The sequence below is a fragment of the Bombina bombina genome, chromosome 8 (genome assembly GCF_027579735.1).
Source record: "Bombina bombina isolate aBomBom1 chromosome 8, aBomBom1.pri, whole genome shotgun sequence".
NCBI classification, from domain to species: Eukaryota; Metazoa; Chordata; class Amphibia; order Anura; family Bombinatoridae; genus Bombina; species Bombina bombina.
The window spans coordinates 169,668,384-169,740,472 of NC_069506.1; the positions used below are offsets into that span (position 1 = coordinate 169,668,384).

At 38.4% G+C, this 72,089-nt stretch overlaps 1 protein-coding gene across 1 annotated transcript; it reads left to right on the plus strand.

Annotated features, from left to right (window-relative positions):
• Window positions 1–10,122: 10,122 nt before the first annotated feature.
• Window positions 10,123–49,053, plus strand: LOC128638909 (modulator of macroautophagy TMEM150B-like). The gene is made up of 7 exons (XM_053691038.1): window positions 10,123–10,156; window positions 10,317–10,389; window positions 21,150–21,209; window positions 33,974–34,041; window positions 39,475–39,602; window positions 46,332–46,509; window positions 48,860–49,053. Exons 2-7 carry the CDS (start codon window positions 10,325–10,327, stop codon window positions 49,051–49,053), a joined length of 693 nt encoding a protein of 230 aa, XP_053547013.1. The 5' UTR covers window positions 10,123–10,156; window positions 10,317–10,324.
• The last annotated feature ends 23,036 nt before the right edge of the window (window positions 49,054–72,089 follow it).

Here is a 72,089-nt window from a genome sequence, read left to right on the forward strand (position 1 = left end):
AAGGGAGAAGGGGTGTAAGAGATTTAAAGAAGGGAGAGGAAAATATACTAAATAAAAAGGAAAGATTATCTATCTGCCATGATGTGGCCAACAAAATGGCTGGCTGCTACCTTGTGTATTCATCTGGAACCGATAAGCACTAAGAGAAGAAATGGTTCCACAAAACACACACTAAAAAAGTCTCTGAATATATAGTGTAGAGTGTGAGTCTTCCAGAAGAGCAACCCAGGTATAAATAATAAATACTCCAGAAGGAATTGCTTGTTTCATTTTCAGCTAGTTTTCACCAACTAAAAAAAAAAAGGCAGGGTTTGGCAGACATTTTGTTTCTCTTCAGAAAGAAACAGCTACAGGAGCAAAGTATCAGGATTCAGATTTAAAAAATGATGTATTATTAATGAGTATACTGTAAAAATGTAAAAAGAGGAACTGATTTAAATAATTAAATTCTGTGTTTTATAAATACAGCAAAGTTAGTGCAAAAAAACAAATTTTCAAAAATAAGAGCATCATTGACCCATAATTAATATAATGCTAATCTCAAGAGGAGGTCACTGAGATATCATTATCTTTACTGGTAATATGTTGTTTTGCAATATTCTAGTTAGCTGGGAAATTGAAAAAAAAATGTAAATACTATACACTGCCAACACTAACATAGATATCTAAATTATGACAATGCACAACTAATCATGGCAGTTGGCGCAGCATTAATTACGGAACTTCTAATGAGTCACAAAGTTCAGAGTTCCACAAATGAGATAAATGTCTAAAGGCTGCAGCATGACTTAACTATCTAAAATAGCTGACAATCGGCTAGATTTAGAGTTTGGCGTTAGCCGTCAAAACCAGCGTTAGAGGCTCCTAACGCTGGTTTTGGGCTACCGCTGGTATTTAGAGTCAGTCAGGAAAGGGTCTAACGCTCACTTTGCAGCCGCGACTTTTCCATACCGCAGATCCCCCTACGCCATTTGCGTATCCTATCTTTTCAATGGGATCTTTCTAACGCCGGTATTTAGAGTCTTGGCTGAAGTGAGTGTTAGAAATCTAACGACAAAACTCCAGCCGCAGAAAAAAAAAGGAGTTAAGAGCTTTCTGGGCTAACGCCGGTTCATAAAGCTCTTAACTACTGTGCTCTAAAGTACACTAACACCCATAAACTACCTATGTACCCCTAAACCGAGGCCCCCCCACATCGCCGCAACTCTATTAAAATTTTTTAACCCCTAATCTGCCGACCGCACACCGCCGCCACCTACGTTATCCCTATGAACCCCTAATCTGCTGCCCCTAAAACCGCCGACCCCTATATTATATTTATTAACCCCTAATCTGCCCCCCACAACGTCGCCTCCACCTACCTATAATAATTAACCCCTAATCTGCCGACCGGACCTCACCGCTACTATAATAAATGTATTAACCCCTAATCCGCCTCACTCCCGCCTCAATTACCCTATAAGAAATATTATTAACCCCTAATCTGCCCTCCCTAACATCGCCGACACCTAACTACAATTATTAACCCCTAATCTGCTGACCGGACCTCACCGCTACTCTAATAAATGTATTAACCCCTAAAGCTAAGTCTAACCCTAACACTAACACCCCCCTAAGTTAAATATAATTTTATTCTAACAAAATAAATTACATCTTATTAAATAAATTATTCCTATTTAAAGCTAAATACTTACCTGTAAAATAAACCCTAATATAGCTACAATATAACGAATAATTATATTGTAGCTATTTTAGGATTAATATTTATTTTACAGGCAACTTTGTATTTATTTTAACCAGGTACAATAGCTATTAAATAGTTAATAACTATTTAATAGCTACCTAGTTAAAATAATTACAAAATTACCTGTAAAATAAATCCTAACCTAAGTTACAATTAAACCTAACACTACACTATCAATAAATTAATTAAATAAAATACCTACAAATAAATACAATTAAATAAACTAACTAAAGTACAAAAAATAAAAAAGAACTAAGTTACAAAAAATAAAAAAATATTTACAAACATTAGAAAAATATTACAACAATTTTAAACTAATTACACCTACTCTAAGCCCCCTAATAAAATAACAAAGCCCCCCAAAATAAAAAATGCCCTACCCTATTCTAAAATTAAAATAGAAAAGCTCTTTTACCTTACCAGCCCTTAAAAGGGCCATTTGCGGGGCATGCCCCAAAGAATTCAGCTCTTTTGCCTGGAAAAAAAAACATACAAACCCCCCCCCCCAACATTACAACCCACCACCCACATACCCCTAATCTAACCCAAACCCCCCTTAAATAAACCTAACACTAAGCCCCTGAAGATCTTCCTACCTTATCTTCACCACACCGGGTTCACCGATTGGTCCAGAAGAGCCTCCGAAGTCTTGATCAAAGCCCAAGCGGGGGGCTGAAGACATCCATCCTCCGGCTGAAGTCTTGATCCAAGCGGCGGCTAAAGAAGTCCATCTTCGGGCAGAAGTCTTCATCCTATCCGGGCAGAAGAGGACATCTGGACCGGCAAACATCTTCATCCAGGCGGCATCTTCTATGTTCTTCCATCCAATGACGAGCGGCTCATCTTGAAGACCTCCAGCGCGGATCCATCCTCTTCTTCCGACGACTAGACGACGAATGAAGGTTCCTTTAAGGGACGTCATCCAAGATGGCGTCCCTCGAATTCCGATTGGCTGATAGGATTCTATCAGCCAATCGGAATTAAGGTAGAAAAATTCTGATTGGCTGATGGAATCAGCCAATCAGATTCAAGTTCAATCCGATTGGCTGATTGGATCAGCCAATCAGATTGAGCTCGCATTCTATTGGCTGATCGGAACAGCCAATAGAATGCAAGCTCAATCTGATTCGGATGGAAGAACATAGAAGATGCCGCCTGGATGAAGATGTTTGCCGGTCCAGATGTCTCTTCTGCCCGGATAGGATGAAGACTTCTGCCCGAAGATGGACTTCTTTAGCCGCCGCTTGGATCAAGACTTCAGCCAGAGGATGGATGTCTTCAGCCCCCCGCGTGGGCTTGGATCAAGACTTCGGAGGCTCTTCTGGACCGATCTGTGAACCCGGTGTGGTGAAGATAAGGTAGGAAGATCTTCAGGGGCTTAGTGTTAGGTTTATTTAAGGGGGGTTTGGGTTAGATTAGGGGTATGTGGGTGGTGGGTTGTAATGTTGGGGGGGGTATTGTATGTTTTTTTTTTTACAGGCAAAAGAGCTGAATTCTTTGGGGCATGCCCCGCAAAGGGCCCTTTTAAGGGCTGGTAAGGTAAAAGAGCTTTTCTATTTTAATTTTAGAATAGGGTAGGGCATTTTTTTATTTTGGGGGTCTTTGTTATTTTATTAGGGGGCTTAGAGTAGGTGTAATTAGCTTAAAATTGTTGTAATATTTTTCTAATGTTTGTAAATATTTTTTTATTTTTTGTAACTTAGTTCTTTTTTATTTTTTGTACTTTAGTTAGTTTATTTAATTGTATTTATTTGTAGGTATTGTATTTAATTAATTTATTGATAGTGTAGTGTTAGATTTAATTGTAGATAATTGTAGGTATTTTATTTAATTAATTTATTGATAGTGTAGTGTTAGGTTTAATTGTAACTTAGGTTAGGATTTATTTTACAGGTAATTTTGTAATTATTTTAACTAGGTAACTATTAAATAGTTCTTAACTATTTAATAGCTAATGTACCTGGTTAAAATAATTACAAAGTTGCCTGTAAAATAAATATTAATCCTAAAATAGCTACAATATAATTATAATTTATATTGTAGCTATATTAGGGTTTATTTTACAGGTAAGTATTTAGCTTTAAATATGAATAATTTATTTAATAAGAGTTAATTTATTTTGTTAGATTTAATTTATATTTAACTTAGGGGGGGGGTGTTAGGGTTAAGGTTAGACTTAGCTTTAGGGGTTAATAAATTTATTAGAGTAGCGGTGAGGTCCGGTCGGCAGATTAGGGGTTAATACTTGAAGTTAGGTGTTGGCGATGTTAGGGAGGGCAGATTAGGGGTTAATACTATTTATTATAGGGTTATTGAGGCGGGAGTGAGGCGGATTGGGGTTAATAACTTTATTATAGTAGCGGTGAGGTCCGGTCGGCAGCTTAGGGGTTAATTATTGTAGGTAGGTGGCGGCGACGTTGTGGGGGGCAGATTAGGGGTTAATAAATATAATATAGGGGTCGGCGGTGTTAGGGGCAGCAGATTAGAGGTACATAGGGATAACGTAGGTTGTGGCGGTGTACGGAGCGGCAGATTAGGGGTTAAAAAGTATATGCAGGGGTCAGCGATAGCGGGGGCGGCAGATTAGGGGTTAATAAGTGTAAGGTTAGGGGTGTTTAGACTTGGGGTACATGTTAGGGTGATAGGTGCAGACATAGGAAGTGTTTCCCCATAGAAAACAATGGGGCTGCGTTAGGAGCTGAACGCTGCTTTTTTGCTTTTTTTTTCAGCTCAAACAGCCCCATTGTTTCCTATGGGGGAATCGTGCACGAGCACGTTTTTGAAGCTGGCTGCGTCCGTAAGCACCGCTGGTATTGAGAGTTGCAGTGGCGGTAAATATGCTATACGCTCCCTTTTTGGAGCCTAACACAGCCCTTCTGTGAACTCTAAATACCAGCGGTATTTAAAAGGTGCGGGGGAAAAAAAGCCAGCGTTAGCTACGCGGGTCGTTACCGACAAAACTCTAAATCTAGCCGTATGTATTGGTTCAGTAAAGAATCTTCATTGTTCCAACTGACATTTGCAATGGGCATATTATCAAACTCTTGCTATTAACTTAACAATACAATATTCAGTCTCATCAATGTGGAAGGTATCACGTTTTGGCATTTTCCTACAGTTTAGTGCAGTATTGCAGTCTTTGGGCTCCATGTACGAAGCGTTAGCTGCTCCGGAGCCCTTGCTGAGCAGGTTCAAACATGTGCTTCTTAAACTCTGAGTTGGCGAAGAGAAATCACCAAGAGCTCCCTCACGCTCATTGATTGACATTCCCTTCTCTCATGCGATTGGTCGCACGAGTGAAGGGGCGGGCATTACACACAGTAGAGTGTGTAATGCTGCATATGGGTCAGTGGATGAACAGATCCGCTGCCTGTATGCAACGAAGGCGTGCGGACAACTTCTCAAGTTGACACCTTTTTATTATATCCAGATAGACTACTTAACCTTAAAGGGACATTCCGGTCAAATTTTAAATGCACATAGATAAATTACATCATTGAATTGAAACATATTTGCAATATACATTTATTGTCAAAAATGCTTCTAGTAAAAGTTATTAATTTTCCTCTGCTCATGCATGTTCTCAGTGCACCACCATTTTAAATACTGCACCTGCTCAGAGCATCAGTGGGGCTTGTATCATGTCAGCAATTAACAATGAGTCGTTACCAGATGGTACAAACACCTTAGGCTCGCTGAGCAAGTGAGCAAGGCTCGCTGAGCAAGTGCTATGTTTAAAATGTTGGTGCATGGTACATACTTAAATACACTTTTGAAAACGCTATGGGCCAGATTACAAGTAGTGCGTTAATTAACACTCCCGTTCTAGCATTTATTGCATTAGAAATAAGTTCTTTGCGCTCGTTGGGTTGTGCTCGTATTATGAGTTTTCGCTCGCGTGCTAACCCTACGAGCACAAAAAGCCAAACTTACAATATAGGGTGCATGTTCCCGTATTCCCCCATAGAAGTCAATGGAGAAAAGAAAGTGGAAAAAAACCTTACACCCCACTCTTGCACAAACCCGATTGCATAGTCTCATGTGCGCTAACCCGACATGAAAGTATGAATATTTGACATTCCAATGTTCTGCACATAACAGAATATGTTCTATTTATCCATAAATAAATACATATCTGATGGCATTTTTGTACAATATATATCTATACCTATATACATGATTATATATAGGTATAGATATATACAGATACAGTATATTTAGGAATATCTATTTAGAAATACATAGAAAATATTCTGCCATGTATAGAACATTGGAGTGTCAAATATTTACGGTAAATACAAAGGGGCCTATTTATCAAGCCGTCAACCACAAATACGCTGGAATTCTAAATGTATTAACCCCTAAACCTAAGTCTAACCCTAACCCTAACACCCCCTAACCTAAATATTATTTAAATAAATCTAAATAAAACCTACAATTATTATCTAAATTATTCCTATTTAAAACTAAATACTTACCTATAAAATAAACCCTAAGCTAGCTACAATATAACTAATAGTTACATTGTAGCTAGCTTAGGGTTTATTTTTATTTTACAGGCAAGTTTGTATTTATTTTATCTAGGTAGTTATTAAATAGTTATTAACTATTTAATAACTATTCTACCTAGTTAAAATAAATACAAACTTGCCTGTAAAATAAAAATTAACCCTAAGCTAGCTACAATGTAAATATTAGTTATATTGTAGCTAGCTTAGGGTTTATTTTACAGGTAAGTATTTAGTTTTAAATAGGAATAATGTAGTTAATGATAGTAATTTTATTTATATTTATTTAAATTAGATTTAAGTTAGGGGGTGTTAGGGATCGACTTAGGTTTAGGGGTTAATAAATTTAATATAGTGGCGGCGACGTTGGGGATGGCAGATTAGGGGTTAATAAGTGTTATGTAGGTGGCGGCGGTGTAGGGGGGGCAGATTAGGGGTTAATAACATAATGTAGGTGGCGGCAGTGTAGGGGGCGGCAGATTAGGGGTTAATAAGTATAATGTAGGTGGCGGCAGTGTAGGGGGGGCAGATTAGGGGTTAATAACATAATGTAGGTGGCGGCGGTGTTGAGGGGGCAGATTAGGGGTTAATAAGTATAATTAGGTGGCGGCGGTGTAGGGGCAGCAGATTGTTAACTCGAAAAGCACAAACACCTGCAATTAACCTCTTGTTGTTCGTGTGCAAATGTTTGTGCTCCACTCGTAATCTGTCCCTTTAGCTTTTATTAGAAGCATTTTTGCTAAAACGTATGTTACAAAAATGCTTCTATTCAAAACTGAAATGCATCCATGTGGATTCCAATTTTGCTGGAATGTCCCTTTAACAAAATCAAACTTGCAAATATTTCATAACTGTAATTCTTGTTTTTTTGCGTTGCTAGCGGTTCATGTTTGGTGTGCAAGATATATTTGTGCACCTCACAAATCTATAGAAGCTAATGGTAGAACGTCAATTAACAAAACAGGGAAAATATAAGTTAGTAATTCTCAATGAATTTCAAAAATGTTCTCATCTTTACAATGAGGCCAATCTGCAACTTCACAACAATTTATAATACTAGATCATTGTCTTTTCTTATTGTTAGTAATAGTAGTATTGATATTGTGCTTTATTTATATAAGAGCTAGTTTATTTGTTATCACTATACACAGATAGGACAAAAGGGTCTCACGATCACAAGAGAACCATTAAAGGGACAGTCTAGGTCAAAATAAACTTTCATGATTCAGATAGGGCATGTAATTTTAAACAATTTTCCAATTTACTTTTATCACCAATTTTGCTTTGTTCTCTTGGTATTCTTAGTTGAAAGCTTAAACTAGGAGGTTCATATGCTAATTTCTTAGACCTGAAGGCCACCTCTTTTCAGAATGCATTTTAACAGTTTTTCACCACTAGAGGGTGTTAGTTCACATATTTCATATAGATAACACTGTGCTCGTGCAAGTGAAGTTATCTGGGAGCAGGCACTGATTGGCTAAACTGCAAGTCTGTCAAAAGAACTGAAATAAAGGGGCAGGTTGCAGAGGCTTAGATACAAGATAATCACAGAGGTTAAAAGTATATTAATATAACTGCGTTGGTTATGCAAAACTGGGGAATGGGTAATAAAGGGATTATCTATCTTTTAAAACAATAACAATTCTGGTGTAGACTGTCCCTTTAAGGGAGGAGGTTTTGACCCTAGCTAGAAGTAGGGAAAACAAGGGGGTGGTTTACATGAAGAAGAAGGGGACACATTGGTGTCAACTATAAGAAAAGTGAGTATAATAAGGTCTCAACTTCAGATTGTTACACTTGCTGCTTTATCTCCTGGGTTTTAAGTTTCTACATTTTGTTGCTTTGGATTCATTTTTTTATTGACAGTGATGTCTAAATGTTGTCAGCATTTTTATGTGTATTGTTTGTGTGTATATGAGCCTGGAATCCTGTTTAACCAGAATATAATCTATGAACATTTCCCTTGTGCAAAATACAATATCATTAAAGGGACACTGAACCCAAATTTTTTCTTTCATGATTCACATAGAGCATGCAAATTTAAGCCACTTTCTAAATTATTCCTATTATCAATTTTTCTTCCTTCTCTTGCTATCTTTATTTTAATAAGAAGACATCTAAGCTTTTTTTTTTTATTCAGAACTATGGACAGCACTTTTTATTGGTGGATGAGTTTATCTACCAATCAGCAAGAACAACCCAGGTTGATCACCAAAAATGGACCGGCATCTAAACTTACTTTCTTGCATTTCAAATAAAGATACCAAGAGAATGAAGAAAATTTGATAATAGGAGTAAATTAGAAAGTTTCTTAAAATGTCATGCTCTATCTGAATCACGGAAGAAAAAATTTGGGTACAGTGTCCCTTTAACAAAATCAGGGAACACAAAAATGTGGCACATACACCAAAGGTGTACTAAAAAATGCCTGTAATGTTATATATAGTTCAATTAGTAGTTTTTAAAGAAGTCTAGAAATTATGGGCCAGATTACAAGTGAAGCGCTAATTGACGCTCCCACTCGAGCGTCAACTGCACTAGAAGTACGTTTTTTGCAAGCGTCAGGTTGTGCTCGTATTATGAGTTGAAAGTAAACTTGTTTTGCTTGCATGCTAACCCGACGAGCGCAAAAATCTGAATTTAGAATATCGCTAGCGTGTTCACGTATTCCCTCATAGAAGTCAATGGAGAAAAAAAAGTTAAAAAACCCTAACAACCCACTCTCGCGCTAACCGGATCGCGTATTCTCGTGCACTAACCCAAGATGAAAATATGAATATTTCACATTCCAATGTTCTTCACATAGATGAATATCTTCTATTTATTCATAAATACATATTTTTATATATACCTTATATCTGATATTTTTGGTACAATATATATCTATACCTACATATATATACTGTATATATAATTATATATAGGTATAGATGTATACAGATATATATATAGGAATATCTATTTAGAAATACTTATAACATACTCTGCTATGTGCAGAACATTGGAATGTGAAATATTTACAGTAAATACATAGTTAAACACTCTATTAAATATGAATATTGCTTAAATATGCTTTTAAATCTTGACTGTAAAGGGCTCCAATGTACTTCTATATATGTCTATATATGTATGCATATGTACTGTATATATGTTGTTATATGTGTCTGTAAATACATAAATACACAGATAAATACATAATACATATGTACACACACACATACATATATATATATATATATATATATATATGTGTATCAATACTGTTTATATATATATATATATATATACATACACATGCATCTTTAGACATGTATATGTATGTATGTCTATGTTAAAGCCCTTTTTTTTTTCTAAAACCTGAGACCTCACATCTTTGAGCCTTTATAACTTTTTTAATACTTTTTATTAGTGTTATTACGAGTGTAACTGTACTTTGTAATGTATTTTTATGTGTTTTGTGCATCTTAAGCTTTGCGAAACAGTAAACCAGTGCTCTGAAGTTGCGGTAAACATTCTAGCATAAATCACGATTGCACTCAAGCGCAAAACCCCACGATAAACCCTTTATCACTCGGGCCCAAATGTTTGCGCTCCCCTCGTAATCTGAATCATTATCTTTTAATACTTATGTGGCATTATGGTAATTTCTTATAATATAAGTGTTTTTTTTTTTTTTAAATATTGTCACAGACCATTGTAAATAATTTCCAAAATGGGCATTGGCGCCAGGGTGTAGGATATACTGACGTCAGCCCAGATATAGAAGGTGCTAGCATATAAATGCAGAGGTTAATCTTAAATACCAGTATCCATTAAGCAACATTATTTTCTCTTTACAGCTATAAGACCCAGTGTTGTATAATAAAACTGTCTTTACTATTACTATTGCTTGTATTAAAAAGGCATCATTGGAGACCCAACATTTTGTCAGTTTTATACTATATGACACTACTTCAGTAATTTAGGGCATTTTATAATGTATGTCTCTTTATTATTATTGCATAAATATTCATCTACTTGACTTGACTAATGTTATCTTTTTGTTACATTGCAGGTTGATCATTTTATCATAATGTGGGCCTGGGCATTGCTTCCAATTTTTCTGGCCGTATGGGCCATTGTTGGTGTTTGGATAGTGTAAGTTAAATTGCAGGTTTATTGTGCAATTTAGTATTTATTTATTGTCACAGAAGTTAGTGCTGTAATCTAGGATTCTCTGTGCATATTAGAATGTAAAGGCTCTTGCTAAAACTGTCAATCAGTCCCTTTTAATTAAAAAAATATTACAGATTAGCTGGCAAATAGCACATGATATCATGCTCCACCAGGTGTGTGTGATGGGAAGTCAATACATGTATTTGTTCCACTAACAAATTATCTACAGTGTCCTATAAAAGTATATAAAAGAATATCATTTTGAATGTTAAAGGGACAGTCTACTCCAGAATTGTTATTGTTTAAAAAGATAGATAATCCCTTTATTACCCATTCCCCAGATTTGCACCGCCAACATGGTTATATTAATATACTTTTTATCTCTGTGATTGTGTTGTATCTAAGCCTCTGCAGACTGCCCCCTTATTTCAGTTCTTTTGACAGACTCGCATTTTAGCCAATCAGTGCTGACTCATAAAAAAACTCCACGGAGTGAGCACAATGTTATCTATATGGCACACAAGAACTAGCACTGTCTAGCTGTGAAAAACTGTCAAAGTGCAGACGCTGCCTTTAAGGGCTTAGAAATTAGCATATGAGCCTACCTAGGTTTAGCTTTCAACAAAGAACACCAAGTGAACAAAGCAAATTTGATGATAAAAGTAAATTGGAAAGTTATTTAAAATTGAATGCCCTATCTGAATCATGAAAGTTTAATTTTAACTAGAATGTTCCTTAAAGGGAAAGCTGTTTAAAAAAATAAAATAAAGTTTTAAAGGGACACTAAAGTCAACAAGAAACTTTCATGATTCAGACAGAGCATGCAATAAAAAAAAATAAAAAAAAATCCAATTTTCTTTTATTAAAAAATTGTGTTTAGTCTTTTTATAAGCATACTTTTTAAGGCACAAACTAAGAATGTGCAAGAATTCACAGTGTATACATATATATATATATATATATATATATATATATATATATCAATCTGTGATTTGCTGATGACTGTCACATGATATAGGGGCAAGGAAATGGAAAGACATTTTGCATTTTGTCAGAATTTAAATGTACAGCTTATTTTGGAGTAAGTGCTATTGCATGTTTTCTTATTATGCATTTGCTGATTATGCAGTTTTACTCTGATGGACCCTTTGGCTATGTTTAATTGGTTTGAAATCACAGTTTTATTTTAGAATCAGGTAAGTGATTCTGCACAGTTGGTCTTGCTGTCAATAGAGTTAAATACATGGGGGTAGATTTACCAATATCTGTCCGACATGATACTCTGTAGCGTATCATGTCCGACAGACATCGCTGAATGCCAACAGCATACGCTGTCTGCATTTATCACCAGAACTGCTTGTGCAAAACCGCCTCCTGCAGATTTGCAGCCCGGATCTATAGGATTTGGCGGATTGAAGACCGTAGCCTCAGAGGCAGCGATCTTTAGACCGCTGCTTCATAACTGCTGTTTCCGGCAAGCCATTCGGCCCTTGTAAAGTCTACCCCATGGTATAAATTGTATGTTTCCCTCAGTGCACCCATATCAGCTCTTGCTCATCAGCACCCTTAGAACTGCAAAAACAAGTCACTTATTAGCTCCAAAGCGTCAGATTAAAGGGACATGTTACTCATATGGAAACTCTTCTGAAAGTGATGCAAAAACTGACTAGAAAGTATCACATGAACATAAAAAGGGAAGAAATTTTACCTCAATGTTTCCTCAACAGCCACATCCCACTGTAAAGGAATTTTAAGCATCCAATCTAAAAATTGCAAGGATTTGCAAGAGAGCATGCATCTGGGGCGCGATCCGATAAAGATCGTAGTTTGCGGCGCAAGCGAGGGAACCCCCGCCGCCCGTTGTTTCAGCTCGCAACTCGAGCTATCCTATATACGGTGCCGTCAGATGCTAAAGTGCCGTAAGTCGGATAAACCAGCGATGTCCAGAAATCTGCGTAAGTACAAATTTCTGGAGTCGCCAGTGACTTACGGCACTTTAGAAACTGCCGGCGCCTACAAAACCTGACTAAAGTATTAAATCTCCCATACTGTCTAACACGCCTCCCAAACATAGCCGACACGTCTAACCCTCTATCCGCTATCCCCCCTCACTATCCTAACAATAAAAAATGTATTAACCCCTAAACCGCCGCTCCTGGACCCCGCCGCCAACTAATAAAGTTATTAACCCCTAAACCGCCGCTCCCGGACCCCGCCAACACATACATTATCTATATTACCCCCTAATGTGAGCTCCTACCCCGCCGCCACCTACATTAACTACCCCCTAATGTGAGCTCCTACCCCGCCGCCACCTACATTAACTACCCCCTAATGTCAGCCCCTTACACCGTCGCCATCTACATTACTTACCCCCTAATGTGAGCCCCTTACACCGCCGCCATCTACATTACCTACCCCCTAATGTGAGCCCCTTACATCGCCGCCATCTACATTACCTACCCCCTAATGTGAGCCCCTTACACCGCCGCCATCTACATTACCTACCCCCAATTGTGAGCCCCTTACACCGCCGCCATCTACATTACCTACCCCCTAATGTGAGCCCCTTACACCGCCGCCATCTATATTACCTACCCCCTAATGTGAGCTCCTACCCCGCCGTCAGCTATATTAAAATTATTAACCCCTAATTTAATCCCCCTACCCCGTCGCCAGCTATATTAATTACATTAACCCCTAATTTAATCCCCCTATACCGCCGCCAGCTATATTAATTACATTAACCCCTAATTTAATCCCCCTATACCGCCGCCAGCTATATTAATTACATGAACCCCTAATTTAATCCCCCTACCCCGCCGCCAGCTATATTAATTACATTAACCCCTAATTTAATCCCCCATACCGCCGCCAGCTATATTAATTACATTAACCCCTAATCTAATCCCCCTATACCGCCGCCAGCTATTTTAAATACATTAACCCCTAATCTAATCCCCCTATACCGCCGCCAGCTATATTAAATACATTAACCCCTAATCTAATCCCCCTATACCGCCGCCAACTATATTAAATACATTAACCCCTAATATAATCCCCCTACACCGCTGCCAGCTATATTAACTATATTAACCCTAATTATATTAGGGTTAATATAGTTATTATAGTTATTATATTATATAGATTAACTATATTAACCCTAATTATATTAGGGTTAATATAGTTAATATCGTTATTATATTATATATATGTTAAGTATAATAACCCTATCTAACTCTAACATCCCTAACTAAATTCTTATTAAAATAAATCTAATTAATATTATTAATTAAAATATTCCTATTTAAATCTAAATACTTACCTATAAACTAAACCCTAAGATAGCTACAATATAATTAATAATTACATTGTAGCTATTTTAGGGTTTATATTTATTTTACAGGTAACTTGGTATTTATTTTAACTAGGTACAACAGCTATTAAATAGTTAATAACTATTTAATAGCTACCTAGTTAAAATAGTTACCAATTTACCTGTAAAATAAATCCTAACCTAAGTTACAAATAAACCTACACTATCAATAAATTAAATAAACTACAAATATCTAAACTAAAATACAATAAAATAAACTAAACTAAATTACAAAAAAAACAAAAAACACTAAATTACAAAAAATAAAAAAGATTACAAGATTTTTAAGCTAATTACACCTATTCTAAGCCCCCTAATAAAATAATAAAGCCCCCCAAAATAAAAAAATTTCCCTACCCTATTCTAAATTAAAAAAGTTAACAGCTCTATTACCTTACCAGCCCTTAAAAGGGCCTTTTGCGGGGCATGCCCCAAAGAAATCAGCTCTTTTGCCTGTAAAAAAAAACACAATACCACCCCCAACATTACAACCCACCACCCACATACCCCTACTCTAACCCAAACCCCCCTTAAATAAACCTAACACTACCCCCCTGAAGATCTCCCTACCTTGTCTTCACACAGCCGGGCAGAACTCTTCATCCGATCCGGGCGATGTCTTCATCCAAGCGGCAAAGAAGAAGTCTTCCATCCGGCGATGTCTTCAGTCAAGCGGCAGAGAAGAGGTCCTCCATCGGGGCGAAGTTTTCTTCCAATCAGCATCTTCAATCTTCTTACTTCGCTCCTCCGACGCGGAACATCCATCCGGCACGACGACTTCCCGACGAATGAGGTTCCTTTAAATGACGTCATCCAAGATGGCATCCGTCGAATTCCGATTGGCTGATAGTATTCTATCAGCCAATCGGAATTAAGGTAGACAAATCTGATTGGCTGATTGAATCAGCCAATCAGATTCAAGTTCAATCCGATTGGCTGAACCAATTTAGAATAGGGTAGGGAAATTTTTTTATTTTGGGGGACTTTATTATTTTATTAGGGGGCTTAGAATAGGTGTAATTAGCTTAAAAATCTTGTAATCTTTTTTTATTTTTTGTAATTTAGTGTTTGTTTGTTTTTGTAATTTAGTTTAGTTTATTTTATTGTATTTTAGTTTAGATATTTGTAGTTTATTTAATTTATTGATAGTGTAGGTGTATTTGTAACTTAGGTTAGGATTTATTTTACAGGTAAATTGGTAATTATTTTAACTAGGTAGCTATTAAATAGTTATTAACTATTTAATAGCTATTGTACCTAGTTAAAATAAATACCAAGTTACCTGTAAAATAAATATAAACCCTAAAATAGCTACAATGTAATTATTAATTATATTGTAGCTATCTTAGGGTTTATTTTATAGGTAAGTATTTAGATTTAAATAGGAATATTTTAATTAATAATATTAATATTAATTAGATTTATTTTAATAAGAATTTAGTTAGGGATGTTAGAGTTAGATAGGGTTATTATACTTAATATATATATAATATAATAACGATATTAACTATATTGACCCTAATATAATTAGGGTTAATATAGTTAATATAGCTGGCGGCAGTGTAGGGGGATTAGATTAGGGGTTAATGTATTTAATATAGCTGGCGGCGGTATAGGGGGATTAGATTAGGGGTTAATGTATTTAACATAGCTGGTGGCGGTATAGGGGGATTAGATTAGGGGTTAATGTATTTAATATAGCTGGCGGCTGTATAGGGGGATTAGATTAGGGGTTAATGTAATTAATATAGCTGGCGGCGGTATAGGGGGATTAAATTAGGGGTTAATGTAATTAATATAGCTGGCGGCGGGGTAGGGGGATTAAATTAGGGGTTAATGTAATTAATATAGCTGGCGGCGGGGTAGGGGGATTAAATTAGGGGTTAATTTAATTAATATAGCTGGTGGCGGTATAGGGGGATTAAATCAGGGGTTAATATAATTAATATAGCTGGCGGCGGGGTAGGGGATTAAATTAGGGGTTAATGTAATTAATATAGCTGGCGGCGGTATAGGGGGATTAAATTAGGGGTTAATGTAATTAATATAGCTGGCGGCGGGGTAGGGGGATTAAATTAGGGGTTAATGTAATTAATATAGCTGGTGTCGGGGTAGGGGGATTAAATTAGGGGTTAATGTAATTAATATAGCTGGCGGCGGTATAGGGGGATTAAATTAGGGGTTAATGTAATTAATATAGCTGGCGGCGGGGTAGGGGGATTAAATTAGGGGTTAATGTAATTAATATAGCTGGCGGCGGGGTAGGGGGATTAAATTAGGGGTTAATGTAATTAATATAGCTGGCGGCGGTATAGGGGGATTAAATTAGGGGTCAATGTAATTAATATAGCTGGCGGCGGGGTAGGGGGATTAAATTAGGGGTTAATGTAATTAATATAGCTGGTGGCGGTATAGGGGGATTAAATCGGGTTAATGTAATTAATATAGCTGGCGGCGGGGTAGGGGGATTAAATTAGGGGTTAATATAATTAATATAGCTGGCGGCGGTATAGGGGGATTAAATTAGGGGTTAATGTAATTAATATAGCTGGCGGTGGGGTAGGGAGATTAAATTAGGGGTTAATAATTTTAATATAGCTGGCGGCGGGGTCGGAGCTCACATTAGGGGATAGGTAATATAGATGGCGGCGGTGTAAGGGGCTCACATTAGGGGGTAGGTAATGTAGATGGCGGCGGTGTAAGGGGCTCACATTAGGGGGTAGTTAATGTAGATGGCGGCGGTGTAAGGGGCTCACATTAGGGGATAGGTAATGTAGATGGCGGCGGTGTAAGGGGCTCACATTAGGGGGTAGGTAATGTAGATGGCGGCGGTGTAAGGGGCTCACATTAGGGGGTAGGTAATATAGATGGCGGTGGTGTAAGGGGCTCACATTAGGCGGTATGTAATGTAGCTGGCGACAGTGTAGGGGGATCACATTAGGGGGTTATACTTTTAATGTAGGTGGTGGCGGGGTCCGGGTGCGGCGGTTTAGGGGTTAAATACTTTATTAGGGATTGCGGCGGGGGATCGCGGTTGACAGGTAGATAGACATTGCGCATGCGTTAGGTGTTATTTAACAGATCGCGGTTGACAGGTAGATAGACATTGTGCATGCGTTAGGTGTGGCAGGTAGATTAGGGAGTTACGGGGCTCCAATAGACAGCGTAAGGCTTACTATGGCTGCATTTTGTGGCGAGGTGAAAATGGAGTAAGATTTCTCCATTTTCGCCACGTAAGTCCTTACGCTGTATATTGGATACCAAACTGCGCGGGTTTGGTATACCTGTCTATGGGCCAAAAAACTACGGCCGAAGGCAGAAATATACGAGCGTAACTTCTAGGTTACGCCGTATATAGGATACCAAACCCGCGCTAAATTCGGCGTCACCGGCTTTTGCGGGCGACGCTGCATATCGGATCGAGGCCCTGGTATGTGCATGCACAGTCAGTTTATTTCCCTCCTCAGTGTCAGCGAGTTTACTATGGAACCTCACAAGATCATGGTTTAATCTCAGATTATGGTGAAATTCCTCAAGATTACAGTGAAGCAAAGTGTGATCTCTGATAATACTAATTGTCTGTTTTGTGTCACAATGGAGATAAAAGAAAAAGATTAGCTGAATGGTAACTGCTCATAATTGTAAAGAAGATAAACACAGTTAGAAACATAAAAACATACACCTAGATTACAAATTTGGCGTTAGGCTTAAAAAGCAGCGTTGGCCGGTCCTAACGCTGCCTTTTAACGCCCGCTGGTATTACGAGTCTTGCAGGTACAGGTGTACCGCTCACTTTTTTGGTCCTATACTTTCAATGGGACTTGCATAGCGCCGGTATTACGAGTCTGACAAAAAGTGAGCGGTAGACCCTCTCCTGTCAAGACTGGTACCACATTTAAAAGTCAGTAGTTAAGAGTTTTACACTACAATGCCGTAGCATAAAACTCTTAACTAAAGTGCTAAAAAGTATACTAACATCCATAAACTACCTATTAATCCCTAAACCGAATCCCTCCCACATCACAAACACTTAAATAAAAATTTTAGCCCCTAATCTGCCGAACTGGACATCGCCGCCACTATAATAAATATATTAACCCCTAAACCGCCTCACTCCCGCATCGCAAACACTAGTTAAATATTATTAACCCCTAATCTGCCGTCCCTAACATCGCCGACACCTACCTACATTTATTAACCCCTAATCTGCCACCCACAACGTCACTGCCACTATATTAAAGTTGTTAACCCCTAAATCTAAGTCTGACCCTAACACCCCCTAACTTAAATATACTTTAAATAAATCTAAATAAAATTATCACTTAAATAATTCCTATTTAAAACTAAATACTTACCCATAAAATAAACCCTAAGCTAGCTACAATATAACTAATAGTTACATTATATCTAGCTTAGGGTTTATTTTTATTTTACAGGCAAGTTTGTATTTATTTTAACTAGGTAGAATAGTTATTAAATAGTTATTAACTATTTAATAACTACCTAGTTAAAATAAAGACAAATTTACCTGTAAAATAAAACCTAACCTAAGTTACAATTACACCTAACACTACACTATAATTAAATTAATTCCCTAAATTAAATACAATTAAATACAAATAAATAAACCTAAAGTACAAAAACAAACAAACACTAAATTACAGAAAATAATAAACAAATTACAATATTTTTCAACTAATTAAACCTAATCTAATCCCCCTAACAAAATAAAAAAGCCCCCCCAAAATAAAAAATCCCTACCCTACACTAAATGACAAATAGCCCTTAAAAGGGCCTTTTGCGGGGCATTGTAATCAGCTCTTTTACCTGTAAAAAAATTACAAATCCCCCCCCCAACATTAAAACCCACCACCCACACAACTAACCCTACTCTAAAAACCACCCAATACCCAGAAGTTGGGTGAAGACTTCTCCCGGTAAGGTGATCTTCAAGGGGTTATTGTTAGGTTTTTTTAAGGGGGTATTGGGTGGGTTTTAGTGTAGGGTTGGTTGTGTGGGTGGTGGGTTTTAATGTTGGTGGGGGATTTGTACTTTCTTTACAGGTAAAAGAGCTGATTACTTTGGGGCAATGCCCAGCAAAAGGCCCTTTTAAGGGCTATTTGTAATTTAGTGTAGGGTAGGGCTTTTTATTTTGGGGGGGGCTTTTTTATTTTGTTAGGGGGATTAGATTAGGTGTAATTAGTTCAAAAATATTGTAATTTGTTTATTATTTTATGTAATTTAGTGGGGGGTTTTGTACTTTAGATAATTTTATTTATTTGTATTTCATTGTATTTAATTTAGGGAATTAATTTAATTATATTGTAGTGTTAGGTGTAATTGTAACTTAGGTTAGGTTTTATTTTACAGGTAAATTTGTCTTTATTTTAACTAGGTAGTTATTAAATAGTTAATAACTATTTAACAACTATTGTACCTAGTTAAAATAAATACAAACTTGCCTGTAAAATAAAAAATAAACCCTAAGATAGCTACAATGTAACTATTAGTTATATTGTAGCTAGCTTAGGATTTATTTTATAGGTAAGTATTTAGTTTTAAATAGGAATTATTTAGGTAATAACAGTCATTTTATTTAGATTTATTTAAATTATATTTAAGTTAGGGGGTGTTAGGGTTAGGGTTAGACTTATATTTAGTGGTTAATAACTTTAATATAGTGGAGGCGACGTTGGGGGCGGCAGATTAGGGGTTAAGAAGTGTAGGTAGGTTGCAGCGACATTGGGGTCGGCAGATTAGGAGTTAATAAATATAATGTAGGTGGCGGCGATGTTGGGGACAGCAGATTAGGGGTTCATAAGTATAATGTAGGTGGCGGCGTTGTCGGGAGTGACAGATTAGGGGTTAATAAGTGTAAGATTAGGGGTGTTTAGACTCGGGGTTCATGTTAGGGTGTTAGGTGTAGACATAAATGTATTTTCCCCATAGGAATCAATGGGGCTGCGTTAGGAGCTAAACGCTGCTTTTTTGCAGGTGTTAGGTTTTTTTTAAGACGGCTCTCCCCGTTGATCCCTATGGGGAAATCGTGCATGAGCACGTTCAGCCAGCTCACCGCTAATGTAAGCAGCGCTGGTATTGAGGTGAGATGTGGAGCAAAATTTTGCTCTACGATCACTATTTTGCTGTTATCGCCGGGTTTGTAAAAAACCGTAATACCAGCGCTGTCTGTAAGTGAGGGGTGAGCATAAACTGCTCATTAGCACCGCATAGCCTCTAACGCAAAACTCGTAATCTAGGCAATAGAATTTGACGGTAGATAAGAACCAAAAAGGCTCATCAAGTCTGCCCATATAACATGTTACTTTTTCTCTAGGATAGCCTTATGCATCTCCCAGGCATTTTTGAATTCCTTTACAGTCTTCGTGTTTACCACCTCAAATGGAAGCTTATTCCATGAATCCACCACCCTTTCTGTAAAAAAAAAAAGCTTCCTCAAATTTCCCCTTAATCTGCTACCCTCTAACTTTAGATTGTGACCCATTGTTTTGGCATTTTTTGTGTGGAAAATGCTTTCAGCTTCTACTTTATTATGTCCCTTCATATATTTGAAGGCTTCTATCATGTCAACTCTTTCCCGTCTATTCTCTAATCTAAACTATATATATTTAGATCATAGAGTCTTTCTTTGTACATTTTACATTTCAGACAATGTAACATTTTAGTAGCCCTCTTTCTGGTCTCCAGAACTGTACACAGTATTCCAGATTTGGCCTAACTAATGATCTGTAAAGTGGCATAAGAACCTTGCTATTTCTGCAACTAGTACCTCTCCCAATGCAACCAAGTATTCGACTGGCCTTACTGGCTGCACTGCTGCATTGTGTACCAAATGTTAAATCAGCTGAAATAATAATTCCCAAGTTCCTCTATTCTTTAGGTACAGTAAGTAATGTACCTTTGAGACTATGGGGCCGAATTATCAAGGTCCGAATGGAGCTTGATGCCTCTTGTTTCTGGCGAGCCCGAAGGCTCGCCGGAAACAGAAGTTATAAAGCAGCGGTCTAAAGACCACTACTCTATAACTTGTCCACCTGCTCTGAGGCCGCGGACCGAAATCAACCCAATCGAATATGATCGGTTGATTGACACCCCCTGCTAGCGGTCCCTATAATTGGCCTTTGGGTTATATATCATCAAACATTTTCTGTATCACAGATGTATCAAACATAAATGAGATTTTATGTAGAGTAACATGTCCCTTGAAGAAAAACATTTCTTATAGCATTTGGAAATAAATCACTTTACATTTTGCAACATTAAGATCTTTATTAGTATAAATATGTAAGGTATTCTCTGACTTCATTTTGCTTGTCGTTTTTTGACGTACATCTGGTTGTTTTCTCAGGTATGCAATGGCTGTGTCCAATGGATCAGTAAATCTCAATGACGGCTTTCCAGTCATCAGGTGAGGGTTGATGCTAGCAACATTTAAAACTAAGAACAAAAAATCAGTTTAACAGAAAAAGAAATGTGGCTCAGGTTGATTAATAGGAATAGGTGAATGTGCTGAAAGTGTAATTCGTTTGGTAGAATGAATAGTCCTGTGGACATTAGTTTTGGACAATCAAATGTTTATAAGAATGAAAATCCATTAAAATTCCGTAATCCAATGTTATTTCTGTTTTTTGAATGTTACTTTCAGTTTAGAATGTTCATAAATAGATCGAATATCCACATTCAAAATTGTCTATTTTATCACAAAAACACATTATTAAGGTTGAGCATCCATGCTTTTCCTGACCTGTAGTTGGCAGATATTGTTTAGCTACATACATATGCTGCCCCTAATCAGATCTAATTAGGAGCATCAGAAATGGGAATGCATTGCACATAGGTGAATGACTGCAGGGGTAACTGATTTTTTTTAAAATGCTTTAGTGAAAGAGCTACACGCATAGACACACTACACACAGTACAAAAACATACACACACTACACATGTACATCACACACACACTACACACAGTACAAAAACATACACACACTACACATGTACATCACACACACACTACACACAGTACAAAAACATACACACACTACACATGTACATCACACACACACTACACATGTACATCACACACACACTACACATGTACATCACACACACACTACACATGTACATCACACACACACTACACATGTACATCACACACACACACTACACATGTACATCACACACACACTACACATGTACATTACACACACACTACACATGTACATCACACACACACTACACATGTACATCACACACACACTACACATGTACATTACACACACACTACACATGTACATTACACACACACTACACGTACATTACACACACACACTACACATGTACATTACACACACACTACACATGTACATCACACACTACACATGTACATCACACACTACACATGTACATTACACACACACTACACATGTACATCACACACTACACATGTACATCACACACACTACACATGTACATTACACACACACTACACATGTACATTACACACACACTACACATGTACATTACACACACACTACACATGTACATTACACACACACTACACGTACATTACACACACACACACTACACATGTACATTACACACACACTACACATGTACATCACACACTACACATGTACATCACACACTACACATGTACATTACACACACTACACATGTACATCACACACTACACATGTACATCACACACACTACACATGTACATTACACACACACTACACATGTACATTACACACACACTACACATGTACATCACACACACACTACACATGTACATCACACACACACTACATATGTACATCACACACACACACACATGTACATCACACATACACTACATATGTACACACATACACTACACATGTACATTACACACACACTACACATGCACATCACACACACATTACACATGCACATCACACACACACTACACATGTACATCACACACACACTACACATGTACATCACACACACACACTACACATGTACATCACACACACACTACACATGTACATCACACACACACTACACATGTACATCACACACACTACACATGTACATTACACACACACTACACATGTACATTACACACACACTACACATGTACATCACACATGTACATCACACATACACTACATATATACATCACACATACACTACATATGTACACACACACTACACATGTACATCACACACACACTACACATGTACATCACACACATTACACATGTACATTACACACACACTACACATGTACATCACACATACACTACATATATACATCACACATACACATGTACATTACACACACACTACACATGTACATCACACACACACTACACATGTACATCACACACACATTACACATGTACATCACACACACACACTACACATGTACATCACACACACACTACACATGTACATCACATGTACATCACACACACACTACACATGTACATCACACACACTACACATGTACATCACACACACACTACATATGTACATCACACACACACACACATGTACATCACACATACACTACATATGTACACACATACACTACACATGTACATTACACACACACTACACATGCACATCACACACACATTACACATGCACATCACACACACACTACACATGTACATCACACACACACTACACATGTACATCACACACACACACTACACATGTACATCACACACACACTACACATGTACATCACACACACACTACACATGTACATCACACACACTACACATGTACATTACACACACACTACACATGTACATTACACACACACTACACATGTACATCACACATGTACATCACACATACACTACATATATACATCACACATACACTACATATGTACACACACACTACACATGTACATCACACACACACTACACATGTACATCACACACATTACACATGTACATTACACACACACTACACATGTACATTACACACACACTACACATGTACATCACACATACACTACATATATACATCACACATACACATGTACATTACACACACACTACACATGTACATCACACACACACTACACATGTACATCACACACACATTACACATGTACATCACACACACACTACACATGTACATCACATGTACATCACACACACACTACACATGTACATCACACACACTACACATGTACATCACGCACACACTACATATGTACATCACACACTACACATGTACATCACACACACTACACATGTACATCACACACTACACATGTACATAACACACACACTACACATGTACATCACACACACACACACACACTACACATGTACATCACACACACACTACACATGTACATCACACACACACTACACATGTACATCACACACACTACACATGTACATCACACACTACACATGTACATCACACACACTACACATGTACATCACACACACACTACACATGTACATCACACACACACTACACATGTACATCACACACTACACATGTACATCACACACACTACACATGTACATCACACACAATACATTACACACACACTACACATGTACATCACACACACACTACACATGTACATCGCACACACACACTACACATGTACATCACACACACACTACACATGTACATCACACATACACTACATATATACATCACACATACACTACATATGTACACACATACACTACACATGTGCATTACACACACACTACACATGTACATCACACACACACACACACACTACACATGTACATCACACACACACACTACACATGTACATCACACACACACTACACATGTACATCGCACACACACACTACACATGTACATCACACACACACTACACATGTACATAACACATACACTACATATATACATCACACATACACTACATATGTACACACATACACTACACATGTGCATTACACACACACTACACATGTACATCACACACACACACACACTACACATGTACATCACACACACACTACACATGTACATCACACACACACTACACATGTACATCACACACACACTACATATGTACATCACACACTACACATGTACATCACACACACTACACATGTACATCACACACTACACATGTACATCACACACACTACACATGTACATCACACACACTACACATGTACATCACACACACACTACACATGTACATTACACACACACTACACATGTACATCACACACACTCTACACATGTACATCACACACACACTACACATGTACATCACACACACACTGCACATGTACATCACACACACTACACATGTACATTGCACACACACACTACACATGTACATTGCACACACACACTACACATGTACATCGCACACACACACTACACATGTACATCACACACACACACACACTACACATGTACATCACACATACACTACATATATACATCACACATACACTACATATGTACACACATACACTACACATGTGCATTACACACACACTACACATGTACATCACACACACACACTACACATGTACATCACACACACACACTACACATGTACATCCACAATTTCCCTATGGTATTCAGATTCAGAGGATGCATAAAACATATGTTAATGAGTTTATTCCCAATCAAATGTTAAATCACATGGCAACTCCTTAATAACCCCCACCCACCCCACACACACACCAAATTGTATTATATAATACAATGTCATAAATAGATCTTTGATGGGGTAGTTACATTTCTGAATTTCAATGCCGAACTTAGAATATCACGTGCATGTTCATGTAGGCCCACATAGAAGACTATGTTCTATATATATATATATATATATATATATATATATATATATATATATATAGAACATATATTCTATATATATCTGGTGTTCTTTTTTTGTAAAATATATATCTATACCTATATATACAATATTATATATATATATGCAGAACATTGGAATGTGAAATATTTACAGTAAATACACAGTGTAACAATTTTAATATAGCATAAATATGCTTTTTCATGTTTTTATCTACTTAACTGCAAAAGGCTCCAATGGGCTTATATATGTCTATATATGTATACATAGGTATTTATGTGTATACAGTATCTCACAAAAGTGAGTACACCCCTCACATTTTTGTAAATATTTTATTATATCTTTTCATGTGACAACACTGAAGAAATGACACTTTGTTACAATGTAAAGTAGTGAGTGTACAGCCTATATAACAGTGTAAATTTGCTGTCCCCTTAAAATAACTCAACACACAGTCATTAATGTCTAAACTGTTGGCAACAAGTGAGTACACCCCTAAGTGAAAATGTCCAAATTGGGCCTGAAGTGTCAATATTTTGTGGGGCCACCATTTTTTTCCAGCATTGCCTTAACCCTATGGAGTTCACCAGAGCTTCACAGGTTGCCAGTGCCACTGGAGTCCTCTTCCACTCCTCCATGACGACATCACGGAGCTGGTGGATGTTAGAGACCTTGCGCTCCCCCACCTTCCATTTGAGGATGCCCCACAGATGAAGACATGCTTGGCCTGTCAATCACCTTTACCCTCAGCTTCTTTAGCAAGGCAGTGGTCGTCTTGGAGGTGTGTATGGGGTCATTATCATGTTTGAATAGTGCCCTGTGGCTCAGTCTCCGAAGGGAGGGGATCATGCTCTGCTTCAGTATGTCCCAGTACATGTTGCCATTCATGGTTCCCTCAATGAACTGTAGCTCCCCAGTGCCAGAAGCACTCATGCAGGCCCAGACCATGACACTCTCACCACCATGCTTGACTGTAGGCAAGACACACTTGTCTTTGTACTCCTCACCTGGTTGCCGCCACACACGCTTAACACCATCTGAACCAAATAAGTTTATCTTGGTCTCATCGGACCACAGGACATGGTTCCAGTAATCCATGTCCTTAGTCTGCTTGTCTTCAGAAAACTGTTTGTGGGCTTTCTTGTGCATCATCTTTAGAAGAGGCTTCCTTCTGGGACGACAGCCATGCAGACCAATTTGATGCAATGTGCGGCGTATGGTCTGAGTACTGACAGACTGCACCCCACCCCTTCAAACTCTGCAGCAATGCTGGCAACACTCATACATCTATTTCCCAAAGACAACCTCTGGATATGACACTGAGCATGTGTACTCAACTTCTTTGGTCGACCGCGGAGAGGCCTGTTCTGAGTGGAACCTGTCCTGTGAAACCGCTTTATGGTCTTGCCCACTGTGCTCCAGCTCAGTTTCAGGGTCTTGGCAATCTTCTTATAGCCTAGGCCATCTTTATGTAGAGCAACAACTCTTTTTTTCAGATCCTCAGAGAGTTCTTTGCCATGAGGTGCCATGTTGAACTTCCAATCAACAGTATTAGAGAGTGTGAGACTGATAACACCAAATTTAACACACCTACTCCCCATTCACATCTGAGACCTTGTAACACTAACAAGTCACATGACACCGGGGAGGTAAAATGGCTAATTGGGCCCAATTTGGACATTTCCACTTAGGGGTGTACTCACTTTTGTTGCCAATGGTTTAGACATTAATGGCTGTGTGTTGAGTTATTTTGAGGGGACAGCAAATTTACACTTTTATACAGGCGGTACACTCACTACTTTTACATTGTAGCAAAGTGTAATTTCTTCAGTGTTGTCACATGAAAAGATATAATAAAATATTTACAAAAATGTGAGGGGTGTACTCACTTTTGTGAGATACTGTGTGTGTATATATATATATATATATATATATATATATATATATATATATATATATATATATATCTATATATATATATATACAGTCATATGCAAAAGTTTAGGCACCCCTGACAATTTCCATGATTATCATTTATAAATAATTGAGTGTTTGGGTCAGAAATTTCATTTTTATCTATCAAATAACTGAAGGACACAGTAATATTTCAGTAGTGAAATGAGGTTTATTGGATTAACAGAAAATGTGCAATATGCATCAAAACAAAATTAGACAGGTGCAGACATGTGGGCATCCTTGTCATTTTGCTGATTTGAATACCTGTAACTACCTAGCACTGATTAATTGGAACACACAATTGGTTTGGTGAGCCCATTAAGCCTTGAACTTCATAGACAGGTGCATCCAATCATGAGAAAAGGTATTTAAGGTGGCCAATTGCAAGTTGTTGTTCTCTTTGACTCTCCTCTAAAGAGTGAGAACATGGGGGCCTCAAAACAACTCTCAAATGAACTGAAAACAAAGATTGTTCAACATTATGGTTTAGGGGAAGGCTACAAAAAGCTATCGCAGAGATTTAACCCCGTAATGACAACAGTACTTTTCCATTTTCTGTCCGTTTGGGACAAAGGCTATTTTTACATTTTTGCGGTGTTTGTGTTTAGCTGTAATTTTCCTCTTACTCATTTACATATTATATACCGTTTTTCTCGCCATTAAATGGACTTTCTAAAGATACCATTATTTTCATCATATCTTATAATTTACTATAACAAATTATAAAATATGAGGAAAAAATGGAAAAAGAAAAAAACCCTTTTTTTAACTTTTAGCCCCAAAATCTGTTACACATCTACAACAACCAAAAAACACCCATGCTAAATAGTTTCTAAATTTTGTCCTGAGTTTAGAAATATCCAATGTTTACATGTTCTTTGTTTTTTTTGCAAGTTATAGGGCCATAAATACAAGTAACACTTTGCTATTTCCAAACCACTTTTTTTCAAAATTAGCGCTAGTTACATTGGGACACTGATATCTTTCAGGAATCCCTGAATATCCCTTGACATGTGTATATATATATATATATATATATATATATGGGACAGAAAGCGAAAAAAGTGGTAGAAGGCGCTAGACTGAGGGGGTGGAAAAGAGATATAGGAGAAAATCTAATCTCAATCTAGAAGGTAGAATCCCCCGGGAGCAAAAAACCAACCATATAGCAGCTATCCCTTGGTGAGCAGAGAAGCAATTGTGCTGGCCGAGAAGAACAGGGAATCCCCGGCTGGCACAGTGCTTATCCCCCTGTGTAAATATGTATCTGAAGAGGCTATGATAAGGGATATGATAGCGCTGGTTGTTAGGAGACAATGTAAAACACAATTAATATGTGTGACTAGATGCCAATTATAATACAGAATACACAGCAAATCAAACACAATGTTAAAAAAACACTATAAAATAGAGTGGAGAGTTGAATACAAAATGTCCCAAATACTGGAGAACTTATATGTTGTATATATACAGTGGTAGAATTCGAGACTTGGGATGTGGGTGAAATGCACACTTACAGAAATGAACCTCAATCGTATGAGGTAAGGAAACAGCACATCAGGGAGTCACTCTTAGTAGGCTTGGCCCCTTAGGGTATAGGGGAAACTTCCAAACAATAGGCTTGTCTTTTTCCCTTCTGCTTTCCCGGGTGTATGTGAAACTTCAGGGAGTTGGAGCCTTTTTCCTCGGCCTCTTTTGGTATGGGTCCTCTCAGGATGGTAGTGTAAACGATATTTAGAAGCTCTCAGTTTAGCTATGTTGAAAAGGTAGCTGGAAAGCCCACTGCAAGTGTGAAATAAGACAACCCCCCTCCTCCTTCTTTTGCATATGAAAAGACCAGGGGTCTTTTCATATGCAAAAGAAGGAGGAGGGGGGTTGTCTTATTTCACACTTGCAGTGGGCTTTCCAGCTACCTTTTCAACATAGCTAAACTGAGAGCTTCTAAATATCGTTTACACTACCATCCTGAGAGGACCCATACCAAAAGAGGCCGAGGAAAAAGGCTCCAACTCCCTGAAGTTTCACATACACCCGGGAAAGCAGAAGGGAAAAAGACAAGCCTATTGTTTGGAAGTTTCCCCTATACCCTAAGGGGCCAAGCCTACTAAGAGTGACTCCCTGATGTGCTGTTTCCTTACCTCATACGATTGAGGTTCATTTCTGTAAGTGTGCATTTCACCCACATCCCAAGTCTCGAATTCTACCACTGTATATATACAACATATAAGTTCTCCAGTATTTGGGACATTTTGTATTCAACTCTCCACTCTATTTTATAGTGTTTTTTTAACATTGTGTTTGATTTGCTGTGTATTCTGTATTATAATTGGCATCTAGTCACACATATTAATTGTGTTTTACATTGTCTCCTAACAACCAGCGCTATCATATCCCTTATCATAGCCTCTTCAGATACATATATATATATATATATATATATATATATATATATATATATATATATATATATATATATATATATATATATATATATATATATATATATATATTTTTAGAAGACATCCCAAAGTATTGATCTAGGCCCATTTTGTTATATTTCATGCCACCATTTCACCGCCAAATGCGATCAAATACAAAAAATCGTTCACTTTTTCACAAATTTTTTCACAAACTTTCGGTTTCTCACTGAAATTATTTACAAACAGCTTGTGCAATTATGGCATAAATGGTTGTAAATGCTTCTCTGGGATCCTCTTTGTTCAGAAATAGCAGACATATATGACTTTGGCGTTGCTTTTTGGTAATTAGAAGGCAGCTAAATGCCACTGCGCACATACGTGTATTATGCCCAGCAGTGAAGGGGTTAATTAGGGAGCTTGTAGGGAGCTTTTTGGGGTAATTTTAGCTTTAGTGTAGTAAACAACCGAAAGTATTGATCTAGGCCCATTTTGGTATATTTCATGCCACCATTTTACCGCCAAATACGTTCAAATAAAATAAAACTTTACATTTTTCACAATTTTAGGTTTCTCACTGAAATTATTTACAAACAGCTTGTGCAATTATGGCACAAATAGTTGTAAATGCTTCTCTGGGATCCCCTTTGTTCAGAAATATCAGACTTATATGGCTTTGGCGTTGCTTTTTGATAATTAGAAGGCCGCTAAATGCAGCTGTGCATCACACGTGTAGTATGGCTAGCAGTAAAGGGGTTAATTAGGTAGCTTGTAGGGAGCTTGCAGGGTTAATTTTAGCTTTAGTGTAGAGATCAGCCTCCCACCTGAAACATCAGACCCCCTGATCCCTCCCAAACAGCTCTTTTCCCTCCCCCACCCCACAATTGTTCCCGCCATCTTAAGTACTGGCAGAAAGTCTGCCAGTACTAAAATAAAAGGTATATTTGGGTTTTTGGTTTGTTTTTTTAAGCATAATTACATATGCTGCTGTGTAGAATCCCCCCTTAGCCCCCAACCTCACGGATCCCCCATCAAAAATTTCTCCCAATTTTTAATTAAATGTTTCTGTAGTGTAGCAGTTCCCACCCGCTCCCGCCCCGTGCACGTGCCCGCCGCCGCCCCGTGCACGCGTGCGCGTCCGTGCACCTCTTGACACTCCCGCCTCCGATCCCGCCCCCCTCCACATCACAGGCCCATTGCAGGCCGCCCACCCATGACCCGCCTCCCTTCTTTGCAAACCAACCACCCACCAACCAAAAATGCTCCGGTGCATCGGAGGCTTGTAAAGGGGTATTGCAGGATGCCTCCATATCAAGGCATCAATGCAATACCCTCAGAGCTGCTGGAAGCGATCGCTTCCAGCACTCTGTTAGACAACTGACGTACCAGGTACGTCTATTGTCATTAACTGCTTGTTAATGCATGACGTACCTGGTACGTCAGTTGTCATTAAGGGGTTAAGCTGTCTGTGGGGGTTAAGCTGTCTGTGTCCACTGTGAGGAACATAGTAAGGAAATTGAAGACTACAGGCACAGTTCTTGTTAAGGCCAGAAGTAGCAGGCCAAGTAAAATATTGGAGATGCAAAGGCAAAGGATGGTGAGAACGGTCAAAAACAGCCCACAGATCACCTCCAAAGACCTACAACATCATCTTGCTGCAGATGGTGTCACTGTGCATTGTTCAACAATTCAGCGCACTTTGCACAAGGAGAAGCTGTATGGGAGAGTGATGCGGAAGAAGCCTTTTCTGCACACACATCACAAACAGAGTCGCTTGAGGTATGCAAGCGCACATTTGGATAAGTCAACTTCATTTTGGAAGAAGGTGCTGTGGACTGATGAAACAAAGATTGAGTTATTTGGTTATAACAAGGGAATTTATGCATGGCGGCAAAATAACAGCGTTCCAAGACAAACACTTGCTACCCACAGTAAAATTTGGTGGATGTTACATCATGCTGTGGTGCTGTGTGGCCAGTGCCGGTACTGGGAATCTTGTTAAAGTTGAGGGTCGCATGGATTACAATTAATATCAGCATATACTTGAGAATAATGTTGAGGAATCAGTCACAAAGTTGAAGTTACGCCGGGGCTGGATATTTTAACAAGACAACGACCCAAAACATTGCTCAAAATCTACTCTGTCATTTATGTAGAGGAACAAGTACAATGTTCTGGAATGGCCATCCCAGTCCCCAGACTTAAATATCATTGAAAATCTGTGGGGTGAATTGAAGCGGGCTGTCCATGCTCAGCAACCATCAAACCTAACTGAACTGGAGATGTTTTGCAAGGAGGAATGGTCCAAAATACCTTCATCCAGAATCCAGACACTCGTTACAGGTTATAGGAAGCGTCTAGAGGCTGTTATTTCTGCTAAAGGAGGCTTTACTAAATATTGATGCAATATTTCTGTTGGGGTGCCCAAATTTATGCACCTGTCTAATTTCGTTTTGATGCATATTGCGCATATTCTGTTAATCCAATAAACCTCATTTCACTACTGAAATATTACTGTGTCCTTCAGTTATTTGATAGATCAAAATGAAATTGCTGATCCAAACACCCAATTATTTATAAATGAAAATCATGGAAATTGTCAGGGGTGCCTAAACTTTTGCATACGACTGTATATATATATATATATATATATATATATACATACAGTACATACATATATATATATATACATATATATATATATATATATTTATATATATATACAGTGGATATAAAAAGTCTAAACACCCCTGCTAAAATGTCAGGTTTCAGTGATGTTAAAAAAAATGAGACAAAGATAAATCATTTCAGAACTTTTTCCACCTTTAATGTGACCTATAAACTGTACAACTGAAAAACAAACTGAAATCTTTTAGGTAAAGGGAAATAAAAATAAAAAAACTAAAATAATATGGTTGTATAAGTGTGAACACCCTTTTATAACTGGGGATGTAGCTGTGTTCAGAATTAAGCAATCACATTCAAAATCATGTTTAATAGGAGTCAGTACACACCTGTCATCATTTAAAATGCCTCTGATTAACCCCAAATAAAGTTCAGCTGTTCTAGTAGGTCTTTCCTGACATTTTGTTAGTCGCATCCTACAGCAAAAGCCATGGTCCGCAGAGAGCTTCTAAAGCATGAGAGGGATCTCATTGTTTAAAGGTATCAGTCAGGAGAATGGTACAAAAGTATTTCCAAGGCATTAGATATACAGTATATATATATATATATATATATATATATATATAGTGTATATATATATACATATATATATATTTATACATATACATCTTTTTAGATATGTATATGTATTTATGTCTATGTTAAAGCCCTTTGACTGCCTTTTTTTCCTAACACCTGAGACCTCATATATTTGAGCCCTTATAACTTTTGTGAGCAATATTTTTTTTAAATAATTTTTATTAGATTTGTGTTATTATGAGTGCAACAGTACTTAATGTATTTTTTATGTGTTTTGTGAATCTTTTTAGTTTTGTGAAACAGTTAACAAGAGTTCTGAAGTTGCAGTAATCATTATAGCGTAACTCTCGATTGCGCTCAAGCGTTCAGTTTCAACTCGTAATACCAACAGTAACCCTAACAACCTTTGATAAATCACTTATCGCTCGGGCGCAAACATTTGCGTTCCACTCGTAATCTGGCCCTTAATGTTTGATTGGGAACTTAAACACTCGCAATAAAGTGTGTATGTTGAATTAGATAGATAGATCATTAGTGACCAAGCGCCTGAGATGCATGATACGTGTCTGATGTGGAGGGTTACTTTTCATCCTTACTGCTTCACGTTTCCTGAGGATTCTGAGTGCCAGGACTCATGTTTATACTTAGATAGATAGATGATTGATAGATAGATAGAGATGTACAAACTTAGTAACCATTGCTTTTAAAATTGCATGAGATGTAAGTAGTTAATAACGATATTTTCTCTCTCTTGGACAGCACTTGTGGATCATATCCACCCCAAAGTTGTATATTTGGACAAGTCCTTAACGTTGGGGCATTTCTCGGTAAGCACTATAAGCATTTTATATTTGCTAAAGGCAATTTCACTTAGACGTGACATTTATGGGGGATTTTTCGCAAAGGGCTAGATGATCTAAAGCTTGCCAGATCAGACGTGGTTTTTCTCACCAACTCTCGCAGGGGCTGCCCTGGTGGAATGATCGTAAAAAAAGGGGCAAGATCGATAGGGATACTTTGCTCATAGAGTGAAGTTAGCAGTGAGCAGGCGGCGCACTTTCAAAATGAAGTCCTGCAGCCAATATAAATCACATTACACTGCTTTCTGCGTATAGCATCTTAAATTTGCCTATATTTTCGTATGCATGTGTTTTTCTGTTAGGGTATTAAGAATTTAGGGCTCCATTTTTTAAGCAGCGGATACTGCTTCGGAGGCCCATCGTTTCAGGCTTTTAGGTGACGGATTGAAATCATCCCGATTCGAGCCGATCGGGATGATTCACAGCCCCTACTAGGGGTTGAATGGCCGCCAGTGAGCAGGGGCGGCATTGCACAAGCATTTCCCCAGAAATGCTTGTGTAGTGTTAAATAGCTTTCTGCATTTAGCGATGTTGAGTGGACATGATTCTCTATAGGGAATAATGTCCGCTCGACATATGATAAATCTATCCCTTGGAATGTTTTAAGAAATGCTCACCACCTTTTAGTTGGAGAGAAAAACTGTGAGATCTCTGTAATGCAAAAATCTTTTTCAGAATTATGCTGGGATTAGAGAGACAGTTTCATATACTCCCATATGGAACACCCATGGCATATTTAATATGATTTATTCCTGTGTAAATTACTTACAAATTTGACATTTTTGGTAAAAGAACTTTGTTACGATTTTTGAGGCACCTTAACAATACAATTTTTCCCTGATTATTTTTGTGTGAATGATTAAATTATTTGTTTTGTATGATGTTCAAAATACAAATTTTATTGTGCACTTTTCATATGAAAATGCAGTATACGCCCCTTAGCGAGACACCCTGTTTTCAGGATAAAATGTTGCTTTAGATCATTCCACCAGGGAAATAGAAGGACAGGCGATCATTCTTTAATAATCTCGCCAGCCCAGAGAGCTTTCAATCATCAAGCCCATTAAATAGGAAACCTGTGTAGGAATCACTCATATGTTATATATAATGGTAAATAATAGTACGCAAGCTGCAATATTGCTGGAAATATACCCAAATAAATATATATTTACGTACAAATATACATATTTATGCCAGTTAAACATAAGGGTAACAGATCTAATTCAAGCTACTGCAGTGCAATTAATGCCAGCAATATTCTCATGTTGCCATAGCTATAACACGGCCTCAATGGACACAATGTTGACTTAACATCAATATCATGGGATGATACCACTAGGAATTCAAAGTTATGCAGCCATCGCTGGCATCCAAGGAGTTAACACTAACCTGAAGTATACTATCACAATACCACCACTTACCTGTCAGAGAGATGAACCATTTTAGTTTAGTAACAATCTCATGAGTTCTTGATATTGCAAGTGGGACATTAGGGACAAATAACACACCATATGTACTGCATTGCATATATCACAAAATATGTATCACTAGACTAAGATCTCTTCTTCCACTGTGGGCTAGATTACGAGTGTAGTGTTTCCGCTAGAAATAATTTGAAAGTAAAAAATGTTCGCACAAGCGCTAGGATGCACGCAAAAAGCCAAATTTTGAATATTGCAACCGAGTTAACGTATTTCCCTATAGACTTCAAAGGAGTGTGAAAAAAACCTAACACTCAACAAGTCCGCAAACCCAATCACATTTTCTCAAGTGCACTAGCCCAACATTTAATATTAATATTTCACATTCCAATGTTCTTCACATGTTCTCTTTATTCATAAATACATATATATATATTCATAAATACATATATATATATATATATATATATATAAAATGTTTTTTGGTAAAATCTATCTATCTATATATCTATATACAAATATATGATTATAAATAGGTATTGATATATATATAAAAAAATATGTGTTTGTAAATATATAGAACATATTCCCAAATGTAAAGAACATTGGAATCTGAAATATTTATATTAAATACATAGTTAAAACCTTAATTAAATATGAATATTGCATAAATATTATGTTTCATGCATATTCTCAGCTACTTGACAGCAAAGGGCTCCAATGCACTTATATATGTTAAAGCTCTTTGCAGCCCTTTTTTCCCCAAATACCTTATCTTTGAGCCCTTATACCTTTTTATTAATTTAAAAAAAATATAATTTATTTACAGTGTTTATATGAGTGTAACTGTACTTTTACATGTATTTATCTTGTGTTTTATGCAACTTTCTTTCTCTTCCCCTACCCTTTATGCAAGCTCTGCAGTCACGCTAACCTGAACGTGTTTACGTTCAACTTGTAATACATGCGTTCGTTTTGTTGTGCGAAAAAAGCAAAGAAATACCCCATATCGCTTGTGCGCTACAGTAAACATATGTGATTGGATAGGATTGGGATGATTTCACTCTGCCACATTTTAGGTGGCGGAGGGTTTAAGAAGCAGCAGTTTTAAGATTAGCCGCACGTGAGCAGGGGGACGGCATTGCACAAGCAACGAGGCCAGGCAGACAGATTCACATTAGCGAGCCTTTTCTGTCCAACCATTAATAAATGGGCCACTAGATCTTTTTAGCATAAATATTTTCTATATTCCTTAACTAGCATCTCCGGCTCATTCGCGCAAGCCTAAAATACTGGTGCTCCGAGGCAGCTTGATAAAAGGGGCTCATAGTATTATAATTTCTATCTGTACAATGTTTGATGTTTCTCCATCTTATTCAGTCAGTTGCTGAAAAGGGGAAACTCTGTTTGTTTGTGAGTTCACAAAGTAACCACCATAAGGGGCCGAATTATCAAGCTCCGAATGGTGCTCGATGCCCCTGTATCCGCGCGAGCTTTCAGGCTCGCCGGAAACAGTAGTTATGAAGAAGCGGTCTAAAGACTGCTGCTCCATAAATTGTCTGCCTGCTCTGAGGCTGCGGTCTTCAATCCGCCTGATCCTATACGATCGGGTTGATTGACACCCCCTGCTAGAGGCAGATTGGCCGCAAATCTGCAGCTGGCTGCATTACACAAGCAGTTCACAAGAACTGCTTGTGCAATGATAAATGCTGACAGCGTATGCTGTCTGCATTTATCAATGTGCGGCGGACATGATACGCTACATCGTATCAAGTCCGCTCGCACTTTGGTAAATTGGCCCCTAAAACCTCAATTTTTTTAAAATATTTTTAGCAAAGTATCTGACTGATTTTGGTGCATAGTTATTTGCTGTGAAAAAGGAACAATGTCTTTAGGGGCATTGGCATACTATTAGTCTATTTAACAATAAACTGTGTGTCTTAACATTTTTCCATTGTAAAATGAATTAAAATGATACATTATGAAAATTTAATTCTTTGAAATATAATTATCTACAAACAAACAAGTGTGTACAAATAAAACAGAGATGAGATCAGTAGGGAACTGTACGATGTGTAGTTGCAAGAAAAGTTTTTGGGGACCCTTTGGAATCACCTGGATTTCTGCATTGATTACTCAATAATAAAATGTAATACATCTTCATCATCTCACTGGAGCCCTACTTTGCACTTCCACTTGTGCATTAACTTTGCTAAATGGAGGCATTTTGCACATGCTCATATAACAAGTTTAAGTTAAAAGTGTGCAAAAAGTTTAACATTGAATATTGCGACTGTGTGAACATATTTTCCCATAGACTTCAATGGAGCGTGCAGACTGCAAAACAAAACCTTATCCATGTTTATTTAAGTTTTCTAAACCTGACAAGAATTATGAATATTTCACATTCCAATGTTCTTCACATAGAACATACTCCCCTATGTGAAGAACATTGGAATTTGAAATATTTACAGTACATACATACTTAAACACTTTATTAAATATGAATATTGCATAAATATGATTTTTCATGTTTTGAGGCGTTTGACTGCAAAGGGATCCAGTGCACACACATATATATATATATATATATATATAAATATTTCCATATATGTATACATATGTATTTATGTGTTTATATGTGTATATATGTCTGTAAATACTTATTTACACATATAAATACATACATACATATGTACACACATATAAATACACATACAGCGGCCAATTTAACAAATGTCTTGCGGACCTGATCCGACAGTGCGGATCAGGTCCGCAAGACATCGCTGAATGCGGAGAGCAATACTGTATATACATTAGGGGTGGGCGAATGTGTAAATTTCCAAATTGGAATGTTAGAACGAATGTTGTTACTGAAATTCAAATTATAAATCTGAATGTTGATAAGAACGAATATTCTTAAAAATTCTATAATCGAATGCTATTTACAGTTTTCGAATGTCACTTTCGAATTCGAATGTTTATAATTATATCGAATGTCCACATTCGAAATTTCGAATTTAACATTCTATTTAACAAATACTATTCAGAAGTTCAATAGTTCATGTGGTAGGGAGCGAATCTAGTAAATTGATACATAATAGATACAAATATCAATTTGAATGTTTCTATATAGAATATTGCATAATTCGAATATTACATTTAAAGAAAGCATTAGAAATACTATTACAAACATATAAATTCAAATTTTTCTAAACAAATATTTTCGAATGTAATTGTAAAATTCAAAACCGAACATTCGAAAATCGATTCGAATGAACATGTTAAAATTCGTTTAATTTTTCGAATGTTGCGAAACATTCACCCATCCTTAATATACATACATCTTTAGACATGTATATGTATGTATCTCTATGTTAAAGCCATCTGCAGGCCTTTTTCTTTCTAACACCTGAGACCTCATATCTTTGAGTCCGTATAACATTTTAATGCAATATTAATATGAATGTAACTTTACTGTTAAATATATTTTTGATGTGTTTTGTTCAACTTTTTTGTCTCCCGTAACAATTAACCAGAGCTTTGAAATCACAATAACCCGACGCACGTTAAATTCTATTGCGCTCAAGCGAACACGTTTACTTTCAACTCATAGGGGTAGATTTATCAAGCAGCGGATGCTGCTTTCTACACCCATCGTTTTAGGTCCGCCTGAAACGTAAGTTAAGAAGCAGCGGTCATAAGACCGCTGCTCCTTAATTTGTCCACCACCTTCTAGGTGGCGGACTGAAATCATCCTAATACGATACGATCAGGATGATTGCTCACCCCCCTGCTAGCGGCCGGTGAGCAGGGGGCGGCATTGCACAACCATTTCACAAGATAATTCCAAGAGGTTCACAAACTTTTTCAAGCAATTGTATTTGTATTTTACAAATCTGAAAAAAAAAGTAAATTTTATCCTGTTTTTATATCTTAAAGTAAGCATTAACGTACCCTGCATTTTCTCACCCATTAGCTGTGTGGATTCTAGTAATGAGATTTCAGCAAATCAGAGACTATGGTTGCCACTCTCATTTGAACTCAGTAAGTTTGGCAATAGGGTGTTTTTGTGCCTTGGGGACATCTCTAGTAGCGAACTTTCAGGTGAGTTTTGTTTGTTCATATCCCTTTAGTATTTTGTCCATGTCTGATGTCTATAGTTATTTTCCAGAACCAAACAACCCCATATTAACATCCTTGTTTTGCTACTAATCATACGGGAAAGAATATTAGGGCTCCACATACTTTTATTTGAAAAAGCAGAACAAAAAAATGTGTTTTGGGGATTCCTGGTGGGTGTGCAGACAAGAAAATGAATAATGTTTGTGCATACAATAACCATAACTGTATAAGCACCATTAATGCTTTTAAAATGTTGATCTGTGGCACATATGAGCTAGGGAGTTGTTACTAGTGTAGTCTATTTTATTTTAAAGTGATTGTAAAGTTTAATAAATTAAAGCCCTGTATCTAAAAATACTGTTAAAAAGCAGAGGCACTTTAGTTCATTAAACTTACAGTGACGCTTTTAAAAAAAAATACTCACCTTTTCGTTACTGTAAACAGACCACCCTCATCTTATTCTGTATTTTGCATATGGATGACAAATCTGGCTTCCTCTAATCATTGCGTGTTCCACGAGCTGGACGCCAATGGGAGTACGCCACGATTGGAGGAAGCCGGATTTGTCTTCAATCTACAAAATACAGAAGAAGATGAGGGTGGAGGATCACTGGTCTGTTTACAGTAAGAAAAAGGTAAGAATTTGTTTTTTAAAAAGAGTCAGTATAAAGTTTAATGAGTTAAAATGCCTCGGTTTTTAAGAGTATTTTTAGCTACCGGGCTTTAATTCGTTAAACTTTACAATCATTTTAAAGAAGGACATGATCTTTGTTATTACAGGCATCATCATTAGATTAGATTAATATGTGAAAACTTACACATAAGAAAAAATACTCTCTTGTGCTTACACTATTTTAAAGATCTGACATAAACAACTTCCATTTATGCAATAGGGAATGACCCACTAAACTATAAATAAAGGGCTAGATTACTAGTGAAGCGCAATTGTTTGCACATGAGTGTTCAGGGGTTTATCATGAGGATTTGCACTCCATGGGCTTACCACTTGTGTTATAAGTTGAGCGTAAACGCAATCGCTTGAACGCAATCACAATTTACGATCTTTACCGCAACTTCAGAGCTCTGGTTAACTGTTTTGTGAAACATAAAAAGTTGCATAAAACACATAAAAAATTCATACATTACAGTTACACTCATATTAACACAGTCTAATAAAAATTATTTTAAAAAAAATATTGCACACAAAAGTTATAAGGGCTCAAAGATATGAGATCTCGGGTGTTAGAAAAAATCCGGCAAAGGGCTTTAACATTGAGATACATACATATACATGACTAAATATAGTCCATTGAGATACATACATATACATGACTAAAGATAGTCTATTGAGATACATACATATACATGACTAAAGATAGTCTATTGAGATACATACATATACATGACTAAAGATAGTCCATTGAGATACATACATATACATGACTAAAGATAGTCTATTGAGATACATACATATACATGACTAAAGATAGTCCATTGAGATACATAAATATACATGACTAAAGATAGTCTATTGAGATACATACATATACATGACTAAAGATAGTCTATTGAGATACATACATATACATGACTACAGATAGTCCATTGAGATACATACATATACATGACTAAAGATAGTCCATTGAGATACATAAATATACATGACTAAAGATAGTCTATTGAGATACATACATATACATGACTAAAGATAGTCTATTGAGATACATACATATACATGACTAAAGATAGTCTATTGAGATACATACATATACATGACTAAAGATAGTCTATTGAGATACATACATATACATGACTACAGATAGTCCATTGAGATACATACATATACATGACTACAGATAGTCCATTGAGATACATACATATACATGACTAAAGATAGTCCATTGAGATACATACATATACATGACTAAAGATAGTCCATTGAGATACATACATATACATGACTAAAGATAGTCCATTGAGATACATAAATATACATGACTAAAGATAGTCTATTGAGATACATACATATACATGACTAAAGATAGTCTATTGAGATACATACATATACATGACTAAAGATAGAGGGAATTCCAGGGGTATGATGGGAGGGGAATTTCACCTTTACCATTTCCAGTCCATAAACACTGTATTGTGAAGTATAAAGTTTTGTGGCTGCGTTTTGCTAGTCAAAGCTGAAAATGTCTTCTTTTTATTTTTCGTAAATTTTTCTTTTAAATATGGTGTATTTAATGAGTTTTAGTGTGTTGTGGGCATTTTTGAAGGCATTTTTGCAATGTTGGTATGATATCCTTCCCAGCGGTACTCATTTTATGCAGCTGATCTCGCAAATCATACACTGTCTGAAAAAAGGGTACGGTTGGGGTCAATTTGTGAACGCTTAGGGTACAACTGCTCTGGTTGTACCCTCAATGGCTCATAGCATCAAGATAACTCTTACAAATAAAGCAAATTTATTAACTTAAATTTCAAATATTTTTTTTTTTAAATTCTATAAAATAAACAGGAGAAGTTTATTAAAACAATAAAATAAAATTGTAATACGTAATACGCCATAGCGCCATCTTAACATAGTGTAACACAACTCCATCTATTGGTAGAAGGTTCATCACCAAAATGTGTACTGGGGAAATAGACTCATATGCATATATTTTGCATAGGATAACAATTCAATGTATGGTTGTGAGTTATATCTCTTGTCCTCCCCCTTCCTTTTGTTTGAGATATATTTTTTTATTATGTTTTCTATATGTTTAATGTGGCATGTGTTGTTAGAGTCTAGTACAGAGTGAAATAACACATTCTGAGTAGCTCCTTTTGGAACTGTTTGTTTTGCTTGGTTCTTTCAAGAATTCCAGTCTAAGAACCTGCATATTGGCTACACTTACCCAAATTATCAAACTTCAGTCGGGCTATTTTTTTTTATACTTACTGAACAAGAACATAGTAGGTGAATGGATATGTGAACATTATATCATAAATTTCATGGAACAGCATATTTAATATACTGTGTTGAGTACAAATTTGCCATCATGAGGTACAAATGGCTTGTCAATGGGGCAGTACCCTTGAAAGGCCATTTTTGCACCATTTTTAAGGGTACATTATGGTACCATAGCATTGAGGTCCAATTTAGTCACCAAAGGTACATATTTGCCTTTGAAACTTACAATCTGCAAAGGTACCAATATGTACCTATGTTAAAGGGTACAGCGGGTGTACCTTTGAGTCTGCTGCCCCAGTGACAAGCTGTTGTACCCCTAAAGGTACCATTTTTGCAAATTTTTTCTGACAGTGTAGCTGTGATGAGGAGGCGGGTACAAATCTCTTTAAATTATGCCGTTTTCAAGTTACTAATATTGCAACAAGTTTTTTTCCTCATGATATTGGCTTCACAAATCTTTTTTACTGAATTTAGTCCAATATATAACTGACTCACAGCCAGTCCAAACATGACTCACTCTATTTTCTCACTGTCCACTTTCTCTCTTTCTGCTACCTCATCTCTGCTAAGTTATTTCAGTCTCAGACATTTATCTGCTAGCTTAACTGTAGAGGTACCACAGTAATATACCTCTTTTTCACAAGCAGCCCTATAGTGTGAGAGAGCTGCAAGAACATACCACATATATCTTTTATTCATACCACATATATCTTTTATTCATACCACATATATTTTTTATTCATACCAGGACATCAAGCTTCATAAAAGCAATTTATTTACTCAGGTAAAATCACTCAGGATAAGGGAACAATTGCAAAAACACGAAGCTGACTCTATCACCAAACACGGCGTTCACAGACAGCTGCAGAGTGTAAATTTAAAAGTCCCAACCCTCCTTGTGTCATCAGAGTCCCAATGGTCCAATCAGATCCGACGTACGTTTCACCGGTCGTAGACCGCCTTTTCAAGGATATCCAGGTGTCCCACGTTGCTTCCTTTATAATCCAAGATTCTTTCCCATTCTCTCTTCTTAATTGTCCATTTAGTTACAAAGAGTTAACTAAATTGGACCATTGGGACTCTGATGTCACAAGGAGGATTGGGACTTTTAAATTTACACTCTGCAGCTGTCTGTGAACGCCTTGTTTGGTGATTCTACAGTCAGCTTTGTGTTTTGCAATTGTTCCCTTATCCTGAGTGATTTTACCTGAGTAAATAAATTGCTTTTATGAAGCTTCATGTCCCTCGATCCATCTATATCTAAATACATGAGCCGTTTTACTGAGAGCTAAGTTATAGCTCCCAAGAGTGTGAGTAGATACATCCACCTCATTTATAGAATCTGTGTATACAGGACCTCACTATTTGTTGTTGTTTTCCTTTCTTCCAAGGACTTTAACTTCTGGATTCCTAAAGATTGCATACCCTTACCAGTGCTTTATCACATTTTTTTCTTTATAGAGAAATATTTACTTTAAATAAAAATAACATATTCCTGTATTTGAAGAACATTGGAAAGTGAAATATTTACAGTAAATACACAGTAAACCACATACATATACACACACCCATTTAAATATATATATAAATTAAAGTGTGTGTGTATATGTATATATGTGTATATATATATATATATATATATATATATATATATATAAATTAAAGTGTGTGTGTGTGTGTGTATGTATATATGTGTATATATATATATATATATATATATATATATATATATATAAATATATAAATTAAAGCCCTTTGGAGTCAAATACATGCCAAAATACCATCTACCTTTGAACCCTTATAAATATTTATATAACTCATTTTTTTAGATAGTGTATATGAGTGTAACACTTTATTTTAATGTATTTATGTTGTGTTTGGTAAAACTTTTATTTTATCCCTAACCCAGGACCAGTCAATACAGTAGATTTGCATAAACAACAAATGCATGATAACAAAACAATGCAATAGCACTTAGTCTGAACTTTAATTGAGAAGTATATTTTTTTCTGACTAATTTCAAAGTTATGTCTATTTCCACTCTCACTGCATCATGTGACAGCCATCAGCCAATGACAAGTGCATAAAATGTATATTTTGTGAATTATTGCACATGCTCAGTAGGAGCTGGTAACTCAAAATGTGTAAATATAAAAAGAGTGTACACATTTTGTTAATGGAAGTTAATTGAAAAGTTATTTAAAATTGCTGCTCTATCTGAATCATGAAAGTTTAATTTTGACTTGAGTGTCCCTTTTAAGTCTCGCTAACTTGAGACGCATAAAAAAATTGATTGTGCTCAAGCCAATGGGGCCGATTTAACAATGCCTGGCGGACATGATACACTGCAGCGTATCATGTCCGCCAGACATCGCTGATGGCGGACAGCATACGCTGTCGGCATTCAGCATTGCACAAGCAGTTCTAGTGAACTGCTTGTGCAATGCCGCTCCCTGCAGATTTGCGGCCAATCAGCCCGATCATATAGGATCAGACGGATTGATGTCCGCAACCTCAGAGGCTGCACTTTATAACTTCTGTTTCCGGCGAGCCTGAAGGCTCGCGCAGAAACAAGGGGAACAGGGCTATTCGGCCCTTGTTAAATCGACCCCAATGTATTTACTTTTAGCTTTTTAATACATGTGCAAATTAACTAGCCCACAATATTCTTATATCACGCGTGCGCTAATGTTAGCACGCCACTTGTAATCTAACCCTAACTCTCTTATTGTTTAGGAGTTTTCTAAGATATAGCAAGATTTATTAAAGGGATATTAAAGTCAAAAATAAACTTTCACGATTCGGATAGAGTGTGCAATTTTAAACAACTTTCCAATTTACTTCTGTTATGAAATTTGCTTCGTTCTCTTGGTATCTTTAATTAAAGAGTAAAACTAGGTAGGCTCATAATAGCTCAGGAATGTGCACGTGTCTAGTTTTCTATGGCAGCAGTGAATGCAACATTGTAACAGAGCTACAAATAATGTTGCAAAACACTGCTGCCATAGAGAACTACACGTGCACACTCCTGAGCTATTATGAGCCTACCTAGTTTTACTCTATATTATTGATGCTGTTGAACATGCTCATACCCTTATGCATTTCCTATACTTTCATAAATCTTATTGAATCTGCTATTTAAATGCATGACCTCTTATTCTAATATTCCACTTTTGTTCTGAAAAAAATAATCTTCTGTACTTTAAAGGGATTTTAAACCCAATTTTTTTCTTTCACGATGTAATTTTAAGCAAATTTCTACTTTACTCCTATTATCAAACTTTCTTTGTTCTCTTGCTATCTTTATTTGAAAAAGCAGGAATCTAAGGATCCGGACCATTTTTAGTTCAGCACTTGAGTTGCGCTTGCTGTTTGGTGGCTAAATATACCCATCAATCAGCAAGTGCTATCCAGGGTACTGAACCAAAAATGGTCCGGCTCCTTAGCTTAGATTCCTGCTTTTTCAAACAAAGATAGCAAGAGAATGAAAAAAATTAGAAACGATAATAAGAGTAAATTAGAAAGTTGCTTAAAATTGCATGCTCTATCTGAATCATGAAAGAAAACAATTTGGTTTAGTATCCATTTAACAATTTTTAATAGTTTTCTCACTTTGTCCACTCTTTTTCATTTGTCAATATATATTAAGTTCATAATTAACAGTACAGATTTTAGCTGATGCCAGGTTATATTTATCCCATTTATAAAGTAAGCCTAATAATATTGTTCTCTCTTATTTTCATACACAGCAATCAATACAGTTAGAGACTCACCTAGCAGGAGCGTTCTTGGCATTCTTCTTTGGCAACATCTATTTTTGGATGCAGACAGTTTTGACCTATAAGGTAGAGCCAAGGCATGGTGGGCGTTGGATTGTACCCACTAGATTCATCCTCAGCATGGCCTGTACAGTATTCAATGTCCTGAGTATCCTTACCAGTTTCACCATAATTAAACTTTAGTAACAAAAGCATAGAATTCAATATAATGATATAGAAAAATAATAATTCAATGGCAGTCAAATGGGTGGATAATTAAATTAAAAGCAAAAGCATGTAAGTATCCTTAATTACAGTAGAATTGGATAATCAACAAACTCATCATACAAAGACAATGAAATAGCACTTATTCTGCATTTATAATGAACAGATTTTTTTTTCTGACCAATTTCAAAATTGCCTTCCATTTCTCTGCCCCTCGTATCATATGACAGCAATCAGCAAATCAGAGACTCGTATATGTATATGCTGTGAACTACTCAGTAGGAGCGGGTGCCTGATAAGTGTGCATAAAAAAAAGACATCATCTGATAGAATTTAATTGGAATGTTTTTCTCTTTTTTTTTAAGTTTTCCTCAAAGATAGTTAAGAAAGGGGCTTGAATAAATATTAGAATCATTTTGGTAATTAACTAACAATACTTTCTTCATATATGAGGTGTGGATGTTCTGAAACCTCAAATGTTTAGTCTTGATGAGCGAACTAAATGTTTAGGGGTCGATTTATCATTTATCACTGTAGCGGATCATGCCCGCCGCACATTGGTAAATGCCGACAGCCTACGCCGTCGGCATTTATCATTCCACAAGCATTTCTCATGAAAAGCTTGTGCAATACGGCCCCTTGCACATTCACGGCCAATCGGCCGCTAGCAGGGGGTGTCAATCATTGCTGTCCGCAGCCTCAGAGGTGGCGGAAGAGTTAAGGAGCAGCGATCTTATGACCGCTGCTTCTTAATTCCTGATTGCTTGCACAGAATAAGCAGGTTGACTGCTTAATAAACTGGCCCCTTAGTCTTGATGAGCGAAGACATTTTGAGAACTATATACCTCATAAAGAACTTTTTTTTAGTCCATTAAAGTGACAGTAAAGTCAAATTTAAACTTTCATGATTCAGATACAGTTTGTAATTTTTAACAACTTTCCAATTTAGTTTACTTTAGTGATTTATTATTATTCAGAGGAGGATTACTTGGCATGTTGGGGCTGGACCATTCCGTTCAGGAAGAATCTTACTGATATACTTCAGGAAAGTTCTCCTCTGTGAAAAGCACGATTGGGCTAAAAGAGGTTGCTCTCAGTTTGCGACTCACCAAAGAACAAGCCCCAGAGCTGTTGTTCATTCCTAGTTGTAAGCTTCTATTTCTTTATATATTTGTATTATGACCCTGTTAAAACATTTCACTAAAGGTGATGGGGGAAACCAGACGCTGGAACCCAATGTGACTTGAGCGATATGGCTGCACCTCACTGATGAGAACCACAGAGAGCTGAAACAATCATTTCTTGGTTACTATGTCCCTCATTTAGAGGAGGATTACCTCAGGGCTGATATAATTTGGGAAATTTTTCCTCTGTGAAAAGCACATTTTGATTAAAAGAGGCTTCTCCCAAGTGGTGACCCACCAAAGAACAAGCTTTTTCATTTTGAATTTACTGTCCATTTAAAGGGACATTAAACCCTTTTTTCTTTCATGATTCAGATAGAGAATATCATTTTAAACAACTTTCTAATTTACTTCTTTTATCTAATTTGCTTCATGCTCTTGATATTCTTTCCTGAATAGCATATCTAGATAGGCTCAGTAGTTTCTGATTGGTGGCTACACAGAGATGCCTCATGTGATTGGCTCACCAATGTGCATTGATGTCTCTTTAACAAACGATATCTAAAGATTGCAGCAAATTAGGTAAAATAAGTAAATTGGAATGTTGTTTAAAATTGTACTCTCTATTTGAATCATGAAAGAAAATGTTTGGGTTTAATGGCCCCTTAAAGAGCAAACAAGATTTTTAAAAATATATGCAAAGTATATTATCAATTAAGCATAGCTTGCAAAAGATGTGCATACAAAATAATTGTTTTGAAAGCATTTACAACTTTATAATATTTTGTTTTTTTTGCATACCAGAGACATACCCTTTGAAAAACCTTTAGATTATTTTAATCTGATCTCCTTTCCCGTGGCCAGTCAGAGGCTAATTATTAATAACCTCCCACACTCATTAAGTAATCACTGTGTGGAATGTTGCAGGGTCAATGTTTTGTGTTTGACAGTATGCACTAAGGGCTCTCTGGGGGAGAGGAAAAAGCAGGATAAGTAAATAATGTAAAGCAGACAAAATAAATAATGAAAGAATTTTTACTAAACATGGGGTATTACATTTTGAATTTAATATCCACAGTGTTGTTTTATCCCAGTTTTCAGGAATAATATAACAGTCTAAAGGTAAAGTAATCACTGTAACAACTATAATTCCTTAACTCTTTTTAACAGTGGTGGTCTTCTTTACCCAGAATATGAAATCGCTAGCAGCGATATGTGAGTGGGTTGTTGCCATGATTATATTCGTACTGTTTGGATTGTTCTCAGTAGAATTCTGGCATTTGGATATGATGTCTCTTCATGTGCAAAAGAGGAGGACAGCTATACCTAATGAAATGCAGGTCTCTACTATAACCTTGCAGTAATATGGATCTATTCAAATGAAAGACTGAGATTCCATGATGTTCATGAAAATAATATGAAGGATTGAAGACTATTTCAGTATTGTACTCTGTTTCAATTGTCTTAAGAATAAGACACTAGCATTGAAGAAAATCTGCTGATATGATGTATGACAGCTGAATTTACTAAGAGTAACAGTTTACCTAGGACAAATGTTGGAAGCTAGTGTCTTTTCATTTACAATGACGTCTATGTACATTTCAAACCAAAGCATCAAGATTGACTATACAAAAGTATTATTTGTGTAAAAGCAGTCAATGTGAGTCTCAGCACCTATTAGATTTGGCAGGCTTTTATCGATATGTTCCACAGTTAATGTGTTTTTGTTTCTATACTAAGGAGACCAACACTATAGCCATTGTACCAGCTATCTTAAATATCAATGTCCAGTATGTCTGTTGTATTCCACATCAGTGTGAATGTAAGATTGTGCTGCAGTACATCTGAGGCTTACCGGTCTACCAGATTCCGTGTGCGCCCATCTCCTTTTCTTCCAGCTAGATCGGTCCACAGGAGCAAGGATGAATCCTTCCATTTCGTCACCTCGCTTCGGGTGCTCTACTTGAGCTTGTTTCTGTCCTGCTGTAAGCGAGTCTCTCCCTTCCTCGACCTCTGGCGGTATCTGATGACGTCACACCCACTCGATCTATACCCGGTCTCCTGCCTTTTGGTTCCTGGGTCTCCTGAGTCCGGATCCTTTTTCAGAATGCCTGTGCTCACCTTCCCCTAAGTCAATGAGAAAGGTAAAGAGCAAAAAACGGGAGCACCAGGCTATGTGCGATTAAAATTCAATTTAATGTTTCAAAAGGTAATACATACAAAAAACTTGCATAAAATGCTAGCAAAACCCAGCTATAAAAAAGTATCACATGGAAGTTCAACAAGGCCTGGACTTGGGGTGGAGTCTTAAAAGAAATTTAACAAGAAATTAATGTTTACAGTTCAATGTACAACAGTATTGCCGTTTCCATCGACTTGTTATACTAGTTGCAGAGTATAAAATATATACGAAAATATTTCTTTAGTTTTAGTTTTTATGTGAAATAGGTGCTTTTGCTCTTTGATACAACTCAATAAAATGGACTGAAGTTGTAGGGAGACCTCCTTATCTTTTTACGTGTTACACATAGAAATGTTTCCTTATCTTATCTCTGATTGTATACCATAGCCTAATGTTTAAATGGTAAAAGTAAATTTGTAAACAATTTAATACATTACACTCCATAGGGAACACAATAAATGTAAGAACATTTTACTGAACACTGTCCCTTTAAGTTATAAGGGCCCTGTCTTAATCATGTTGCAGAAATGTAATCAATATAAGAAAAAAAATGTGTAACAGATTTTTTCTAGTGGATTTATTTCTGCAAAAGACACATTTTAAGCAATATTGGCCGCAATCTGATATGCAGCGTAGTTTGTGGCCCAAGTGAGGGAACCCCCGCCACCCGTAGTTTCAGCTCGCAACTCTAGCTATCCAATATACCCCGTCGGCAATTGCTAAAGTGCCGTAAGTCAGATAAACTAGCGATGTCCAGAAATCTGCGTAAGTGCAAATTTCTGGAGTCGCCAGTGACTTACGGCACTTTAGAAACTGCCGGCGCCTACAAAAACTGGCTAAAGTATTAAATCTCCCATACTGTCTAACACGCCTCCCAAACATAGCCCGACACGTATACCCCTCTATCCGCTATCCCCCCCTCACTCTCCTAATAATAAATGTATTAACCCCTAAACCGCCGCTCCCGGACCCCGCCGCACCAAATAAAGTTATTAACCCCTAAACCGCCGTTCCCAGACCCCGCCGCCACCTACATTAACTACCCCCTAATGTAAGCCCCTTACTCCGCCGCCACCTACATTACCTACCCCCTAATGTGAGCCCCTTACACAGCCGCCACTACCCCCTAATGTGAGCTCCTTACACCGCCGCCACCTACATTACCTACCCCCTAATGTGAGCCCCTTACACCGCCGCCACCTACATTACCAACCCCCTAATGTGAGCTCCTTACACCGCCGCCACCTACATTACCTACCCCCTAATGTGAGCCCCTTACACCGCCGCCACCTACATTTCCTACCCCCTAATGTGAGCTCCTTACACCGCCGCCACCTACATTACCTACCCCCTAATGTGAGCTTCTACCCAGCTATATTAAAATTATTAACCCCTAATCTAATCCCCCTACCCCGCCGCCAGCTATATTAAAATTATTAACCCCTAATTTAATCCCCCTACACTGCCGCCAGCTATATTAACTATATTAACCCTAATTATATTAGGGTTAATATAGTTAATATAGTTATTATATTATATATACTAACTATATTAACCCTAATTATATAGATTTAAATAGGAATAATTTAGTTAATATTATTAATATTATTTAGATTTATTTTAATAATAATTAAGTTAGGGGTGTTAGAGTTAGATAGGGTTAATATAGTTAATATATATATATATATATATAATATAATAACTATATTAACTATATTAACCCTAATATAATTAGGGCTAATATAGGTGGCGGCGGTGTATGGGGATTAGGTTAGGGGTTAATGTATTTAATATAGCTGGCGGCGGTGTAGGGGGATTAAATTAGGGGTTAATAATTTTAATATAGCTGGCGGCGGGGTAAGGGGATTAGATTAGGGGTTAATAATTTTAATATAGCTTGCGGCGGGGTAGGAGCTCACATTAGGGGGTAGGTAGTGTAGGTGGCGGCGGTGTAAGGGGCTCACATTAGGGGGTAGGTAATTGTTACGGTACCAACAGTGTACCAAGGGTTAATACCAGATGAACAATGTCCTGCATAGGGAATCAGCAATTCACAACCTATCCAGTTTCCCTGCAAACATGAGACCAAGCTCCACATTTCAGGTTTAAAAAAGAATAACTACTTTATTTGAAGGCAGCACACAGATTTATACACCCTGGCTTCAGGTTACAGAGGGCATTGGTTTAACAGTAAAGCAAACATATGAACAATGCATCAAACCTCTAACAATTGTCTATTCACAGGTAAAACAGATTAACATATTAAGTTAATTAACTAGGGAAGAACGTTTACTCAGACAATCTGATGTTGGGCAGTGTAGTTAACATAATCACACAAGGACACAATCAGTTTACCCAGACAGACTCCTGAGACACAATCATATCTGAAACATACATAGAATACATCTTATTACAGAATATAGGAACAGTTCTTATTAGCTATAAAGTCTTTTATGCCCACTTGGTTTATAGAGTCACAATTGCTCCCAAAAGGTGCACTCACACCCTGTACCCATCCTGTATTTATGGATACAGGGTGACATAGACATAAGACAGAGTTATGAAAGTACATGGGGTGTCCAGCATATAAAATTCCATATTTCCATGCAGTCTCTGGGTATCCTTAAGCCCATGTACCTCCAGCCCAAAGAATGTTCCATAACAGGCCCTCCAAGGCACAGTGGCGAGATTGGTCTCGTCACATATCTCCCCTTTTCCAAACAGACTAACAGGGTATCTGACCTCCTGCCGGTCAGTGCCCTGGTTAGTCCAGCAACCCACCCATAAAACACAATTAGTAGAACAGCCCACCCACAATAAATGGTTACTACACTTGAGTACGGGGAAAACTTGTCCATTTCCAGGTGCCTCACTACAGCTGTGTGGGGGACGGGTACGCTGAATTGGTGGGTTGCGAGGTGGGCAGAGACCAGCTGTACTCTGCCCAGGTGCCAGTACTACCATGGAAGTAGCCTGGTGGGAGCCTGGTTGCTGGAGGGGGAGACCGACTGTCTCCCCTTTGGATACATAGCTGTGCTGCTGGAGGGGGAGACCAATCGTCTCCCCTTTGGCTAAACAGCCGTGTTGCTGGGGGACAGGACCAACTGTCCCTACCCCTTGTAATGCAGCCTGCCGCTGGGGAATGGAGTCTGGGCTCCCAATTCCCTGTATATTCCTCTGCTGCTGGGGGACAGGACCATCAAACTCCTCTCCCTCTGGTTTGTCATGCTCAGCTGTCCAGGGTATATACTGTGCCATATACCACCAGAGCGCCTGGTAGGCATGTCAGTTTGCTGGGACAATCCATCTGTATTCCCGTTATGAGAGAGAATTCCTGTCCATACAAACAAGGGTTCAAATTCCTCAGTGCCCAGACCAGGGCCAAACAGTCCTTCAAAATCCCATCAGCTTCTTTACGAGTTTTCTGTACCTGCTCTTTATAGGTATCCACAATCCCTTCATACTGACATAGGGTGCCCTTGAGTTGCTGCACCTCACTATGAGCCAGCGTCAGCTTCTCCTCCAGTGTCACTAAGTTTGTCTTTAATGTTTCATGTTCCACTCTCAAGCTGGTGTTTTCTGCAGTCTGTCGGTGCAGCTTGTCTAGCAGAGATTCATGTTCTAAACGTGCTTTTTCCTCTGCACTCCTCTTCTCTCCCGCTAGCACTGTTACGTGATTATTTAACGTGACCATTTTATCCTCTACGTGACTCTTCTCCTTCATCAGCGCATTGTAACGGGACTTCCACGTATCAATAGCGGATAGAGATTTACTGAGCTCAGCGTCCTGGGGCTTAGCAGCAGGTGGGTCAGTCTCTGCTGCACGGATCTGGGCACGGGTAGTCACAGAGTTAACATCAGCGGGACCCATAGGAGCGTAGGCAGAAACAAGGGGGGCCAAGTCATTTCCAAGAAGAACATCAGCAGGTAAGTCCTTCTTGACCCCCACATTCACAGGTCTAGCGCCCACTCCCCAATCCAAATGTACCCTGGCAACAGGTAGGCTGAACACATCGCCCCCTGCTACCCTCACAGCCACAGTGTCTCCAGTGTACTGTTTCTCAGACACCAAGTTCTTTTGAAGCAAGGTCATGGTAGCACCAGTATCCCGTAGACCACTGACCTTCTTCCCATTCACTTTAACCAGTTGCCGGTTATTCCGGTGGGCAGCTTGCACAAGGTCTGCCTCATGTAGGATGCTCCAGCATTCTTGCGCCTCTACGTAGCGGGCCGCAGGCTGAGGATTACGTGGGATTCCGCCGGCGGGTCTTCTCCAGGACTGCGCTTGGTTCGCTGAGTTTAGGGGACACTCTGGTCTTTTGTGCCCTAGTTGCTTACATCTAAAGCACCGAATAGGTTGTGAGTAGCACCGCAAATTGAACAGGGCTCTCTGAGGGTAGTTCGTGGCCGGAGGCCGTGTGGTATAGCGGTGCGCCGGGGTTTGGTAACTGGCAGCTGCTGGGGTGACTGGGGGTCTGTACTCCACTCTAGCAGGGGGCTTAGTGGTAGCAGTGTCCAGTTTGCGGGCATCCGTATACTCATCTGCCAAGCGAGCCGCTTCCTGCAGGGTGGAGGGTTTACGGTCCCGAACCCACTCTCGAACTCCTGCGGGTAACTTGTAGAAGCAATGTTCCAACAGGAATAGCTGCAGCACCTCTTCCCCAGATATGGCTTGGCACCCCGCTATCCAGTGAGCTGCTGTGCGGTGCACCTTACATGCCCACTCAAGGTAGGAATCTCCAGCTAATTTAACAGTGTCTCTGAACCGCCTCCGGTATGCCTCCGGTGTAACCGCATACCTGGAGAGCAGAGCCTCTTTTACAGTATTATAATCCCTGACTTCCTCATCTGGAATGGCCTGAAAAGCCTCTCTGGCCCGGCCGGATAATTTTCCAGATAATATCGTGACCCAGTCCTCTGCGGGTACCTTGTGTAGTGCACATTGCCTCTCAAAATCCGCAAGGTACCCATCAATCTCTCCTTCTGTTTCCAGGAAGTTTTTAAAAGCTGCAAAATTTACTTTTCTCTTTTCCATCTTAGTCAGTATTGTAATAATCCCCCTCTTCCTGAGGTTACTGGCTTGTGTAGTTGCTCTTCTGGGCGATAAGGTTCATTCCGTCGCTGCCACCAAATGTTACGGTACCAACAGTGTACCAAGGGTTAATACCAGATGAACAATGTCCTGCATAGGGAATCAGCAATTCACAACCTATCCAGTTTCCCTGCAAACATGAGACCAAGCTCCACATTTCAGGTTTAAAAAAGAATAACTACTTTATTTGAAGGCAGCACACAGATTTATACACCCTGGCTTCAGGTTACAGAGGGCATTGGTTTAACAGTAAAGCAAACATATGAACAATGCATCAAACCTCTAACAATTGTCTATTCACAGGTAAAACAGATTAACATATTAAGTTAATTAACTAGGGAAGAACGTTTACTCAGACAATCTGATGTTGGGCAGTCTAGTTAACATAATCACACAAGGACACAATCAGTTTACCCAGACAGACTCCTGAGACACAATCATATCTGAAACATACATAGAATACATCTTATTACAGAATATAGGAACAGTTCTTATTAGCTATAAAGTCTTTTATGCCCACTTGGTTTATAGAGTCACAATTGCTCCCAAAAGGTGCACTCACACCCTGTACCCATCCTGTATTTATGGATACAGGGTGACATAGACATAAGACAGAGTTATGAAAGTACATGGGGTGTCCAGCATATAAAATTCCATATTTCCATGCAGTCTCTGGGTATCCTTAAGCCCATGTACCTCCAGCCCAAAGAATGTTCCATAACAGGCCCTCCAAGGCACAGTGGCGAGATTGGTCTCGTCACAGTAATGTAGGTGGCGGCGGTGTAAGGAGCTCACATTAGGGGGTAGGTAATGTAGGTGGCGGCAGTGTAAGGGGCTCACATTAGGGGGTAGGTAATATAGGTGGCGGCGGTGTAAGGAACTCACATTAGGGGGTAGGTAATGTAGATGGTTTAGGGGTTAAATACTTTATTAGTGATTGCGGCGGGGGATCACGGTTGACAGGTAGATAGACATTGCGCATGCGTTAGCTGTTAGGTTTTATTTTGCAGGTAGTTTAGGGAGATACGGGGCTCCAATACACAGCGTAAGTCTTACTACGCCTGCAATTTGTGGCGAGGTGAAAATGGAGTAAGATTTCTCCATTTTCGACACGTAAGTCCTTACGCTGTATATTGGATACCAAACTGCGCTGGTTTGGTATACCTGTCTATGGGCCAAAAAACTACGGCCGAAGGCAGAAATATACAAGCGTAACTTCTATGTTACGCAGTATATGTGATACCAACCCAGCGCAAAATTTGGCGTCGCCGGCTTTTGCGGGTGACGATTTTTATCGGATCAAGGCCATTATTTTGTTTAATGCTCCAGTAAGGAGCTTTTGATCCCTGTTAAGCACTGTCATCTGTATCATATAGGTACTATTCTTACAGCTTTGTAACTGTCAGATGCTCCCACACTATAATAAATCCTTTGCCCCTTGACCACATGTTACAGCCCCCTGCTTTAATTAGGGAAACTGTGAGCTTGGCCATAATTAACCCTAACCATGATCCTCTCACCAAAATAATCTGTAACTGCTATTAATTCTATCTCTACGTCACCAGCCCCTCCAAAATCAAAAGAATCTCCAAACCAGATCCCCCTCTTAATACTCCATCAATAACTAAGTGAATCCACTTTACTATTTCTCCACCTTGATACCTCCCAACACCCATGATCTTCTCACCCACAGCAAAACCCCCACCACAAAAATGCTCCTTCAAACCTAAAGGCATCCATTTCACAATCTTCCCAACACACTCCTAAAGAACTTCTCTACACAATAACAATGCAAAGCACATCCACCATCTGACACCTATGACCCTCCCCTTCTACAGATAGTTTATCAAACCCTAACAAAATAACAGAAAATACAATAAACCCTTTAAAAGGAATGTATCTACATTAAAAGACATGTCTGTAAAAATCTGACTAGAAAATATCATATGAACATCTCTATGTAATAAAAGGAAAGTATTTTATGTCTACATTTCCTCAGTAGTCACATCCCATTGTAATGAGACTTTAAACATCCAATCACGATGCCTGTCCTAGGACATGTAAAGGTGTGTGCATCTGGTATGTGGAGGAATAGTCACTTTATTTCCCTTCTTTGTTTAATGGCATTTACTATAATATCTTGCAAAAAGTTAGTAGAAATCCCACAAGATCAAAGTAAAGCACAATGTGAACTCAAAACGCAATATACAGAACTGGCTGCTGCTGCTGGCAGTTTTCTCACCATTCAGATGGAAGTAAAATTGCTCAGAGTTACTCTAATGAGCTAAATACATTTTGAGGTAAAATATCTTCCTTTTTTTACTTCCTTGTTTATGTGTTATTCCCCCCCCCCTAGATATCAGGAGGTTTTGAACAATTTCTCAGCTGCCACTAATGTGAGCTAAATATTTTAAATGAAAAACAGACAGTTACATTTATGTATAGTTATTCCTGTTGTTCAAAATAAATTTGTCTAGTAAAAGTATTATATGTCTGTTTTTACGAATACAAATACAGTTTCCAGGATAAGACTATATTACTTGTGTGAAGCTATCCATGTTGTGTTTACAGTATAATTTGTGTCTTTCCTAAAAATGTAATGGGAATATGTATATTTGTAATATAATGTACAACATATTGGGGCAGATTACGAGTGGAGCGCTATTTAGAAGTAAGCATTTTGCTTGTATGAATTGAAAGTAAAAAGTTATCGATCTTGCTCTAACTCGAACCGAACTTAAAATATTGCGCACGCAATATATATATTGCATGCAAAAATATATATATCAAGCTCCTGCTTGAGCGTAAACAACACTAGAAGTATTCTTTTTTGCATACTAATTACAAGTTAAAATTCACCAATACATATCAATTGAGCAAAAAAAAAAAATTAAAAAACCTAACACCCCACTCACGCGCAAACCTGATCCCATTTTCTCAGGTGCGCTAACCCAACATCACAATATGAATATTTCACATTCCAATGTTCTTCACATACAAGAATATGTTCTATTTATTATTCATAAATACATATCTCTACACATATCTAATGGTATTTTGGTACAATATATATTTAAACCTAAATACATAGGTGCTTATATATTGTTTTATATATATATATATATATATATATATATATATATATATATATATACATAGGAATATCTATTTATAAATACTTAGAACATATTATGCTATGTGCAGAACATTTCAATGTGAAATATTTACAGTAAATACAAAATATTACACTTTATTAAATATGAATATTGCATAAATATGCTTTCACTTAACTGCAAAGGAATCCAATGCACTTATATATATATATGTGTGTATATATACTGTATATATATATATATATATATATATATATATATATATATATATATATATATATATATTTATATATGTGTTTGTATGTGTCTCTAAATATATAATTAAACATATAAATAAATACATAAGTACACATACACACACACATATATATATATATATATATATATACACATACATACATATACATCTTTAGAGATGTATATGTATGTATCTCAATATTAAAGCCCTTTGCAGTCTTTTTTTCTTCTTCTAACACCTAAGATCTCATATCTTTGAGCCCTTATAAATATTTTGTGCAATATTTTTTTATTAGATGGTGTTATTATAAGTGTAACTGTGTTGTGTAATGCATTTTTGATGTGTCTTGTGACACTTTTTTGTTTTAAAAGAAACAGTTAACCACATCTGTGAGGGCGAGCAAACCTGACGCACTAACTTCAATTGCGCTCAAGTGATCATGTTTACTTTCAACTTGTAATTTGAGTGCAATTTAACTTGCGCGCAAAAGAAAGCGAAAATGCAAACATTTGTGCTTCACTCGTAAACTGGCCTATTATGGAAAAAACTGAATAGATGAAACATTGATGCTGATAAATATAGTATAAAAGCAGACAGATAAAAGCACAAAACATTTTTTATTTTATTGGGGTTCATAAGGTCTATATACAGTATGTACCTATTTTTTGCACTATTGAAAGTGTTATATAAATTATAATATATTTTGAAATACAGGTATAACTCTAAATATGCATTTGCTATCATTAAACAACATCAATAAAAGTTTTATATCTTCCGTAGTCTGAGTAACTATGAAACAGGAATAAAGTGTTTTATTAATCATCTATATAACTTACTAATAGTAGGTATTACTAATATCCTTGTTTCCCTCCATGTAAAACTAGTTCTGGAACTACCAGGTGAACAAAATGAAGTATAAGTCACTGAATACCTGAACAACACAGAAGATATGAATGTATATGGTGTTCCTCTCCAAGTTCCTCTGACTTACCTTCATGTACAAACATTTGTTGCTGCAAGAGAGACCTAATATTGCACTAGTTTACAAGTTGAGCGATATTTAGTGCTCCTGCTTGAGCGTAAACAACATTAGAAGTATTCTTTTTTGCATACTAATTACAAGTTAAAAGTAAAAGTTTTTCTCATAAGCGAAACCCGACATGCAATAACTTCAGGGCTTATTTTCCCCATAGACTTCAATGGAGAGCATAAAAAAACCTAACACTTAATGTTTTTCTCATACAGGAAAATGTGATTTTTATTTTAAATATATATATATATATATATATATATACCTCTATGTTTATTCCTATATATATATAGGTATATATATATATATATATATATATAGTGATGTCGCAAACTTAAAATTTTCTGTTCGCGAACAACGAACGCGAATGTCCGCAACTGTTCGCGAACGGGCGAACCGGGCGAACCGCCATTGACTTCAATAGGCAGGCGAATTTTAAAACCCACAGGGACTCTTTCTGGCAACAATAGTGATGGAAAAGTTGTTTCAAGGGTTCTAACACCTGGACTGTGGCATGCCGGAGGGGGATCCATGGCAAAACTCTCACGTAAAATTACATAGTTGATGCAGAGTCTGGTTTTAATCCATAAAGGGCATAAATCACCTAACATTCCTAAATTGTTTGGAATAACGTGCTTTAAAACATCAGTTATGATGTTGTATCGATCAGGTAGTGTAAGGGTTACGCCTGCTTCACAGTGACAGACCAAACTCCCCGTTTAACGCACCGCAAACAACCGCAAACAGTCCATTTGCACAACCGCAAACTCCCCATTTGCACAAGGTTGGATACCAAGCTAGCCATGTCCCGTTCCTTGTCCTCACTGATGTCATTGAAGGTCTCTTCCTCCACCCAGCCACGTACAACACCAAGTGTTCCCGAAAGGTGACAACAAGCCCCCTGGGACTCCTGCTGTGTTTGGTCTTCCACTTCCTCAAAGCCACCTTCCTCCTCTGACTCCTCTTCTTCAGACTCATCTCTCTGCGTTGCCTCTCTCTGCATTATTATAAACAAGGAGAGAAGAAAAGGTGCAGAGAGGCGAGACTCAAGTGAAGCATTTAATAACAAGATATGACACACAAACAATTTATGCATTTACTAGACAAATGAATAAAAGCTACAAAATAGAAGGAGCATGGGTGGTTCAGTTCTTTCTATTCTCACAGTCGGCTCGTTGTATTTGCCGTACGCTGCTACACCAGAAAATGACTGACAGGTTAATCCAGATACCGTGTCAGTTAGGTCCGTGGCTTGTGTGAGAATGGGGGACCAGTACCCTTAGCGCATCCGACCAAATTGTCAGTCAGTTTTCCTGACGCGTTTCCCCCGGTCAGCAGCCGGGCTTCTTCAAGAGGAATTGTACCGGATACATTGAAACAAGCGCTCTTCCTATTTAAACAGGGATGGACCAATCGGAACTCAAGACTGCGTTATTATAAGGTGTGTTAAGTAGTACTATTCTTATCAGTTTAATCCCTGTTACGTCCCCTATCAGGGGAAGTGTATATGGCATGGATTTTAGGAACCGGGAGATGGAAAAAGATGCTTGGTCGGTCCTCCTACTTCATATTTGGGGCACTGTGCGTGCAATCGTGGCCGGACTTTTAGCCGACGGACATTTGGCCGACGGACATTTGGACGAAACACAAGTGGCTGTCAGATAACAGTCCGGCCACGAGATAGATAGATTTGATAGATAGATACATAGATTAGATAGATCAATAGATGCAATAGATACATTTGATAGATACAATAGATAGATAGATTTGATAGATAGATTTGATAGATAGATTTGATAGATAAATAGATAGATTTGATAGATATATAATTTCCCAGACAGAGAATTACAAGACGTGCGGTCTGGGACCCATGGTAAGGTTCCCAGAGGCAGTTGCGGCGCCAGGGGACGTGTATATGGCATGGATTTTAGGAACCGGGAGATGGAAAAAGATGCTTGGTCGGTCCTCCTACTTCAAATTTGGGGCACTTTGCGTGCAATCTACTGTGCCACCAGATATGAGTGGTGTGTTAAGTAGTACTATTCTGATCAGTTTAATCCCTGTTACGTCCCCAATCAGGGGACATGTATATGGCATGGATTTTAGGAACTGGGAGATGGAAAAAGATGCTTGGTTGGTCCTCCTACTTCAAATTTGGGGCACTGCGCGTGCAATCTACTGTGCCACCAGATATGAGTGGTGTTTTAAGTAGTACTATTCTGATCAGTTTAATCCCTGTTACGTCCCCTATAAGGGGACCTGTATATGGCATGGATTTTAGGAAGCGGGAGATGGAAAAAAAATTTGGGGCACTGCGCGGACATTTGGCAGATGGACATTTGGCCGATGAACATTTGGCCGAAACACAAGTGGCTGTCACAAAACAGTCCGGCCACGAGATAGATAGATTTGATAGATAGATAGATAGATAGATAGATAGATACATAGATTAGATAGATAGATCAATAGATGCAATATACATTTGATAGATACGATAGATAGATTTGATAGATAAATAGATAGATTTGATAGATATATAATTTCCCAGACAAAGAATTACAAGACGTGCAGTCTGGGACCCATGATAAGGTTCCCAGAGGCAGTTGCGGCGCCAGGGGATGTGTATATGGCATGGATTTTAGGAACCAGGAGATGGAAAAAGATGCTTGGTCAGTCCTCCTACTTCAAATTTGGGGCGCTGCGCGTGCAATCTAATGTGCCACCAGATAGGAGTGGTGTGTTAAGTAGTACTATTCCTATCAGTTTAATCCCTGTTACGTGCCTTTTTTTTTGTTTGGTTTTTGAAGCCACAGTTCAGCACCAGAGGCCAGAAAAATTTGGCATGTACACATGCCTGAAAAATTAGGTATTGTTGCAGAAAAATTGATGTTTGTTTCCCAGGCAGAAAGTGCCCTAAAACATTGCGGCTTGAACCCTAGGTGGTGGCAGATAAGACACGTAAGTCATCCGGCATTTCAAGATAAAATACAGCAGCGTGTGAACCATTTTTAGCCCAAGGCAGCTCATCTCATCAGGCCTTTTTTACTCGAATGTATCGCACAATGTCAGTCCCTTCGGGATCCATCCCTCATTCATCTTAATAAAGGTGAGGTAATCTAGACTTTTTTGACCTAGGCGACTTCTCTTCTCAGTGACAATACCTCCTGCTGCACTGAAGGTCCTTTCTGACAGGACACTTGAAGCGGGGCAGGCCAGAAGTTCTATTGCAAATTGGGATAGCTAAGGCCACGGGTCAAGCCTGCACACCCAGTAGTCAAGGGGTTCATCGCTCCTCAGAGTGTCGAGATCTGCAGTTAAGGCGAGGTAGTCTGCTACCTGTCGGTCGAGTTGTTCTCTGAGGGTGGACCCCGAAGGGCTGTGGCGATGCATAGGAGTTAAAAAGCTCTGCATGTCCTCCATCAACAACACGTCTGTAAAGCATCCTGTCCTTGCCGGCGTGGTCGTGGGAGTTGGAGGATTACTTTCAGCTCTTCCCCTGTTAGATTCACATTGTGCTGTGACATCACCCTTATACGCTGTGTAAAGCATACTTTTTAATTTATTTTGGAAATGCTGCATCCTTACCGACTTGTTGTAATTCGGTAACATTTCTGGCACTTTATGCTTATACCGGGGGTCTAGTAGCGTGGACACCCAGTACAGGTCATTCTCCTTCAGCTTTTTTATACGAGGGTCCCTCAACAGGCACGACAGCATGAAAGACCCCATTTGCACAAGGTTGGATGCCAAGCTACTCATGTCCCGTTCCTCGTCCTCAGTGATGTCACTGAAGGTATCTTCTTCCTCCCAGCCACGTACAACACCACGGGTACCAGATAGGTGACAACGAGCATCCTGGGATGCCTGTTGTGGTTGGTCTTCCTCCTCCTCCTCAAAGCCACATTCCTCCTCTGACTCCTCTTCCTCACAATCCTCTTCCAGCGTTGCCACAGTTCCAGCAAGCGATGCTGATAAAGCTGTTTCTGGTGGTGATGGTGACCACAACTCTTCCTCTTCACGCTCATCTACGGCTTGATCCAGCACTCTTCGCAGGGCACGCTCCAGGAAGAAAACAAAGGGTATGATGTCGCTGATGGTGCATTCGGTGCGACTGACTAGGTTTGTCACCTCCTCAAAAGAACGCATGAGCCTACAGACATTGCGCATGAGCGCCCAGTAACGTGGCAAAACAATTCCCAGCTCCGCAGAGGCTGTCCTAGCACCCCGGTCATACAAATAGTCGTTAACGGCTTTTTCTTGTTGGAGCAGGCGGTCGAACATTAGGAGTGTTGAATTCCAACGTGTCGGGCTGTCGCAAATTAAGCTCCTCACTGGCATGTTGTTTCGCCGCTGGATATCGGAAAAGTGCACCATGGCCGTGTAGGAATGCCTCAAGTGGCCACACACCTTCCTGGCCTGCTTCAGGATGTCCTGTAATCCTGGGTACTTATGCACAAAGCGTTGTATGATCAGATTACACACATGTGCCATGCACGGCACATGTGGCAACTTGCCCAATTTCAATGCCGCCACCAAATTACTTCCGTTGTCAGAAACCACTTTGCCGATCTCCAGTTGGTGCGGAGTCAGCCACTGATCCACCTGTGCATTCAGGGCGGATAGGAGTGCTGGTCCGGTGTGACTCTCTGCTTTCAGGCAAGTCAACCCCAAGACGGCGTGACACTGCCGTATCCGGGATGTGGAATAGTACCTGCGGAGCTGGGGGGGGTGCCGTTGATGTGGAGCAAGACGCAGCAGCAGAAGAGGACTCAACCGAGGAGGTTATGGAAGAGGATGGAGTAGGAGGAGTAGAGGAGATGGCAGCAGGCCTGCCTGCAAGTCGTGGCGGTGTCACCAACTCCTCCTCTGCAGAGCCACGAATTCCATGCTTGGCAGCCGTCAGCAGGTTTACCCAATGCGCAGTGTAGGTGATATACCTGCCCTGACCATGCTTTGCAGACCAGCTATCAGTGGTCATAAGGACCCTTGCCCCAACACTGTGTGCCAGACATGCCATTACTTCCTTTCGCACAATCGAGTACAGGTTGGGGATTGAAATTTCGGCCGGGTACCTTCCACTGCGGTGTCCCAATAGCTACAAATTTTTTGAACGCTTCAGACTCCACCAGCTTGTATGGTAAAAGCTGGTGGGCTAAGAGTTCAGACAAGCCAGCTGTCAGACACCGGGCAAGGGGGTGACTTTGTGACATTGGCTTCTTATGCTCAAATATGTCCGTGACAGAGACCTGACTGTGGGCAGATGAGCAGGAACTGCTCCAGAAGAGAGACAGAGTGGTGGATGGTTGAGAGGGGGCAAGGAGGACAGCAGTGGTTGACATGGCGTAAGATGCTGGACCAGGAGGAGGATGGCGGCTTTGAGTTTGTGTGCTGCTTCTACTCATGTGTTGATCCCATAGGCGTTTGTGATGTGCGATAATATGCCTTCGCAAAGCAGTTGTACCTAGGTGGGTGTTGCACTTCCCACGACTCAGTTTCTTTTGGCACAGGTTGCAAATGGCATCGCTGTTGTCAGAGGCAGATACACAAAAAAAATGCCACACTGCTGAGCTCTGTGATGACGGCATTCTGGTGGTGGCAACAGCATGCGTTGATTGGCGTGCTGTCTGGCTTACCCCGGGTGCCGATGCATGCTGTCTGACTGTGCAACTAGCTCCTTGCGACGACCTCCCCCTGCTTCCAACTTGTCTCCTCCTCCTCTCTGTCTCCCCATATGAACTTTCCCCCTCTTCTTCTTCTCTTCTAGTGGGCACCCACGTGACATCCACGGACGCATCGTCATCATCAACAGCTTCACTTGTATCTGACAAATCAACAAAGGAAGCATCAGCGGGTACATCATCATCATCACACCGTACGTCCATGTCTGTAATGCTGCCTGACTGAGACATATCACTGTTATCTACATCCTCTGTCAATGATGGTTGCGCATCACTCATTTCTTCCAACTGACAGATTAAGTGAAGAGGCTGTGGTGCTAGTGTTGGTGGTGGCGGCAGGCGGGCGAGTGGTGGTAACTTGAGAGGTGCCCGAAGATAAGCTGGAGGAGGATGGTTCATCAAGGTTCGGAGCAGAAGCTATAGAAGATTGGGTGTCCTGTGTTAAAAAGTCAACTATGTCCTCCTCAGAACTTTTCTAGTTCATGGTACGTGGCCTATGAACACTGGGCATTATTCTATGGCCAAAGGGAATCACAGCACCACGACCACGTCGGCACCTGCGGGGTGGCCTGCCTCTGCCTGTCATTTTTTTTAAATGTACACTTACACTACTATTACACAAGATATGAGTGGTGGCACTGGGCAAGTAGGCACAGTATACGCTGTGAGCCTGACACAAAAAGCAGACTGATGTTTCACAGTCCAAAAAGTTTTTTTTGTTTTTAAATGTACACTTACACTACTATTAAACAAGATATGAGTGGTGGCACTGGGCAAGTGGGCACAGTATACGCTGTGAGCCTGACACAAAAAAGCAGACTGATGTTTGACAGTCCAAAAAGTTTTTATTTTTTTAAATGTACACTTACACTACTATTAAACAAGATATGAGTGGTGCCACTGGGCATGTGGGCACAGTATACGCTGTGAGCGTGGCACACATGCTGGCAGGAAGGCAGGCAACTGCAATTAGATTACACAAGCAGACTGATGTTTCACAGTCAAAAAAGTTTTTTTTTTAATTATTTACACTACTGTTACACCAGATATGAGTGGTGGCACTGGGCAAGTGGGCCTGGCACACACCCTAGCAGGCAGGCAACTGCAATTAGATTACACTAGCAGACTGATGTTTCCCAGTCACAATTTTTTATTTTTTTTAAATTATTTACAGTACTGTTACACCAGATATGAGTGGTGGCACTGGGCAAGTGGGCCTGCACACACGCTGGCAGGCAGGCAACTGCAATTAGATTACACTAGCAGACTGATGTTTCACAGTCAAAAAAGTTTTGTTTTTTTAAATTATTTACACTACTGTTACACCAGATATGAGTGGTGTCACTGGGCAAGTGGGCCTGGCTGGCACACACGCTAGCAGGCAGGCAACTGCAATTAGATTACACTAGCAGACTGATGTTTCACAGTCAAAAAAGTTTTTTTTTTTTTTAATTATTTACACTACTGTTACACCAGATATGAGTGGTGGCACTGGGCAAGTGGGCCTGGCGCACACGCTGGCAGGCAGGCAACTGCAATTAGATTACACTAGCAGACTGATGTTTCACAGTCAAAAAAGTTTTTTTAAAAAATTATTTACACTACTGTTACACCAGATATGAGTGGTGGCACTGGGCAAGTGGGCACAGTATACTCTGTGAGCCTGACACACACACTGGCAGGCAGGCAACTGCAATTAGGTTACACAGGAAAAAAAAAGCAGCCCTAAAAAGGGCTTTTTGGGGTGCTGTCCTTACAGTAGAGATCAGATGAGTCCTTCAGGACTGTAGTGGACACTGAATACACTAGCCTAGCTATCAATTTCCCTATAAAATCAGCAGCAGCAGCACTATCCCTCCTCTCACTAAGAATGCAGCTTCCGAATGAATCTAAAATGGCTGCTGTCCAGGAGCTGGGAGGGTCTGGGAGGGAGTGTCTGCTGCTGATTGGCTGGAATGTGTCTGCAGACTGTGAGATACAGGGTCAAAGTTTACTCAATGATGACGAATAGGGGGCGGATCGAACATCGCATATGTTCGCCCGCCGCGGCAAACGCGAACAAGCTATGTTCGCTGGGAACTATTTGCCAGCGAACAATTCGCGACATCACTACTGTTATGTCCTTTTGTTCAGAATTAAATATTTTTCAGTAATAAACTATGTATTATTTATATGCTTTCAGGTAACGCAAAAAGGTTAAATTAACAAATTTTCATATTCTTTATTTAAAGAGCTGTTTCTCCATCAAGCATTGATGCCTATGTCCAACCAACATCTATTATTTTAAAAAATAATTTATATAATATTTTTATCCAATAAAAACTTTTTCTTTATAGGATTGCAGATTTACTAATGTATTGTGAGAGAACATGTATAAGTATAATTATACATAAAATATTTTTGAAACTTAGTTTTTTTATACCAGTGGATTCTTTGGGGCCAATTTACTAAAGTGCGGATGGACATGATACTATGTAGCGTATCATGTCCACCGCACATCGATAAATGCCAACAGCATACGCTGTCAGCATTTATAATTGCACAAGCTGTTCTGGTAGGGGGCGTCAATCAGCCCGATCGTATAGGATCGGGCGGATTGAAGACCGCAGCCTCAGAGGCAGCGGACAAGCTTCATAACTACTGTTTCCGGCAAGCCTGAAGGCTCACGCGGAAACAGGGGCATCAAGCTCCATCTGGAGCTTGATAATTCGGCCCCTTTGTGTTATCCTACACAGGTACGTACACTATAAGCCATGAAAATGTAATTTGTGCAAATATTTTTTCATTATTAATTGTTATAACATTTTTATTCTTTTATTTTAAATATATTGCATGTTTTCAGAATTGCAAAAAAAAGACATTTAAAACAGTGTTTATAATAACAGGAAAATAGAAAGACTGAAATATCAGAATAAAGGGAAAGTAATTTATTTTATGTATCATAAGTTGTTAGGCAACTTTGGTATTAAAATGCAAAGTTTGTTTTTGTTAGGTTCGCAATAAAGAATGTATTCAATTACAGCTGATTGTTAAAATGGGAATATTCCAGTAATAGATGTGCAGAGCTGAAAGAATTGTCAAGCATTTTTTAAATACTAAACTTCTGAAACTGAAATTTCTTTATTACTCCTGCAATTCAATTTGAAACAATACAAATCTGTTTCCCTTATAAAGCCAAAAAAAAGTAAAATAGTCCACCTCTCTCTTGAGGGATAACCAATCCAAACACTCCCCAGCCTCAGAACATACCTTTAAATGATGTCATCCAAGATGGCGTCCCTTAGATTCTGATTGGCTGATAGAATTCTATCAGCCAATCGGAATTAAGGTAGAAAAAAATCCTATTGGCTGATTGGATCAGCCAAAAGGATTGAAGTTCAATCCTATTGGCTGATTGGATCAGCCAATAGGATTGAAGTTCAATCCTATTGGCTGATCCAAAAAGCCAATAGGATTTTTTTCTACCTTAATTCCGATTGGCTGATAGAATTCTATCAGCCAATCGGAATCTAAGGGATGCCATCTTGGATGATGTCATTTAAAGGTACCTTCATTCGTTGTTAGTCTGTCGGAAGAAGAGGATGCTCCGCGTCGGATGTCTTGAAGATGGACCCGCTCCGCGCCGGAAGGATGAAGATAGAAGATGCCGTCTGGATGAAGACTTCTGCCCATCTGGAGGACCACTTCTGCCCATCTGGAGGACCACTTCTGCCGGCTTTGTTGAGGACATCTTGCCACTTGAATGAAGACTTCTCCCGGTAAGTGAATCTTCGGGGGTTAGTGTTAGGATTTTTTTAAGGGTGTATTTTTTAGGTTAGGGCTTTGGGCCTGAAATAGAGCTAAATGCCCTTTTAAGGGCAATGCCCATCCAAATGCCCTTTTCAGGGCAATGGGGAGCTTAGGTTTTTTTAGTTAGGATTTTATTTGGGGGGTTGGTTGTGTGGGTGGTGGGTTTTACTGTTGGGGGGGTTGTTTGTATTTTTTTTTTTTTACAGGTAAAAGAGCTGATTTCTTTGGGACAATGCCCCGCAAAAGGCCCTTTTAAGGGCTATTGATAGTTTAGTTTAGGCTAGGGTTTTTTTTTTTATTTTGGTGGGCATTTTTTTAATTTGATAGGTGTAGATTAGGTGTAATTAGTTTAAATATCTTGTAATTTCTTTTTTATTTTCTGTAATTTAGTGGGGGTTTTTTGTGATTTAGCTAATTTAATTTATTTAATTGTATTTAATGTAGGGAATTGATTTAATTGTAGTCTAGTGTTAGGTGTTAGTGTAACTTAGGTTAGGTTTTATTTTACAGGTAAATTTGGATTTATTTTACCTAGGTAGTTATTAAATAGTTAATAACTATTTAATAACTATTCTACCTAGTTAAAAAAAATACAAACTTGCCTGTAAAATAAAAATAAACCCTAAGATAGCTACAATGTAACTATTAGTTATATTGTAGCTAGCTTAGGTTTTATTTTATAGGTAAGTATTTAGTTTTAAATAGGAGTTATTTAGGTAATGATAGTAATTTTATTTAGATTTATTTAAATTATATTTGTTAGGGGGTGTTAGGGTTAGGGTTAGGGTTAGACTTAGGTTTAGGGGTTAATAAATTTAGAATAGTGGCGGCGACATTGGGGACGGCAGATTAGGGGTTAATAAATGTAGGTAGGTGGCGGCGATGTTAGGGGTGGCAGATTAGGGGTTAATAAGTATAATGTAGGTGGTGGCGATGTTAGGGGCGGCAGATTAGGGGTTAATAATATTTAACTAGTGTTTGCGAGGCGGGAGTGCGGTGGTTTAGGGGTTAATATGTTTATTCTAGTGGTGGCGATGTCAGGAGCAGCAGATTAGGGGTTAAAACATTTATTATAGTGTTTGCGATGCGGGAGGGCCTCGGTTTAGGGGTTAATAGGTAGTTTATGGGTGTTAGTTTACTTTTTAGCACTTTAATAATGAGTTTTATGCTACGGCGTTGTAGGGTAAAACTCATAACTACTGACTTTAGAATGCGTTAGGAATATTGGAGGTAGAGGGTGTACCGGTCACTTTTTGGCCTCCCAGGACAAACTCGTAATACCAGTGCTATGGAAGTCCCATAGAAAAAAGACTTTACGAAATTACGTAAGTCGGTTTGCGGTAAGGCCAAAAAAGTGTGCGGTGCCCCTAAACCTGCAAGACTCGTAATAGCAGTGGTAGTGAAAAAGCAGCATTAGGACCTGTTAACGCTGCTTTTTCAGCTTACCGCAAAACTCGTAAACTAGCCGTATATTTGCACTCGCAGGTTAGCGCAACTGAAGACCTTTGCGAAAAGGATTTGGGCTTAAATAAAAGTTGCCCCGATCACAACATAAATTCATTAAAAGAAAGTGTTAAACTCACATATACACTATCTGATAAAAAAAATATTCATATAAATATTCATAAAGAAAAGTTATAAACACATATATAAATATAATAAAGAAGAACTAGTGCTACTAAGCTGATGGTGGATTTAAAATATCCTTCATATAGAAGGAGGAGCAGACCCTTTAATCATATTTTTATATCAAAAATTAGAAAGAGAGAGTGAACTACCACTCTAAGTTATAGGATATCACTCTATAGAGACAGAACACTCAGCAAACTTAATTTTAGACCAATACCTGGTTTTAATTATTTGTTTGTGCACATAGAATACAAAACACCTATAAAACACACCTTCACTATAAAATAAATATATACACCACACTAGCACCTAGATTACGAGTTGTGCATTCGTGTTTTAATGCTGAAAATATGGTCATTTCAGCGTTAAAACAGCACTGCAGCCATTACAAGTCTTGTCGGTATAGCTGTACCGCAAGCCTTTTAACATGTACCGCAACGTCAGTCCCGCACATGAAAAAAATTATGTTTTGTCATGGGACTTCCATAGCGCTGCCATTACAAGTTTTGCAGTCAGGTTAAAAAGCTAGCATTCCAGCGTATACTGACAAGATCTGTTCCACAATCTAAAAGCAGTAGTTATGAGTTTTACGCTACAAAACTGTTACATAAAACTCATAACTAAAGTGTTACAAAGTGCACTAAACACCCATAAACTACCTATTAACCCCTAAACCGAGGCCCTCCCGCATCGAAAATACTATATTAAACTTATTAACCCCTAATGTGCCTCTCCCGTTATCACTGCCACTAATAAAAATGAACCCCTATTCCGCTGCTCTACGACATTGTCACCACTAAATAAAGTTATTAACCCCTAAACCACCGCCCTCCGCATCGCAAACACTATTGAAATATTTTTAACCCCTAATCTGCTGTCCGCCCACATCACCCCACTATACTAAAGTTATTAAGTCCTACACCGCTGCAACTATAATAAACCTATTAACCCCTAAACCGCAAGCCCCCACAACGAAAATATATTAAAGTAAACCATTAATCCCTAAACCGAAAGCCCCCCACATTGCAATAAACTAAATTAAACTAGTAACCCCTAAACCTAATGCCCCCCTAACTTTATATTAAAATTACAATTTCCCTATCTTAAATTAAATTAAAACTTACCTGTCAAATTAAAAGAACTAAGTTTAAACTAACAATTAAACTAACGGCTAGATTACGAGTCTTGCGTTAGGCTTAAAAAGCAGTGTTGGCCGGTCCCAACGTTGCTTTTTAACGCCCGCTGGTATTACGAGTCTTGAAGGTACAGGTGTACCGCTCACTTTTCTGGCCAGACTTGGAAATACCGCAAATCCACTTACGTCAATTGCGTATCCTATATTTTCAATGGGACTTGGATAGCGCCGGTATTACGAGTCTGCCAAAAAGTGAGCGGTACACCCTCTCCTGTCAAGACTGGTACCGCATTTTAAAGTCAGTAGTTAAGAGTTTTACACTACAACGCCGTAGCTTAAAACTCTTAACTAAAGTGCTAAAAAGTACACTAACACCCATAAACTACCTATTAACCCCTTAACCGAGCCCCCCCCCCCCCACATCGCAAACACTAAAATAAAAATTTTAACCCCTAATCTGCCGAACCGGACATCGCCGCAACTATAATAAATATATTAACCCCTAAACCGCCGC

Bases quoted from the DNA above. Each gene is read 5' to 3' on its own strand.
- LOC128638909 (XM_053691038.1), top strand. From the start codon at position 10,325: ATGTGGGCCTGGGCATTGCTTCCAATTTTTCTGGCCGTATGGGCCATT. The intron at 10,390-21,149 runs GTAAGTTAAATT...TTGTTTTCTCAG, and splicing joins ATTGTTGGTGTTTGGATAGT to GTATGCAATGGCTGTGTCCA. The intron at 34,042-39,474 runs GTAAGCACTATA...CTCACCCATTAG, and splicing joins TAACGTTGGGGCATTTCTCG to CTGTGTGGATTCTAGTAATG.